At 37.9% G+C, this 52,045-nt stretch overlaps 1 protein-coding gene across 1 annotated transcript; it reads right to left on the bottom strand.

Moving 5' to 3' along the window:
• Nucleotides 1-1,008: 1,008 nt before the first annotated feature.
• LOC101389266 (complement C5-like) lies at nt 1,009-40,668 on the bottom strand. The gene is made up of 22 exons (XM_087419381.1): nt 40,577-40,668; nt 39,456-39,648; nt 38,082-38,244; nt 36,755-36,825; nt 35,155-35,246; nt 33,373-33,455; nt 31,662-31,764; nt 29,679-29,793; nt 28,936-29,062; nt 27,987-28,102; nt 27,346-27,531; nt 24,881-25,084; nt 23,674-23,883; nt 23,435-23,584; nt 21,993-22,170; nt 16,736-16,819; nt 14,223-14,417; nt 11,158-11,265; nt 10,101-10,188; nt 7,846-7,919; nt 5,654-5,777; nt 1,009-1,200 (listed from the first exon to the last, which is right to left on the bottom strand). Exons 1-21 carry the CDS (start codon nt 40,666-40,668, stop codon nt 5,692-5,694), a joined length of 2,718 nt encoding a protein of 905 aa, XP_087275507.1. The 3' UTR covers nt 1,009-1,200; nt 5,654-5,691.
• Between the last annotated feature and the right edge of the window lie 11,377 nt (nt 40,669-52,045).

Raw genomic sequence — 52,045 nt, 5'->3', positions numbered from 1 at the left:
AGAATCACTTCGGAGAGCTCTGCATTTTTCCCTTAGGAAAATTAAATCATGGAGGATGAAGGATGCGATCTGGCTAGGGTGAGAGTGGAGGCTCTTAAGGATTTTTTTCTCCTCCTCTCTCAGGGGAGGAAGCAGAGCAGCTCAATGTGGACACTTCTGGCAGGCCCTTCACTTGCCTGGGCAGGTTTCCTCATCTGAGCAGCTACTGTGCCAGGTCCTGCGATGGACCCTGGAGCTGAAACCACAGGGATTCGGGCGAGCTGGAGGGCAAATTCTGTGGTGTGAGAGGGGGCCCCTTGCACCAAGCCCCAGCTCAGGCCATGGCTAAGGGGTACCCAAGAGCTGTAAGGCCACGGCTTAGGTGCAGAATTGCCTCTCAGGACCCCCTCAGGGCCCTTGGAACCCCAACCCCAGGCACCACATGGGCCCTACCTCAAGTATTCTTGGAGAGGTCAGAGTTCACATCCTGGCCTCCCTTTTAGGAGTCAGGTCCTTGATCCTTGTGAAATTGGTGGAGTGCATCCTGGACATCCCCGGCTGGGGAATGAGGGATGTAGTCGAGAGGGATGGGAATGGTGGGGGGTGCGGTGTTGGGATGAGGTAGACAAATGGTTGGGTTGTCGTTAGGGATGGAGAGAGATGAAAGATGGCTTAATCAGATGAAGTTTGACAGCTGGGATGATATATAAAGGAGAGGGAAGGGAAATAGAGGAGAGAGAATTGAGATTTAGGTGCTCCTGCAGTCACTCATTCAACGAATGTTTATTGAACGCCTAAAATGTGCCACACACTGAGCTAGGGGCTGGGGCAGCAATGGGGAACTAGTCAGGATGCTCAAGGAGCTTGGGGTCTAGCATTGAAGACAGATCATCAAACAATCAGTTAAACCAAACTGTGATGAGCATTATGATGGAGGAACTGGGCAGGGCCAGGGGAAAAAAAAATGAGTTTATATTAATTAGAATTAGGTTCTGTTAAATATAACAGACAACCAAAATAACTGTTGCTTACATGAGACAAATGTTTATTTCTTTCTTACATAAAAGAAGTCCAAGGCTGAAATAGCAGCTCCACATGTCATCAGAGGCAGGGGCCATTATCTTTCTGTTCCACCATGCTAGCATCTAGCTTCCATCTTCAGTGTTACCTCCTGGTTCAAGGTGGCTGCTGGAGCTCCAAACATTGTTTCTGAGTTGAGGGCTGTAAAAAAGAGGGCAAAAAAGGGACCTCCCCCTGTTGAATCAACTCTCTTTGAGAAGCCTCCCTTGAAGTCCCATACAATTTACACTTCCTCAGGAGACTTGGGACTTGGCTGTACCCAACTTCAAGGGAAGCTGGGCAGCAATGCGTCCAGCTAAAATTCAGGTTTTGATAATAAGGGGGAAAGAAAGAAAGAATGCTGGGTTAGCAGTCTCTGACACAAAGTGTTTTCATCTTTTGCATTTGATATTCATGAATATTGAGTATCGAATGATTAGAAACATGATGTTGAATTCTAGCAGAACTACCAAAGATTATTATTTTTGGCAATACAGAGGATTCTATTTCAATAGAAGGCAGAATTCATAAAGAAATATATTTAAAAATTTCATTTTGAGACGTTGATCTTAGGGGAAAGAAAGTAAATTTTTCTGCCAGCATGTTCTCAACCAAGGGGACTCTTTCTCTGGCCATCAGTGGCCAGGAAGGAGCAGGCCACCAAGAAGATACTCAATGCTAGGGCAAATACCCAAGGTCAGTCGGTAGAAATCAGAGTGTCAGGCCAAGTTTGCTCAAGCAGACCTTGCTATTACAAAATGATCCTCAGTTGTAGCAAAAAGGAAATTTACATATTTATAGCAATGTTAGGCGTCACGTCTGTGTTTGGGAATTTTTCTGTAGCTTGTTTGCTTCAGCAGTCACTTCTTATCCCCATCTCAGTGCTTGGCACCTGAGTCAGTGATAATAAATGTGGGCTGAATGAACGCTGTCAATGAACTTCTCTCTGAATGACTCCCTCTTTTTACTAGCTTTTAACATATAATGACTGGGAATCCATAACTTCAAGTTGCTACAGTATTTCAAAGGAGTCCAGGAGCCGAGTAAAAACCTGAAGGTTTGGTTGTGACGCCAGAATTTGGGGTTGATGCCTAGGTTTGGATCTCTGTACTGCAGGGCTTGCTCCAGGGCCCTCACCTCTAACAGAGGCACGTGGGACCATAAATAAGAGTAATTCACTGTTTTTGATTCGGCTGTTTCATAACCTCTTTCTTTTTTTAAGTAACTATTTATTTCATGGGTTTATAATCAGGACCGCCAATCAAAATTGAGTGACCCCATTATTGTTTTTAAAATGGAAATCAATTCCCAAATAATGTTAAGTGTGCTTTTATTCTACTTGAGGCCTCAATTGAAAGCATAAATAATATATACAAATCTTGTAAAAGCTGAAACCTAAAGGAAATAAAATTGAGCGTATTCCAAAAGAGTCAAGGAAGAATTTAAGATTTATGTGGAGCCTCTGTCTGAAAGGCAACTAGCTACCATCATTGGCAAGTGACTCAAGCCAGCAAGAATGGTTACCAAATAACATGCCTCATTGAGACAAATAATGCCATGAAAAAAGCACTTCTATTCGCCATACACAAAAATTAACTCAAAATGGATCAAAGACCTGAAGGTGAGACCTGAAACTATAAAACTCCTGGAAGAAAATGTAGGCAGTACACTATTAGTCGTTGGTCATAAAGGGATCTTCTCGAATTCCATGTCTACTTGGACAAGGGAAACAAAAGAAAAAATAAACAAGTCAGACTTCATCAGACTAAAGAGCCTCTGCAAGGCAAAGGAAACCAGGATCAAAATGAAAAGACAACCCACCAGCTGGGAGAAAATATTTGCAAACCATATATCCAACTAGGGGTTAATCTCCACAATATATAAAGAACTCACACATCTGAACAACAAAAAAACAAATAACCCGATCAAAAAATGGGCAGAGGATATGAACAGACATTTTTCCAAGGAAGATATACAGATGGTCAATAGGCATATGAAAAGATGTTCAACGTCACTAATCATGAGGAAAATGCAAATCAAAACTACACCAAGATATCACCTTACATCCATGAGAATGGCTATAATCACCAAAACCAAAAATAACAAATGTTGGGGAGGATGTGGAGAAAAGGGAACACTCATACACAGCTGGTGGGAATGCAAACTGCTGCATCCTCTATGGAAAACAGTATGGAGATAACTCAAAAAATTAAAAATAGAAATACCTTATGATCCAGCTATCCTACTTCTGGGTATTTACCCAAAGAACTTGAAATCAACAATCCAAAGAGGCTTATGCACCCCTATGTTCATTGCAGCAGTATTCACTATAGCCAAGGCGTGGAGGCAACCCAAGTGTCTATCAACAGATGATTGGATAAAGAAGATGTGGTACATATATACAATGGAATACTACTCAGCCATAAATAAAAGACAAAATCGTCCCATTTGCAACAACATGGATGGAGCTGGAGGGTATTATGTTAAGTGAAATAAGCCAGACAGAGAAAGACAAACACTGTATGACCTCTCTCATATGTGGAATATAAACTAACACACGGACAGAGAGAACAGTTTGGTGGCTACAAGGGGGAAGGGGGCTGAGGGTGGGCACAAGGGGTGAAGGGGCGCATTTATATGATGACTGACAAATAATAATGTACAACTGGAATCTCACAATGTTATAAACTATTATGACATCAATTAAAAAAAGTAAAAAAAAAGCACTTCTATCTTAACCTCTCTTAAAATGCTTTTCTGACTAAGATTAAATTTAAATCTATGATTCTCTCAGATAATTATTTAGAAGAATGTAATTTATGAAGCACACCTACTCTCATCCTCTACATTTATATTTATTTAAAAATTCATTCTTGTTCAACTTGCTTTCAGATCCATGATCTTATTTGGCTTTGTACAACTCTAAACAGGATAGTTAGGGTAAATGGTGAATTCAGAGAGGTCAAGTGACTCGCTCAGGGCCACACAGCCAAATATGAGTGATTCCTACGCCAGAATCCAGATGATGCATTTATTTGACCGATACTTCATGTGTGCCCACTCTCGGCAGGCACTGTGCCGAGTGCTGAGGAAGCAAACACAGGGACAGTCGCTGCTCTTGGGGAGCCTCAGTGTGTGGGCTTGGGAATCAGACTGCTGGGCTGGGTCCTGGCTCTGCTACTTGCTGTTTGACCTTGGGCAAACTACTTAGCTGCTTTGTGCCTCAGTTTCTCTATCTGTAAAGGGGGAACAAACAAAATACCCACCTCACAGAGTCGTGGTGAGAATTAGATAAACTAATTCTTGGAAAAAGCTTAGGCTGGGATCTGACCTTGAGTAGGTCTTCACTAATGTTAGATATTATTAGTGGGAGAAACGGACACTAATTTAGTGTGCTTATGAGTGTGCAATGATAAACTTTACAGAAATAATCGGAAGGAAAGTAACAGTTTGATCAGAGCTTGGGCTTGGGGCCCATGGAAGGTTCCCCAAGAAAATGGCTCTGGGTGGAGCTCTGAAAGACAAACGTGTTGACTATATGAGCATTCCAGACTGAGATTTGGGATTTTAATTCCTGGATTCCTGGATTCCATATTCATTTTTAGTACACTGTAACTCTTAGCACAATTAACTTGAGACTAATTTACTGGTCTGGAGCATCTGGAACCAATCGTTTTTTATAGTGAAAAGAACACAGCCCTGGAAGTCAAAAGACCAAGGTTCTAGTTTTAGTTCTGCCATCAACTCACCGTAGGACTGGGGAAGGTCATTTAGTCTGCTTCTGAAACAATTTAGAAGTTCAAAAGAACATTTCCCTCCAGGCCTACTAGAATCCGGTCATAATAAACTGCCCATGGTTTTCTCTTTCCTTATCTTTGCAGTTTTATCATAAAATATTCAAGTCATTACTTCTACTTGTGAAAATCTTATCCATTCTCCAAGATTCAAATGTCCAGAACAGGTTGCGGGGGGCGGGGTGTGGCGATTTTATCTGCCAATCTTCCTATTTTTACAGAGGAGCAGCCTTCCACGCCTCTCTCCATCATTAGCTAGTAGAAGCTTTTTCTTTCTTTTTTGTATTAAGGTGAAATTCACATAACATAAAATTAGCCCTAGAGTAATTTCCTTTAAGGCACTATATTAAAATGAACCATTTTAAAGGGAACAATTCAGTGGTATTTAGTATATAAACAATGTTGTGCAACCACTACCTTTATCTAATTCCAAAATATTTTCATTACTCCAAAACAAAACCCCTTACCCATTAAGCAATTACTCCAAATCCCTCCCCACATCCCCACCACTGGCATCCACCAGTCTGCTTTGTGTTTCTATGAATTTACTTAAGAAAGACTTCTCTCATCTCCCAACAAAAATATGACCTCATCGTCACCTAAACCTCCATCCAGCTTCCCTGGTAATACGTTAGTTACATACAATTTGAAAGAGTCTTTCACTTCCTCCCTCTCCTCACCCGAGCCCTCCCTGACTCAGAGGCCTTTCACACACTAAGAGCTCGGTTCATGCCGCATTACAGTGAAGTGAATCGTGTGCAGTGGTTTTACCATCAGATTTCTCAGCCATTGATTCCAGCGCCACAGATTTACCTACTTACTTAAGTTCCTGCAGTTTTGATGTTGGCAACTGTCCCTTTTAATCGACTCTTGGAACATTGTTGTTTATGGCCAGGAAATGGTCTTTGTACACCTGCAACTGCAGTACATCAGCAACACACAGACCTACAAGAGGTGACAGGTGCACAGAGTGGATTAGGAGGTTCCCAGGGGGCTCCCATCTTCTCCAAACTTCTTTGGAGTTTTTTCTTTACTTTGAGGAAAAGAAATATATGATATGGAGTTTCTTTTTTTTTTCTTCTATATTTCTCTCTGCTTCTTGAAAGATCTACTTAGTGATGCTTATTTCTCTAATCAATTAATATTTTGAGAGTCTACCATGTGCCAGCCAGTGTTAGCCAATGCAGATATAGCACTGAACAAGGCAGGCAAAATCTTCCCTCTAGTTGAGGAGACATAAACAAATATGTGATAAAATATCAGGAAGTGATACGTACTATAAAGAAGATAGGTAGGGTAATGGGGGAGAGAGCATGACAAGGGATGGACCCTCTTTTAGATAGACTGGCCAGGGAAGGCCTGAAAGATGTGAGTGAGCCATGGGAATACTTGGGGGACATATCTTTGCCTTGAACATTCAAATAATGGCCATAATAAAGACTCATTATCATGATTATTTGTAAACTTAAAAAAAAACTTCTTGTTATAGGAAAATTCAAACCTATATAAAAAGTAGAGAGAATGGGGGCCGGCCCCGTGGCTTGGTGGTTAAGTGAGCGCGCTCCACTGCTGGCGACCCGGGTTCGGATCCCGGGCTCGCACCGACGCGCTGCTTCTCTGGCCATGCTGAGGCCGCGTCCCACATACAGCAACTAGAAGGATGTGCAGCTATGACACACAACTATCTACTGGGGCTTTGCAGGGAAAAAATAAATAAATAAAATCTTTAAAAAGTAGAGAGAATGGTATAATGAACCCCCATGTACCCATTAGCCAGCTTCAGTGATTATCAACTCATGGCCAGTTTTGTTTCCTCTATACCCATCTCTCCCTGTACTCCCTGGATTATTTTGAAGCAAATTCCAGCATCATATTATTTTATCTGTAAATATTCCAGTATATATCTCTCAAAGACAATAACTTCCTTTTTTTAAACATAGCTCTGCCCTCAAAAACAAATAATTTCTTAATGTCCAGCTAGTGTTCATATTTCCCCAACAGTTCATGAACTTTTAAAATAAAACAGAACATGGAATAACTTCCATTAGCCCTAGAGTAATTTCCTTTAAAGCATTATAGTAAAAATATTAATTACATACCCACAACTTTTTTTTAGGTACAATTTGTTCTGCTACAGAGGTAGTCCTGAACGTTACTTCGTTCATAATGACTGATAAATAAGGGAACGAGAGCAATGTATCCCACTGATTCACATACACTTTTTTCCTAGCACTTTAATATTTTTTGCCACCAGGTAACAGCAGCTGAACACAAAGCACATTACTCAGCTGAATGCAGCCAACAAATGAGAACCAGAGCACTATGACATGATCCCCATTCACCCTACATATTTTCATCTTGGCTCAATTTGGCCATCAGTTTCCCCAGATGTCTGTACATTTTGTTGTCTCCATAACTCAGCCACCTCAGCCCTCCCTCATACCACCTTCTGTCAAGCTACCTTTACTTTTTTTTTTTTTTAAGATAAAGTACTGTGTTTACTGTAATGTTTTTTGTTAGAATTTAATATCTTCTTAACTTTATCAGGATTGTTGTTCTTTTGTTGTTGTTAGTGCACAGGTTTTTTAGCAGTCTGTCCCATTCCTATATTTCAATGTAGCAAAGAGGTCATTAATTATTATGGAACCCATTTAATGGGTAAAAATATTGAATTGCAAAAAATAAAATAAATATTCTTAAAAATAATTTACAAATGGTACTGGTTTGCACTGCTATCCATAATTTGGGAGAGAACTCAGGAATGAGTCCTGTTTTTATCCGCCACCTCAAACTTCCAGCAAATTGGAAAGGTTTTAGGAAAGTGGGAATTTGAAATTGTTACAAAATAATGGCTTATAAAAACATTAAATGAACAAATATGTTCATAGACATAGATATTTCTCTTTTATCCTAGGTTACAATGGGAGTCTAAAATATGCTAGTCAATAAAATGATAAACACTTTACAGTGAACAAACTGTTCCCTAATTCAGTACATCATACTAGCTGCTTACCTTTATTTGAAATGCCGATACCTTGAATTTCCCAGGTAGTTAGAAAATCAGGTAGCATCAACTCCAGCTGACGCCTGGAAAATAAAATATTTCATAGTTTTCAAACACAAGTGAGCCTTAATTAACTTGGAACCAACTTAACATGATTTCTATTATTCAGCATATGGGCTGATCCCATATGGGCTCTTGAGGCAAAATCACAAGAAAACAAATGGAAATCAGTGACCACAGGTGGGGATGAGGTTAAGAAAAGAGCAGAGGATAACAAGGGCCTCTTACATATTCAGAACAATTAACTATACATCTATTATGTTGAACCATATGAAATTGTTAGTTGTGTAGGTCAAGCATGTTGGATACAGGCAGATACATACGGTTTGCCATAGACTGGATGTTTGTGCCCCGCCCCCCCCAGCCCCCCAATTCATATGTTGAAACCTAATCCCCAATGCAATGGTATTTGGAGGTGTAGTCTTTGGGGATGATTAGGTCATTAGGGTGGAGCCTACATGGATGGTATTAGTGCCCTTATAAAAGAGGTCCCAGGGAATTCCCTCATCCCTTCTGCTTTCAGGGGTAACAGTGAAAGATGGCCATCTATAAACCAGAAAGCGGGCTCTCAGCAGACACCAAATCTGCTGGTGCCTTGACCTTGGACTTCCCAGCCTCCAGAACTGTGAGAAATTTCAATTTCTGTTGTTTACAAGCCACCCAGTCTGTGGTCTTCTGTTATAGCAGCCTAATGGACTAAGACATGGTTCAACCTGGTATATATTCCCACGTTTTGTTTTTATTCCCCTACTTTTATAAATTGAAAGGACTGTGATATCATAAATTATAAAATAAAAATTAAATTATATTCAGTGAACCCTACTAAGAGAAATAGAGTATGATCGAAACAAAAGCAATTCGCACAATACCAAAGTCCGTTAGTTAACTGATCTTTTCGGTGGACATTTCCTAACTGTCTATTATGTGCACGGCACAGTCCTAAGACTAAGTATGGGGAGAAATAACAAAGGGTCTGCCTTCAAGGAATTCACTCCAGAAGAGGAGAGACATACATAAACAAACAAATTATGATGGAGGGTAATAAATGCTCCAATAGAAGCCATGTACAACCCACAGTCATGTGTTGCTGAACGGCAGTAATACATTCTGAGAAATGCATCATTAGGTGATTTTGTTGTTGTGCAAACATCATAGAGTGTACTTACACAAACCTAGATGGTATAGCCTACCACACACCTAGGCACTATGGTACTAATCTTATGGGACCACCACTGTATATGCCATCTGTTATTGACTGAAATGCCATTATGTGGGGCGTGACTCTACAGAGTGAATGCAGAGAAGTATTTAATTCTTTGGGGGCCACTTTTGGAGAACCTAATGTCTGAGTTGGGTTGTCAAAGGTGAAATGGAGTTTGTTAGGAGTGGGGGTTAAGAAAGAGGATTTCCAGGAAAAGGTCTAAAGACTGCAAAGAGCAGGTATTTTTGGAACAGAAAGGGCACAACAGGGGAGAGTGGCAAGGGCTGCTGGGAGATGAGCTGGAGCTGGTTGGCAACAGCCCTGGACCAGAGCATCTTGATCCACATAGACTTTGCTGGGTAGGTCCTGGAGAAGTGGTTTTAGGTGGGAAGTGATATGATCAGACTTGGATTTTAATATAATCATGGGAGCTGGTGTGTTTGAAGAATAAATTGGAGAAGAGAAGTGGACAAGGCTGGAGTCAAGGAGATAAAAGGAGGCTGTTGGACATCAGGCAAGTTGTGTTAACTGAACAAAAGTCAATCTTTTCCCAAGCCTTATGGATAATCAGTATTTTACAGTGTGTGTTTATCATATGAGAAAAATATTGCCTCTTTTTATTTGTTATTTATATAAATAACACTGGAAATACATTCTTAAATGGACGGTACACATTGTTGGAGGGTTTGTTACAAAGTAGTTGTCTGCAAAGACTGAAATAATTATATAGAATTGCAAAGCCCAGCTGTCACCCCAACTACATGCTCAGTAAAAGTTCAAGGTAAGTGAAATGGCATTCTTCTGCAAAAACCATTAGTTCTGAAATTAATCCTGCTAATGAGGGAAAAATCAACCCAACAATCAATCAGATTAACCTTGATCAAACATCAGTGCTATCCTTAATTATCAAAGAAACCCTTGGAAGAGTGATAGACCATTTATTCATCATATTTGAATAATTTTAAAATTTCCTAAGGAAAAGGAAAACAAAGTCTTAAAATACCTTTTAGGAACATGATATACTTTCCATAACCAGTTTTCTAAAAAAATGCTGCTTACACTGCTGCTTATCTTATATATGTTTGATAAATCTAAATTAGAAATATAAAAACATAGGGTAAACATAACATAGAATAGAGTTACATGTTAAAGCACGATGTTAACTTTTAATTAAAAATTTTAAGGAATTCAGTCAAATATTTAATTTTTGTGATATCAAAATAGAGAAATAAAATCCTTGATTTAGTGTCCAAAATATATTGTGTAAAAAGCAAGGTGCAGATTGGTAAGATTCCATAGGCATTAAACAAAATACATATAGATAGAGATAGAGATGTAGATATAAATGTTTCTATTAGGCAGAGAAAATTTCCAGAAGGATATAAAAAATTGTAAACAATGGCAATATCTTAGAAAGCAGGTGGGTAGTGGGATCAGGGATTTTTACCTTATACTTCACAGTCTCCTATACAGTATTACTTTTATAATGAAAACTAGTGTAAATTTTCAATAAAAGGGTAAAGAAGGAGGACGTGCCAAAGCAAATCAACAAAAGGCAAGAAAGGATACAAAGCAACAATAAGAAAGCATATTCAACAGAAAACATAAGAGAACGGGAATAAGTACAAACTCAACAAACCTGAATGGGCTTAAAATATCTCCCTAAAAGTTAGACATTATCAAAACAGGTAAGGATCAAAAAAAGTTGTCTAGAAATGGATTTAAAAGTTATACACCACCACCAAATGATATAGGAAAGTTGAAAATATATGGATAGAAAACCACATACCAGCCAAATACTGACACAAAGTAAGCTAGCAGTTAAATAATAACTTCTGATAAAATAGAACTCAACATTTAAATGAAGTAAAGAGGAATATTTTATGTGCATAAAATTACTATCTACTATAAAGAAGAGACAGTCATAAACATTATGCACTTAGAACATAGCTTTGAAATATATAGAGCAAAAAACCGCAGGAAATACAGAGACGTCTTAATCAACAATTTAATATTGAAAATAATATAATTAACTTAAAAAGTTAGAAAAAGGGACTGGCCTGGTGGCGTAGTGGTTAAGTTCACACGGTCTGCTTCAGGGGCCCAAGTTTCCAAGGTTTGGCTCAGGTGCAGATCTATACGCCGCTCATCCAACAGTGCTGGGACACCTTGCCACATACAAAATGGAGCAAAATTGGCACAGATGTTAGCTCAGGGACGATCTTTCTCAAGCAAAAAGAGGAAGATTGCCAACACATGTTAGTTCAGTGCCAATCTTCCTCATACACACAAAAAAAGTTAGAAAAAGAAGAACAAAACAAAAAAAGTAGAAGGAAGAGATTAAGGGACTATATAGGGAAAAAGCAATAAAATAGAAAACAATTACAGATCAACAAAACTGAAAGTTGTTTCTTTGAAAAGACCAATACAATAGAAAAAACTCTGGCAAGTCTGATCAAGAAGGAGAGAGGATACAACTTAACAACAGTACATATAGGGAAATGTTTTTGTAACCTCCGGGTGAGGAAAGCTTTTCAAATGAAGACACCAATCCTAGAAGCTCTAGGCAGATTTGACCACCTAAATATTAAATACTCCTGATGCCATAAACAAAGGTTAAAAGACCAATGGATTGGGAGAAAACACTTGCAACATATTTATCATATTTTATGTGTTTGTGTGTGTGTGTGTATGTTATATATATATATATTTGCAACTTATGTAACACACAAGGATTGGTTTCCATGATGTACAACAAAGCCTATAAAATGATAAGCAAAAAACCAGTCAAAGCAAAAATAGACAAAGGTATAAATGGTTAATTCATAGGAGGAATATCACTGGCCATCAAACATATGTAGACATATGTAATGATTGTCAATTTACATGGAATCAGTTTGCTAAATAAAATGAGAGACCACTTTTGGCTTATCAGATTGGCAAAAATTATAGATGGATAATATCCCATTTGGGCAAGGGGGTTAAGGAATAGGCTTTAAACACAGTTAGTGGGAGTGGAAATTGGTACCATCTTTTCAGAGGGCAATTTTTAAATATATGTAAATTTGTAGATGTGCCTAGTCTTTGATTCAGCGATCCTACGTATGACAATAATATCTATCTTACAGAAAAAAAATACATATATGCACAAAGAGAGATGCGAAATAATGTTTTTCTTTGCAAGACTGTTTCTAATACTGAAAATCTGAGAACAACTTAAATGCTCACTATAGGTGGTTGAATAGTGGCTCCAAAAAGAAATGTCCAAATCTTAGCTCCTGCTACTTGTGAATGCGACCTTATTTGAGAATAAGGTCTTTGCAGATGTAATTAAGTTAAGGATTGAGAAATGAGATCATCCTGGATTAGGGTGAGCCCTAAATATTTATGAGGTGTCCTTATTGCATATAAAGTATAAGGTGTCCTTATAAGAGAAAGAAAAAGAGAAGACACAGAACCACAGGGGAGATGGCCACGTGAAGACAGAGGCAAAGACTGGAGTGATGCATCTACAAGCCAAGGAATACCAGGAGCCAACAGAAGTTCAAAGAGACAAGGAAGTATTCTTCCCTAAAGGCTTTGGAGGGAGAGTGGCCCTGCTGACACATTGATTCTGGACTTCTGCCCTCCAGAACTGTGAGAGAATGAATTTCTGTTGTTTTAAGCCACCAAGTTTGTGGTAATTTGTTATGGTAGCCTTAGGAAACTAATACACCCATTGATGTACGAATGGTTAAATAACTAAAGGCATATCAATATTATCAAACACTGGATAATCACTAAAAAGAATGAGGAAGCTTTCTCTGTCCTGACATGGAAATAACTTTGTGATAGTCTGCTAACATTAAAAAAAAGCACATTGCAGAAGTATATATATCCCATTTATGTAGTGTGATCTCATTTTTGTAGAAATCTGTTCACAATGGTTAACACTGGCAAGAGGAGTGTAAGAAAACCGACAGATTTTTTTAATGCTTATTCTTAAATTTTTGATTGATTTTTCTCTAAATTTTATTGTTTGGCTTTTTTTTAAGCCTGAAGATTATATTATTCATATATTTTTTTAAATCATGAAAATATATACATTCATAAGTTATAGGAGGATTTCCCCTCAATATCACTATTATCAAGGATTTAAGATGTTTTATATTTTAAAATATTTTTCAGAGCTTACTTGTATACACTTTTACACATTCATGGAAAGGCAACAGAAAATTATTAAATCCTTTTTTTAAAAAGTTATTTAAGAAGGAAAAAAATTTGTAACTATGAGAGGTGATGAATGTTATCTAAACTTATTGTGGTAATCATTTCACAATATATACACAATTCAAATCATTATGTTGTACACCTTAAACTTATATAATGTTATATGTCGATTATATCACAATAAAACTGGAAAAATTTTTAAAATGAAAGACTTTTTAAAATAATTTTTAAAAAGTCATTGACTTTTTAAAGTACAAGTTTAAACTAAAATTGCCATATTTTCCTTGGTTATTCTCTGCCTTAACTTGCGTGATCTCCACAGTCACACAGTTAAGTAGAATTCAGATGAAACCAAAGAAAATAGATTGAAAAGTAGGCCATTAAAATTAAACAAAATTTTAATAAATTGTACTCATCACTATTTTCCAGGCAAACCATCTGAAACTGAACTAAAGGAAAATCTTTTTCTACATATGATTATTGGAATTCCTTCTACTTCTAATATTTCTTGTTGGCTATGCTTTGTGGCAGAATCAAGAATGATATTTTGATTCTTCAAATTATACTGTTATCTTTATGCAAGATTTTAAGTATCACGTGTGGCCAGTGACATACGCACAAAATGCATATCAGAATCATTTAGTCAAATGTTTTCGTTTTACAAATTAGCTCTTGGACGATAAATAATGACCCGTAGCTGCTACACAGTGAGTTAGTGGTAAAGCTGGGACTAGTGGTGTCCAAACTAGTATTACTGTCACTGCTCGCTCTGCTGTTTCGAGCCGAATTGCAAGAGTTTATACTTCATCTTTTCTACACTAAACCAAGCTCGGAAGTACTTCTTCCCATAGTAGCACAAACTCTGCCGGGCACCCTCCTACTGCACTGCACATGGAGTAGGACTTTTTACATGTACCTGCATGTCCCAAGAGTTGAGGGTGGTGAGAAATATTACTCCGCACTTGCTGTGCCAGGTTGCAACACTGAGAGAAAGCTCTGACACAATTCCGGCCAATGGTAATCCGCGCAGCTCTCTCCTCACAGCTCTCCTGCTGTCGATAGGCTCCATCGTAACAGCACTTCCGGATCAGGGGGTGTTTGAACTTGGAGGCTGAGATGATAATACAACTACTCTTAGCCAAGTAGAGATTCAAAATCTTGAGGCTGGACTTAGAGGCTGTGGTCCAGCTTCCTCCCTGGTGCCCCCTGCCTGCACCCGGTCTAGTACCAGTGGTCGACCAGCCTTGCTGGAACAGCTCCACAATGGGAAATTCCTTCCTCCCCAGGCAGCCTGCTCCATTTCAGACAGCTCTAATTGCTAGAAAATTCTTCCTGACATCTTCTAAACTGAAATCTAACTCCTATTACTTGTATCCTTATTGGTACTCATGGAGTTAATCCTCTTGTGCAGGAAAAAAATCACATAATTACAAGTTCCTTGAATATTTGAAGACAGTCATCATGACCACCTAAGTCTTACCCTTTCTCTGGTAAACATCCCCGAGACTTTTTTATTTAGACCATGTTTTCATGGGATATGATTGGTTTCAAAACCCTCATATAGTCACTTTCCACTGGACACTCACTTGGCCAAGACAGACAAGCTGCAACTAGTATGAAGCCTGCGTGGGTGTCTAGAAGATAAAGAGCTGGGGCCTGCCCAGTGGCCAAGCAGTTAAGTGCACAGTGCTCTGCTGCAGCGCACCGAGGTTTGCGGGTTCTCAAGTTCGGATCCCGGGCGCGAACCGACACACTGCTTGCCAAGCCATGCTGTGGCGGCGTCCCATATAAAGTAGAGGAAGATGGGCACGGATGTTAGCCCAGGGCCGATCTTCCTCAGCAAAAAGAAGAGGATTGGCATCGGATGTTAGCTCAGGGGCTAATCTTCTGCACAAAAATAAAAAAAGAAAATTTAAAAAAGAAAAAAGAGGAGGATTGGCATCAGATGTTAGCTCAGGGCTGATCTTCCTCATCAAAAAAAAAAAAGATCAAGAGCTTTCACTTAGGTTGTCCTCCTGTTTTCTCAAAAACCACTGAATGGGACTTTAGAATTGATCATGTCCTTCTCTGGCATTTAGAGATAAGGAAATGGCAATGCAAAGAAGGAAAGAGATTTGTCCAAGTGGCCACAGCTGCTAAAGGGCAAAGCCAGGGCTGGAGCCAAGAGGCAGCATTATGAGGTGAAAGGCCACTGGACCACAGAATGGAAGCTCTGACGCCTGTGGCAGCCCCACCTTGCCCAGTCATTTGGACTTGATAAGATAGTTCAGTTTTCAGAAACTCACTTTGCCATCATTAAATGATTGTAATTTCTGTCTAGCCTAGGTCAGAGTATGGCTTTGGTAAGCGGGCTTTAAAAAGAATAAAGCATTACAAGTTACTGTTTATTGAGTTCCTCCTGAGCTAAGTGCTTCACCTGCGTGATCTCATTTAATTCTACTAACTCCGCAAGGCAGAAATTGTCTCCATGTTGCAGAGGAAGAGACTGAGGCTCCAGGAGATTAAGTAACTTGGCTAAGGTCACATAGCTATAAATAGTAAGCCAAGACTCAAGCCCAGTCTCTGATTCTAAAAACATTGTTCTCTATGTGATGCCTTCTAAACATGCTATTTTGGCAAGTACTTACTGAAATGGGAAAACTTGACTAATGTCATCATCATTATTATTAAGAAACGGTATCTGTAACTCCTCCAATAACTAAAATTATTGATGGTGCACTTGAAATCTAAGTGGTATATAAAAATTGCTTCTTTCAGACCCATCTTCCAAATAATCTGGATAGGTCCTGAATATCAATACACCAAAGAAAAGAAGTAGCACTCAGTAGAACATAGTGGTCACCAGCGCAGTGGGCTCTGCTATCAATCTGACCTGGGTTTGAATTCTGCCTGTGCTACTCACTACCCCCTGATGTTGGGCATGTTAATTATGATTAATTTCTCTGTGCCTTGATGCTTTCATCAGGTACCTTCTGCGTGTGATTGGCATGAATGTTCAATGACAAAATCTGATTATGAGGCTTCCACAATGCCTGGCACATAGTTAGTGCTTAATTAGCATTAGCTATTATTATTTCATCCTCAAGTTCATCAGACCTAGCTTTTCTGAGAATTTAATGGAAGCCATACATTTAACTGCTGTACTAGCTACTCTGACAGAGAGTAAAATCTATGAGATAATTAAAAACTGACTCTAGTATAACTATAGAGAATGAATATGCTGGTGACCTATTTCCTTTAGATTAAGACTATGCTAAATAAATGTGGGTTAATTTACCCAGTTTGCTTTACCCCTATGGAAAAGAAAAGCTGAAATTGCCCACAGATCTTTTTCACTTGCTCTACATCAGTTAGCTAGAATGAGAAAATGTAGCAGATCCTGGGTTATTCCACCATAACTTCTGAAAACAATGTGAAACTTTGGAGCACCTAGGTTTTCTATTTCCTCTTTCAAGTTTTTTATTTCCTCTTTCAAGTTTCTTCTTGATCTGAGAATTTTCTTAAACAATCCATCTGTTAAAAAAAAACGGAGAATATCCCTCAGAATAAATGCTTCTGTCAAATTATCTAAATTATCAATTCACAGAATTGGACTGAGCACATTTTATCAAAGATCATGTTCTATTTCCCACAACAATTCTGATCTATATATACTCTTCGTACAGGCATGTACATGAGTAGAGTGAGCATGTGTCTTGGTAGCGGTATTATTATTTGCTCTTTGCAAGAGTATTACCTCAAGAAGCTCAAATATGATGAGATAAAGTGCACACATTTTTAAGGTGGTTTGTTCATCTCTTTAAAACATATTTAGTGAGTGCCTCCTCTCTTCCAGACAGGGAACAGGAAGGTCAGTAAAATCCTGTTGCTAGACTCAAGGGATATCTCAAAAATCTAAAGACATGGGATAGGGGTTCATTCCATTGATGTTATAATGCCATACTGAGTACAAGGGAACAGTTAGGGGCTGAACTGTGTCCCTACACAAATTCATATGTTGAAGTCCTAACCCCAGGACCTCAGATTGTGACTGTATTTGGAGATAGGGTTTTTAAAGAGGTAATTAAAGGTAAATTAGGTCATTGGGTGGGTCCTAATCCAATATGACTGATGTCCTTATAAGAAGACATTAGAACACAAACACACACAGAGGAAAGACTGTGAAGACGCAGGGGAAAAAGTGGCCATCTGTAAGCCAAGGAGACAGGCCTTATGAAAAAACAACCCTACTGACACCTTGATCTTGGACTTCTAGCCTCCAAAACTGAGAAAATAAATTTCTGTTGTTTGAGCTACTCAGTCTATGGTACTTTGTTATGGCAGCCCTAGCAAACTAATATAAGAGGAGAGGTCAGTTCTCCAAGGCCAGCTTGGGAGTTGGGGTTCAGGGAGAAGGTGAAGCTTGAGCTTTTATGGCAAATTGGAGGAGGAAGGCACTACAGGCAAAGAGGTGATAGTAGAAGGGCCTCTCTCAGGTGCTACAAGGAGACAAGTGAGGTTTGAACACAGGGCCTTTAAAGGAGGAAAGAAGGAACACAAGAAAGGAGAAGATCTTGAAGCAGTTTAATCCCACCTAAGATAGACTCTATCCTGTAGAGGTAATTGGAAGCTAGTGAAGGGTTTTATGCAGAGTGCTGACTAGCTTATCAGAATTGTGTTGTAGGAGTGAAGGGGTGGAAAAAGATATTCCGTGCAAATGGAACCAAAAGAGAACAGGAGCGCCTATACTGATATCAGACAAAATATATGTTAGTCAAAATTGTCACAAGAGACAAAGAAAGACATTGTATAATGATAAAATGGTCAATTCACCAGGAACATATAACAATTGTAAATATACATGCACCTAACATCAGAGCACCTAAATATATAAAGCAAACAGCAATACAATACAGCAATACAATAATAGTAGGAGACTTCAATATCACACTTTCAGTAATGGATAGAACATCCAGACAGAAAATCAATAAGGAAACAGAGGAGTTGAACAACACTATAGCCCGAATGGACCTATCAGCCATATGCAGAAATTCCACCCAATAGCAGCAGCATACACATTCTTCTCAAAGGCACACAGGGTAGATCACATATTAGGTCACAAAATAAGTCTTAACAAATTTAAGAAGATTAAAATCATACCAATTATCTTTTCTGACCATAATGGAATGAAACTAGAAATCAATGGCAGAAGGAAAACTGGAAAATTCACAAATATGTGGAAATTAAATAACAAACTCTTGAAGGACAATTGGGTCAAAGAAGAAATCAAAAAGGAAATTAGAAAATATCTCAAGATAAATGAAAATACAACATACCAAAACTTATGGTATGCAGCAAAAGCAGTACTAAGACAGAAGTTCATAGCAATAAATGCCTAATTTAAAGAAGAAGAAAGATCTTAAATAAACAACCTAACTTTACACCTCAAGGAACTAGAAAAAGAAGAACAAACTAAGCCCAAAATTAACTGAAGGAAAGAAACAACAAAGATTAGAGCAGAAATAAATGAAATAGAAAAAAAAAACCAATAAAACTAAGAGTTGGTTTTTGAAAAGATAAACAAAATTGACAAACCTTTAGCTAGACTAACTAAGAATAAAAGAGAGAAGATTCAAATAAATAAAATCAGAAACAAAAGAGAAGACATTACAACAGATGCCACAGAAATAAAAGGGATCATAAGAATCTACTATGAATAATCACATGCCAACAAACTGGATAACCTAAAAGAAATTAAATAGATAAATTCCTAGGAACATACAACCTACCAAGATTAAATCATAAAAAAAATAGAGTTTGAACAGACCTATGAGTAGTACAAAGTTTGAGTCAGTAATGAAAAACCTCTCATCAAAGAAAAGCCTAGGACCAGATGGCTTCAATGGTGAATTCTACCAAACATTTAAAGAAGAATTAATGCCAATCCTTCTCAAACTCTTCCAAAAATTGAATAGGAGGGACACTGCCAAATTCATTTTATGAGGCCAGCATTACCCTGATACCAAAGCCAGACCGAGATACCACAAGAAAATAAAACTACAGGCCAATACCCCTGACGAATATAGGTGCAAAAATCCTCAACAAAATACTAACAAATAGAATCCAACAGCACATTAAAGGATCATACACCATGACCAAGTGGAATTTATTCCTGGATGTAAGCATGGTTCAACATAAGAAAATCAATTAATGTGATATACCACATTAACAGAAGAAAGGCTAAAAAACTACACAATTATCTCAATAGATGCAGAAAAAGCATTTGACAAAATTCAACACCCTTTCATGATAAAATCTCTCAACAAACTAGGAATAGAAGGAGAGAACCTCAACATAATAAAGGCCATATATGAAAAGCCCACAGCTAACATCATACTTAATGGTGAAAAATTGAAAGCATTTCCTCTAAGACAAGGATGGCCACTCTCACCACTTCTATTTATCATACTACTGGAAGTTCCAGTCAGAGCAGTTAGGCAAGAAAAAGAAATAAAAGGCATCTAAATCAGAAAGGAAGGAGTAAAATTTTCCCTGTTTGCAGAAAACATAATGTTATATATAGAAAAAACATAAAAACTCCATTAAAAAAACTGTTAGAACTAATGAACCAATTTAGTAAAGTTGTAGGATGAAAAATCAACATACAAAAATCAATTGCATTTCTGTATGATAACCATGAACTATCTGAAAAGGAAATTAAGAAAACAATTCCATTTACAAAGTACCAAAAAAAATACTTAAGAATAAACTTAACTAAGGAGCTGAAAGACTTGAATGCTGAAAGCTACAAACATTGATGAAAGAAATTAAAGAAGACAAAAACAAATGGAAAGACATCCTGTGTTCATGGACTGAAAGACTTAAAATTGTTAAAATGTTTGTTCTGCCCCAAATGATCTCCAGATTTGATGCAGTCTCTATCAAAATCCCAAGGGTGTTTTTTACAGAAATAGAAAAAGCAAGTCTATAATTCATATGGAACCACAAAAGACCACAAATAGTCAAATCAATCTTGAGAAGGAAGAATAAAGCTGGAAGAATCACACTTCCTGATTTCAATCTATATTACAAAGCTACAGCAGTCAAACAGTATGGTACTAACATAAAGACAGACATGTAGACCAATGGAACAGAATAGAGAGCCCAGAAATAGTCCATGAGTTTATGGTCAATTGATCTTCAACAAGGGTGCTAAGAATACACAATGAGGAAAGGATAGTCTCTTTAACAAATGGTGTTGGGGAAACAGGGTATCTGCACGCAAAAGAATGAAACTGAACTCTTATACCATATACAAAAAATCAACTCAAAATGGATTAAAGACTTATATGTAAGACTTGAGACTCTAAAACTCCTAGAAGAGAACACAGGGGGAAAGCATCATGCATTGGTTTAGGCGATGATTTCATGGATATGACATCAAAAGCACAAGCAACAAAAACAAAAAATAAACAAGTGGAATTGAATCAAACTAAAAAGCACAGCAAAGGAAGCAATCAACAGAGCGAAAGGGAGAAAATATTTGCAAACCCCATATATCCGATACAAGGTTAAGCTCCAGAATACATTAAGGAACTCCTACAACTCAATAGCAAAAAAACTAATAAGCCAATTAAAAAGTGGGTTAAGGACTTGAATAGACATTTCTCCAAAGAAGACATACAAATGGCCAACAAGTATATGAAAAAATACTCAATGTCATTAATCATCAGGGAAATGCAAATCAAAACCACAATGAAATATTACCTTATACCTGTCAAAATGGCTATTATCAAAAAAACACAAAAGACAAGTGTTGGCGAGGATGTGGAGAAATTTCAACCTTTGCACACTGTTGGTAAGAATGCAACATGATCCAGCCGCCATGAAAAACAGTATGTAAGTTCCTCAAAAAATTAAAAATAAACGACCATATGATCCAGCAATTCCACTTCTGGGTATTTATCCAAAAAGAATTGAAATCAGGATCTCAAAAAGATATTAGCACTCCTGTGTTCATTGCAGCACTATTTACAATACCAAGATGTGGAAACAAACTAAATATCCATTTACAGATGAACGAATAAAGAATACAGAATAAATACAGAATAAAGAAAATGTGTATACATATACACATATATATGGTATTCCATTGTGTGTGTATATGTGTAAATGTATACATGTGTACATGTGTATATATATATATATTTATATATATAGTGGAATACTATTCAGCCTTAAAAGAAAAGGAAATTCTGCAATATGCAGTAACATGGATAAACCTTGAGGATATTATGCTAAGTGAAATAAGCCAGTCACAGAAAGACAAATTCCATGATTCCATTTATATGAGATATGTAAAATAGCCAAATTCATAGAATCAAAGAGTGGAATGGTGGTTTCCAGGTGCTGGAGGAGGGGAAAATAGGGAGTTACTAATAGACAAGATAAAAGTTTCAGTTAAGCAAGATGAATAAGCTACAGAGATCTGCAGTATAACATTGTACCTATAGTCAAAATAATGCATTGTACACTTAAGAATTTGTTAATAGGGTATATCTCATGTTAACTGTTCTTACCACAATAAAATAAAAACTTTTTAAAAATTAATTTAAAAAAAATTATGCTGTGGGATCAGTGAGGATTTGGAGAGAGAATGAGTGTGGGTCCAGGAAAAGCAGTATATTTTTGTAAGAAAAATATTCACGTTTAGTTGGTTGAAAACAATTACCATCTTGTTGGGAGTCATCTGCATTTGCATTGGTGAGGAGAGTGAGTCCTGCTAAGTAGAACACTTCCGCATTATTCCTGCCACCACCTGCTCCACAGTCCTGGTAGCTTTTATCTAAAGATCGAAGCACCTGTTCAGAATGGAAATCATCCCCCTAGAAAACAATATTCAGTGGCTGTTATAGGGAATACCTGACTTGTGGATAATGTTAGTTGCAAGTCACTCACTTATTAAATGTTAAAGTCTAATTCTCCAGTTTTCCAAACCTTTCTTTGTTTCCCTAGTTTTCACCTCAAGAGTTTACAAACACATGCTATTCAAAACTCACTCAAGAGCTAAGCCTTAAGCATATAACTTTAATACGGAAGTTCTTAGAAAACAATTTACACTCTCCTTTCTTGAGGCTTCATACATTGAATTAACTAATAAAAAATCCTTTGAGTGGGGGCTGGCCTGGTGGTGTAACCGTTAAGTGTGTGCGCTCCATTTGGGCAGCCTGGGGTTCTCCAGTTCGGATCCTGGGTGCAGACCTACTCACTGCTCATCAAGCCATGCTGAGGTGGCATCCCACACAGAGCAACTAGAAGGATGTACAACCATGACATACAACTATCTACTGGGGCTTTGGGTAGAAAAAAGGAAAAAAGAGGGAAGATTGGCAACAGATGTTAGCTCAGGGCCAATCTTCCTCAAAACAAAAAAATCCTTTGAGTGAATGAGTGAATTCTTTGAGTGAACAAATGGCTTAGTAAACAAGATGATGTCTTCAGTCACTGAGAGGAAGATAGTTTGGAACTGGTTGCATTTGAAGGTTTGTTTCTGAATGTGGATTTAATTACATTTTAGTTTATTCCCAGAGAAAACTGCATTTTAGCATTTCACTGAGGATATTCCCAAGTAAATTGTGTTCATATAATACAAAATAAATTGGAGAGTAAATTAACTGGATAACTATCCTTTATATATCTAAAAGGATAACTAAAAGGGGTAACTCAGACCAAACAAGTTCACTTGATTCTACTCTGCGCTGAGATTCCACTCAGGCCCTAAGTCACCTAATATCTCTGTGTCTTAGTTTTCCTCATGGATAACATGGGAACTCCACTAGTAAGTGCTCAAGGCATTTTAAATATCTTTATTATTGATAGGCATCTCATAGGATTGTTGTAAATATTCAATAAGATAATAGATTTAAAGGTCCTACAATAATACTCAGCATACAGTAAGTGTTGAATAAATGTTTGCTGTTGGTATTATTATCCTTAAATCTAGCTGAGAAGACAGACATTGGTATAGTCACATCTTTGTCCTTTATTCTTCTCCCATGACTAACCCACAGAACCCTTAGAGAACCATGGTGACCACTTGGCCCCGAGCCGAGCCAACCATCAGTAACCACAACATTTACCCTACTTAACTCTTTCCAAGGAATTTTTGCTTCTTTCTTGGTCGCCATATATAGCACTGCTCACTGACGATAATGCTACCCATGATTCTGACTGAGTTTCCATAGTAAGAGATACAGCTTCGCCTGGGGAATGTACTTCTTTATTTGGAGACAGATGGATCTAAAATCAGTTGACAAAGAAAATATCTTAGCGTGAGATTAAACAGTCACTCAGGAGAAATTTGGGCTGGGGAGAGTATTTTGGCTCACCTGGAGCTGGTTGCCACACTTTTCTTCAATATTTAGACAGACCGAGTCAGACACTAATTCCGCAGTCTGATCTCCTGTGACGACATAATAGACCAGGAGACGGGCTGTAGGAACCATGTGCTGAGTCACAGAAAGGTTTAAAAGTTGGTAAGATGAACCTGGGAGTTTCTTCTCTGTGCCAAAGTGTACAATTTTGCCCTTAGATGAAACCTAAAAATACACAGTAACAAATACGCATTGGAATGGGCTTTTAGTTGGGCTAGTAGTTAGGCAGGTGAGAAAGAGGAAGAGAATTGATGTCCATTGAGCGTCTACTATGTGTTAGGCACATAAACAAGAACATATTCAGTCCTCCCAATTGTATATTGTTGTTTTATTAATCCCATTCAGTAGTTATAGAAATCAAAGCTCATAGATGTAAACTGTCTCATTAGCTTAAAAGGTGCCTCTCTCAGAATCAATAAGGTTATTGCTTATTCCAACAAATGACCTAGTAAACAAGATGATGTTATCAGTCACTGAAAAGAAGATAGTTTGGAGCTGTTTACATTCAAAGGTTTGTTTCTGAACATGGATTTATCTAGGAAGTGAACCCTGATCTTGCTGACTCAAAGCCCATGACTTTTCAAATATATCATGCTGCCGTGCTTGCTAGTTTGTCTTTTAAACAGCAATGAACGATGCCTGGAATCACTGCATCCATTCTTGAGCACAGGACTTAAATTCTTCCCTTTGAAAATAAGGCATGTTCTTAAGGAATGCGGGCCAGGCCTAGCAGTCCAATGCTTGGTAATGCTCTGATTGGCCATGAAACGTTGCTGAGATCACTGACTAGTCTGGGGACTGAATGAAGGCTCTGATCAAACCCTTGGCATCATGCCATGGAAGGAATATCAGTCTAGGAGTCGGAAGATCTTGAACAAAATCCTAAATATACCACCAACTACTTAGGAACATGGCAGGTCACTCAACCTCTCCAATCTGTTTCATTGCCTGCCGAGCTCAAAGACATGTTGTGAGGCTCTGTTATGAGGATGTTTGTGAATGTGCTTTATAGACTATAAAATGCTATGTGAGTTCATCTATTCATTCACTAAATATCAATTGAGTACTGTTTTGTGTCAGATGAGAAGTCATTTAAAGGATTATTTGCATAAGTAAAGAAAATGTAGCAAGTAGGGGACTAGTAAGATCTTATTGAACTTACCAAGTAATTATAGTGTGTAATCTTGTCAACATATGGACTTTTAGGGGTAATAGTTATGCTCAGATGTTCTCCCACAAGCAAACTCTTGTAACTGTCTGTCCAGCTAAGGGAAAGGAAACTTTGGCTGCGTGATGAGTAGGCCACTGCTTGATAGTTGTTGCTGGCCTCATATTCTTCTGGAAGGTCTGGGTCATCAGTTTTGACCTAAAGAAGATAGTGTCACAAAATGTAAAACTTATGATGCCTAACTTTGCATCAGGGATTATGATGATGATAATGGTGATGTTGGTGTTGGTAACCATTAACACTTTTCTAGCATTCACTTAGCGCCAGGTCTGGTTCTAAGTGTTTGACATGTATGTCTGTATCCATATACCTTATAAATCTTCAGGATTCACAACATCTTATGAAGAAGCAGAGGGGCATTCAACTGCCTTAATATCATGGTAAGCTATGTTATCAAGTGACTACAGAAAGGCTGTTGATTAAAAAAATAATGAAATTCTAGGTTACTGTAGAAGAGTCCAGTGAAGTCAAAAAAGAGACAAGATCCTAGATCTAGGGTTGGCCTTCTTTCTTAAATGACATACCAACTTATTGACTCATTTCCTTCTGCCATAGGCAGAAGGAAACAGGAACTACGAATTTGGGGAGAGGGAAAACGTGGGAGAGATGTGGCAATAATTTTTAAAAGCTAGTAGAGATGTTGGTTGTGAATGGAAATGGTGATGAATAATTTCACCACTTCTCAGGAGAGAGTCAGGGAGAAGGATTTAGGAAAGTAAACGAGATCTGTTCTTGAGGGTAAAGTGCAGGGTCATAGGGAACTCTTATAAATATACGTGCCATGCTGCACCAGTTCTCGAACAAGAGGCTGGAAACATCTATGTTTTCCTTGAAGCTGAAGAACTAGATTATTTGCTGGTGAAGGTAATTTGATAACAAGAACAGAGGAAAAATGGTTTATGCTATTAGAGAAAAGGGAGACTATGACATTTGGCTCTTGTTTAGGTTTGGAAAGAGATATATGCATTCAGCCAATCAATATTTAGTGGTCCCTAATATGTGTCAGGAACTATGCTAGTTGCTGAGGACACAAAGGTAAACAAGATAGACACAGCTCTTGCCGTCAGGAAACCTGAAATCCATGAGACTTTCATGGGGTAAGGGATATATACCCCTATTCGCAGAGGGTAGTTAGAGAAGGCTCCTTGGAGGACATGATTTAAAAGCTCACCCCCAAATAAGTAAGAGTTAGGGAATTAAAGAACTGGGGAAGGAGAGTCTGAGGTAGAGTTAGAGTTACAAAGGCCTTGTGGCAATAGAGAGCAGGCCGTTAGGGAGCTACAAACTGCTCAGTGTAGCTGGAGCTTGAGATGCGATGGGAAGAGTGGTGAGCAATGATTTTGGAGAGGGGAACAAGGTCAATCAAGATCAGATTTGTGTCTCAGAAAGATGACTCTATCTCCTTTGCCACAATGAGGAGAGTGACTGGGAGGAGTGAATAACTGGGTGGCTGTGGGGCCATTCACTGAAACAGGGCACTGGAAGGAGGTCTATGTTTGAGGTTGGCAGGTGGTTGTTAGTTTTGGACAAAGCAATGTTTATGCTTCTTTGACAGATCCAAGAAAAAGATATGGAGAAGGCCAGATCTATAAGGATCTTGAATGTTTAGGATGAGTCTTCAGCATAAGCTATGGGAGCATGTGGAATCACAGAGGAAATATGTCAAATAAAAACGTGTCACCTAAGAAGGCAGGAGGGTCTAAATAGAACCCTGAGGGTCATCCCCATTTAGAGGGAAAGTTAGGGATTATTGGTCCAAATTGGAAGCTACAAAGAAGAAAACAAAAAAGAAAAATAAAAAGCAAAGAAATGTGGAGGCACAGAGGCTAGAATAGATTGTTTAAAGAAAAAGACAACAGTCCACCACACCAAATGTCTTAGAGAAGGCAAGGAAGACAAAGACGGAAAAATATCCAGTGATCCTAGTGAGCAGTTCACAGGTAACCTTGGTGAGAGCAGTTTCAAGGGAGTGGCAGGGGCAGAAGCCAGATCTCGGTAGTTTGAGGAGATTTGGGAGCAGAAGAAGGGAATGCAGGCTATTGTTTAATGTAGTTCACATGCGAATTGAGGGAGAGATGATGATAGCTGGAAAAAATGGACAAGAGAAGACCCTGTTTGTATTCTTGTATTCCACTGGCAGTTCTTGCTCTCAATTTTCCAGATAGAATAGTACTATGTTTAGCGTAAGAAGAAAAAATTATTTCCTAAACACAAAATTGACACTTATATCCTTTATAGAATGTTCAGTACACTAAATTGTATTTCCTGTGCCCACAAGTCAAATGTTTCAGAGAAGTTCACTAGACTTATGCATAAAATATCCTCATCTTTCCCGCATTCCGGCTACCACACAGACTGAGGTGATATTAGAAAATACAACAAATGAGAATTCTGCTCACATGAAACTCCAGCGTTGTCACATCAGAGGGAACGTTAACCACAAATGAAGCTATTCCATCATTATAATTTGTTGTACTTTTTCTTGGATCCAGATCTCTCTTCTTCTGAGTTTTATCAACTGTTTTTGCTTTCAGAGTTACTGCAATCCCTCCTACGAAGTGGGCAAAGGCGTCCTTCACCCGCACCTGTTGGACCCAATCCATTTCAAGAGTTAACACTGATTCTTCAACAAAAAGAAAACTCTAACATAATTCCCTCCTTCATTCCCAAGCACAAACTTGGTAGAATGTAATTCAGTAGTCATATGTGGTTCTCTTAAGGTTATGTTTTAACCACTCCCAGCATATATATGAATCACATTCAATTCAATGTATAGTTACTGAATGTTTAATAAGAGCAAGGCGCTGTGCTACATGCTTGTACATAAGCCACGGGTTGGGTGACATTATCACCAGACCTGGATCTAGACAGTGGTTTTGTATCACAGCCTTGTCCTATTCCTCACCCCCCCCCCCCAGTCTACTCTCCATTTAAGTGTGTACACTGAGGGTCACACAGCAGCAAGATCTATCAGAGATCCTTTTCCTCTGTCCTTTCACAGACTAAAAATGCACCATATTAGATTTTCTAATCATCTAACCTTGACGGAATATGGAATCCCAGGCTTCAGGAAAAGAGGAGTAGCAACCAAATCCAGTGTGTAGGGAGAGAGGACATATTTGACATCAGTGACTTCAGTTTCTTGGAAGAATCTGCCTAATGGGATAAGATGCATCACTTTGAGAATCTGGCAAGTACAATGTAGTACATCGATCTGCATGGGCACCCATTCTGTCCCTTTGTATTTCTTTATTTGGATAAGGAGAAGCCATTCATCCATTCCTTGGTCATTTACATGCAATTATTATCCTAAGTCTGGATGATTGCTATGGTCCCCCTGGAAGAGCCTGGCCACTCCATGAACCGGGAAAGTGTGGTTTGCAGGAGGTTGGTAAGATTGCCATTCATGAGTTTCAAGTACAGTATCCTGTTCCAGACCATTTGTCAGATCATTTATTTCATTTATTTTTCTTCAAATAACCAAGCAGAGCCTCAGGCCCTCAAGGAGTCGATAATCCTGTTAGAAGAGACACTCACATGGGAAATAGCTTGTTCTCATTTTCGAGGCAATATTCAAACAAATACCAGCCAGTGTGGTAGATGATATGTGTTATATATTTAATAAAATTTAATAATAATAATAAGCAAACACCAAATGACTCAGGGATGCTTTTCATAATGTGAATAATTCTACCATCTTATTTGTTTATTGCAAGTAAAATTTTCTGGTACCAGCATTACCTGTTCTTTTTGATGACACAGGAGGCTATCCTTTGCATGTGGGAGTGGGGGTGGGGTCACCACTACAGAAAGATGTCTTTCATGAGCATTTCCCTTGCATGGAGCTGGTGGACAATATTTTGGCAGAGCATATCTGGCAACTGGACTTGCCCAACAGTGCACCAATAATAAGTTGCAGATTTCTATCCAAACTTTGGAATAAGAAAGGGCTGTGAGAAATGAATTTAAAGATTAGTTTAGGAACTCACCTGTACTTTCTTGTACTTTCACAAAAATATTAAGGTACTTGTTATTCAAATCTTTTAGACTTTCATATGACAGATTTTTAATTGCCTTTGAAGTATTAAAATTGATTTGTGCAACTCCATCGATCAGCTGTGTTTTAAAAGGGGGACAAAAAGGTAGAAGCTATAGTATTAGAGAAGAACTCACTGAGAGGGAATAACAAGTTCTGCTTTCATCAACCTGCAAAATCTTCACTTGACAATGACATTGTGCTTACAGCTAGTGGTAACACAAAGCATAAGCTTGAGTCTGTGAGATATACTCTGATTAATATTTAGGTCATTTCTTTTAAGCCTGAAGCCTCAGGCCATATTACAGGATCGTGGAAAAAGAACGCTGGTTGGAACTGAAAATCTCTGACTCAAAATCATGTTTCACCCTGTTCAGAATCTGAGGCTATAATTCGGGTACACTATCTATCTGATGAAACCTTATCTCATGTCCCGGATACCATGTCCATAAATAGACAAAATTGTCTCTGGAAGCAGGTTTTTGCACACTCAAGCCTCCAAATGGAAGACAAATATCACTGTAACTTATTTGCTTCCATCAGTGGAACTTCCTGAAACCCAAAGTGTTATTGCTTTTATTTTGTTTAGTTTAGTTGTATGAACTTTTGGGAGTGAAAGCCCATTTTTAAACTCTATACTCTGGTGAATTGCCCCCAATTCTCCATTTCTGTGAAGGTAGCTTGATCTCTTCTTACCTTTGTCTTTTGTGTTGCTTCAGGCATCATTTCTTTTCCACCATCATCTAAATCTTCTCTTATCCCAAAAAAGACAGAAACTTCAGCCTCAGTTACATTCTTATTATAAGAATATCTGTCAAAAGAGAATATAATTAACCCCTTTTTTGATAAAGCAATTATGGTAATGAGATATAGATAAAATATAACCATGTGAAATTTGCTTTTTACTCTTGAAACAGTGTTCACATCCAGTATTGCATTTTATTCTTACACTCTGCAGAGGCAGAAGTAAGGTAGGTATTTTTATTCCTGTTGACAAATGAGGAAATTGAATCTCAGAGGGATGAAAAAGAACTTGCTCAACTTCCCACAGTTTTTAAGTTCATAGCAAGTTAGTGGAGAAGTGAGCTTAGGACCGTGGTCTCCATAAGATGGCATACATCTTCCACAACGGTAGCATGGTGTGGCAACAATAGGAACCCACACCCCAATGCTCCTTATAGCAAAAGGGGCAACATCACATCCATCCCACATGTACTGAAGGCAAGTTATTTTCAGCTTAGCCCCATATTTGCCTTTTGAATCAAAGAAAAATATGAACTTTCCGTGTTTAAATATAAATCGGGCAAGCCAGTGTTCCCATTAGCTCATCTGCCAAGTGTGTTTCTGGGCCTGTTCAATCAATTCTACAACCACTTTTGATAATTAAGTTGTATGATCGATTAATATTAACTAGGTCACAAATAAGAAGAAGTGAATGTTTTCATATCATATTTCTAATACCTAAGCAGTTGTAGTCATCTGAATGGTCACCATGATATTCAATCTTCAGGATTCTTTGCTTACAAGATTGTAAAACAATTGCAAGACTGGAATCAACAAATACATTTCAGGAAATTTCCTTGAACTCAATTCCCACAACTATGGCAGATATTATTAATCACAGTAGTTTTTACATTGAACCTCAGAGTCTTTCTCAACATAGGACCCCAGGCAAACACTACCAATCAGCCACTTTTTTTTTAATTTTAATAATATATTTTATTTAACCCAAAATACCCAAAATATTATTATCACTTCAACATGTAATCAATATAAAAAACTATTAATGAGATATTTTGCTTTCTATTTTTTATACTAAGGCTAATGAGATTTTTTTATTCTATTTTTTTCATGTGTGTGTGCTAAGTAAGTACTACACTTACAGCACATTTCAATTCAGACTATAGCTACCTTTTAATTGCTCGGTAGCCACATGTGGCTAGTGGCTCCCCTATAGGACAGTGCAGCTGTAGTATCTCACATTCTCTCTCACTTCTAGACCTTCATGCCTGCTGTTCCTTCTTCTTATAATGCTCTTTTCCTTCTCTTCCCTCATCTGATGAACCACTATTCGTCATTCAAGTCTCAGTTTAGAATTCGCTTCCTCTAGGAATCCTTCCCTGAGCCCTCTAGACTAGACAAGATGCTTCTACTCTGAGCTCCCAGAGAATCCTGTTCTTCTCCCATCATAACACATTATTGTACTTTATTGTAATTGATTTTATTTATTTATTATTTTTTTGTTTATTGCAGTAACATTGGTTTATAACATTGTATAAATTTCAGGTGTACGTCACTATACTTCTATTTCTGCATGCATTACATCATGTTCACCACCCAAATACTAATTACAATCCATCACCACACACATGTGACTAATTATCCCTTTCGCCCTCCTCCCTACCCTCTTCCTCTCTGGTAACCACCAATCCAATCCCTGTCTCTATGTGTTTGTTTGTTGTTGTTATTATCTACTACTTAATGAGTGAGATCATACTGTATTTGACCTTCTTCCTCTGACTTATTTCACTTTGCCTAATACCCTCAATGTCCACCCATGTTGTCACAAATGGCTGGATTTCATCGTTTCTTATGGCTCAATCAGCCATTTTGACTCCCAAAATGAAAACTGTTTGCTATTCAGGGGCTAGATGAATCTGAAAATAATAATTTTCTTACCCAGCTTTTATAGTAATCTTGAAGTCCTCAAAGTTTTTATGGCTAATGAAGTAATTTTCTGGTTCTATTAAGATAAAGAAGTGTGGTTTCACCGAATATAAACCTAAGCAAAAAAATTATACAGTTTAAACTGTATTTCAAGCAAGAAACTTTTGGGTACAATAAGATAGATCAACATCAGTAACATAGATATCCTTCCCCCTTGTCACACAATCATCAGTACCCCTGGGAAGCCTCTTTATCCTCCAATCAGGGATCAATCTCATCCTCCTGCTCCAGCAGTGATGTCATTAGAGCATGTGTGTTACCGCCAAAGCGTGAGCTCCATGAGGACAAGTCCTGATCTTGTTTGCCTGTGTAAAAATTTCCTCCCAGTGCCTCTTATATTGTAAGTGTTTGATAAATTTTTATTAAATTGGAAATTTCTTGCTTTTTTAGCATCTTGTGTTTAGCAATTGTCTTCCATACAGTGTCCAAAATATGAGCATAAATCTCAAACTCTCGTGCAGAAAAGACATCTTCTAGTTATTACCTACAGAAAATAACTTTCTTACAAAAATGAGAATTAGAACAGACATTCCATGTCTTTGAAGCTATAATTCACAAATAATACTTTTTGGCTACTTACAGGACTATGTCTTTTCCTTACATCCATTGAAGAAGTGATGCAAGGTTTCACAAACCTATTGACCATGCACTGTCCTACAGGCTACTGAACCCAATAGGAAAAGGCTGCCCTTCAGAGAAAAGGAAACTTGGCTCCAGGGTGACGAGGGCAGGTGGTGAGGGGCCGGCTGTAGAAGGGCAAAGCAAGGGTCTCATTGTTCTTGGTGCTTCTCTCTGTGTCAGAGAAAAATGCCCTCCAGTGTACTGGTGAAAAGCCAGAGCAAGGACTTTGTAACTAGGAACAGAGTCCAAGAGTGTTAATAAGCAACTCCAAAGCTGAGTTTAATTGCTTCAGAGGGTATTCTGTTGCTGTGGCTTTAGTATGTTAAATGTTTCCAATTTTTACTCTTGCTTGCCTTTCTTTCCTAATTATAAATACCTCTCTGTCTCCTCATCAACCTGGTGGGGAGAAAACATTGTTTAAATAGCTTGGTAATAAATTTATATAAGAGCATACAAATTAGTCTAGTAAGCCTCTATGAGAAATGAACAGAAGGAACTCTTTATAAGTCAATTAATAGTACAATTAATATGAATATTTCCAAAATAAATATACTATATTTTTTCCCAAACATTGTAATTTTCCAAGCATATTATCAATTTTTAGGGCTGATGGAAAGGAGCACTGGCTTGGGGTTCAGAGGGAGCATTCTTGTTCTCCGCCTGGACAAAGCGGTTGTGAGAGCTTAGACCAATCTCCCCATTTCTCTGGGTCTGACTCTCCTCACCTGGAGGGCATTGAGCTAGATGATTCCTAAGAGAGTCAGAGAAACATGGGTCTTGCAAGGATGTTATCTAATCCCACCCTCTTATAGGATTTGACACCCTGCAGGACTATGATGAGGAAACAAGGCCCAGAAAGTTCAGTGACTGAACTGAGGTGAGCCAGAACAAGAGCCCCAGGTCCTTGGCCTTCTGTTTCCCAGTCCACCTCTGTCCACCACTCCTCACTGCCTCTTCCTTAATGAGTTTTTAATCTACGAAATTGTTGAGAATAATTTTTTAAAATGCACATAGGAAATCTCAGTAATTTGTGAGAAATTACCATGGCTTTTAATCTCAAAATATGTAGTTCCTGTTGTTGTGAGGTCCTCTTTGTATTTAGCTTTAATTGTCCATAAACCATGTCTGTGAAAGCAACACATTTAAAATTTTAGGTATCACCAAATAATATATCTTTAGTTCACCCAATGATTGTAGCCAGTATTTAAATGAGCACTTAGTACAGGCCAAGCACTGCTCTAAGAGCTTTACATGTGTTAACTCATTCAATCCTCATGAAAATTCTATGGAATAGGTTATGTTATTATTTCCCTTTTATCATCAGAAAAATGAGGCCCAGAGAGGTGAAGTAACTTGCCCAGGAACACACAGCTAGTAGGTGGTGGAGCTGGGATTCAAACTTGGTCATTTGGCTCCAAAGTCCTTGACCACAACTCCATGCTTAGATGACCCTGACAGCAGCTTCAGATTTATTCACCACCTAATTAATATACCATATTTGAAAGATATTTTAAAATTATAAACCAAAACATGTATTTTAAGAAGAGTTATATGGGCCGGCCCGGTGGCATAGCGGTTAAGTGCGTGTGCTCTGCTTTGGCGGCCTGATGGTTTGCAGGTTCGGATCCCGGGCTTGTGCCAACATACAAGACACGGCTTGTCAAGCTATGCTGTGGTGGCGTCCCATATAAGTAGAGGAAGATGGACATGGATGTTAGCCCAAGGCCAATCTTCCTTGGCAAAAAAAAAAAAAAAAAGAGGAGGAATGGCATCAGATGTTAGCTCAGGGCTGATCTTCCTCCCCCCCCCAAAAAAAGAAGAGTTATAAACACATTGAAATTTATTTTCATGTTACTGACTCATTCTCTAGTATATCATAGTATATATTTAGCTAGAAAATATTTTTAAAAGCAATGATTATTCAGTTGATGAACCAATCCTGAAGCTTAATCACATTAACAGATATGATATACTATATAGTATACCAGAAAATCAAGACTACTTTTCTAGGACCATTTGATCTGGTTAAACTATCAAAATGATACAAATATATAGTTTTGGAAGTTTTACAACTCAAGGCCAGTTTTAGAGGGCAGTGTGGTAGAAGGAAAGAGCAAGAATGAATCTGGTCATCAGAGAGATCTGGGTTCCCATTTCAGCTCCCCCATTTAAAGGCTGTGTGGTTGAACAAGCTTATAAATTTCTCTGAGCCTTAATTTCCTTATCTTGAAAATGGGAATGATATAGGACCTAGCAGAGTGCTTGGCACATAGCAGAGGATCCATAGATGTCATTTCCCTTACCACTTTGAAGTGTTACATTTTCAAGGCATTACACAATATAAAAGTCTCAAATTATATCTCAAAATGTCTTCCAAGTTCTGGGAATAAATGTCAGAGAAAATTCTAAAGCCTCTGGGGAATATTAAACATTGTTAGTAGACATCTTCCATTTATACATTTTTTTTTTCTGTCTTCTATTGTGCTCAGCCTTTTCAGAGCAGGGTCTGTTTCCTGCGGTATCCACTACCTGGACATTGCTGTGGAAGGTGCTCACTAAACTGAATAGTGCAGACTAGCTTGGTGCTTACTGCTGGCAGTATTATGTCAGGATCCCTATCTTGATGCAGAAGAGACCAAGTAGGTGCCACCTTACCTTAGAGGAAGGACACTCACTGGGCCTGAGAAGAATAGCCAGGAGCAAACTTTCTTTACATTAGCATCTTTCATTCACACACAAATGGCTCCATCAGACTGTTCAATAACCCTAGCTACCTCCACTGTTTTTAAGAGAAACCATTTTATCAACAAATCGTTCAAAGTACTTAGCGTCAGATGGAATCTTGAAGTCAGGAAAACTGATGATTCCAGTATAATTTTTTTTTCCTACCACAGCAACTTCTGACCCTTCCGGATCCTTTGAGTGAAAAGAAAAGCAAGTTTTATTTTTTTAAACAATCTATATATACAGAAGTCACACATAAATATAATACGTGATTGGTAGTTCTTATAGAAATATTCACTAAGTTCTAAGAAACTTTGTTGAAAATAAGCAAATGTGATGTTGACTTGGCATTGAGGTGATAACTGTCAACTGATCAGGCTTGTTGACGAAGACTAATTTCCAAGGCACATTTTCAACAGGCATAAGTAGAATGGTAAATATTTAGGATATGTTAAACAAGCTCTTCTCCACCTCCCTTCTTCCTGAACAGGACTTCCAGGATAATCTTCTTAAAACACCATTTTCGTAACGTCACGTCATGCCCAAAAGACTCCCTTGGCTCCCTGTTGTCTTTGAGATCAAACCTGAACATATCAGGACATGCCATGGCAATGGTCTCTGACCTGTTCAATGACTTTTCTCCATGGGGAACTTTAACAAGGGAATGATGGGGTCTGTGGGGCCATTCACCTCTACAACAGGTTCACCTGAACCTGTCCCTTCCCCCACAATTCTCCCAATGTGAAATAATACATCAAAGCTGCCACTGTTTCTCCCTGAAGTGTTTCCAAGCCAGTCTGCTACAGCCAAGTCACTGTCATGGTCATCTCCACATCTTGCTTCTTCCTGGTTCCAGACCTCTGCTCTTTCTGCACATCACCTGAGACATAGTCCAGCTTCTCTCTGTCAAACTCTCCGTGGTTTCCTTTAAGACTGAGCTCAGGATTTGCCCTCATCCTTGCATAATTGCCTCCAAAGTAATTTAGTAATCATCTCCACTTTGCCTCCCCTTCAAGCTGGTCTGCTATTGGTCCTACATCATCCCTTACTTGGTTTATTGTGCTATGTGTACTTGTCTGGCCTCCTGAACTCAAATGCTCACAGAGGGACACACCCCATAATCTCCCAAATAAATCAAGAGAGGCTAAGCGCTGAAGCTCTGGAGACAGACAGACGTGGGTTTGAATCCTGATTCAGCTAATTATTATCAGTATGATCTCAGGGTTCCTTGATTTCTCTAACCCTCAGCCTTTTCATCTATAAAAAGAAGATATGAATTATGTTGATCCCATAAGGTTGTCATGACGATATAATGCATACCGTGCACTTCTCACAGGTACCACAATTTATGCTTCTACAACTCTCATCACATCTGCCCATGTTTCACAGACAGCAAGAGGATACAAATTAATTAACTGACCCACTTGAGAGATGGTGCTACCAAACGGTGTTCTTTAATGGGGCCATCAGAATATATTTCAACTAACATTTAATTTACACACAAAAATTGTCAATTGGAATAAAAGAAGTAGAAAATTACCAGGTTGTACCCACAAATACATGCTAAATAAATTCTTGATGCTATTTAATATTGAATAAATTAATGCCACATTTGACTAATGTTATAATAATGAAAACTCTTCATTCATATAATGAAAATGCCAAGGTTAAATTTTGATTTAAATTAACGGCATACTCACTATAAAAGTTAAGGTAACTTCTCTTTGCGATGGCTTTAGGTCTTCATCCAATGCATAAATTCTAACTTTTACTGTAAGAAAAACATTGTCATTATTAGAAACTCTGTTCAACTCTAAGTGATCTGACAATATTATTAATAACCGTATAACATGAGGGCCATGAAATTAAAAATAAAATTAAGAAAGCCCAAAACATAAAATCCAAGTTTAAAGGGAAAGACGTAGTAGGATGTTGGATGTGAGCTTTATATTAAAGTGGAAAAAAAATTCTTTTCACAAAAAATTTCTTGAATGGGTTCTTTTAAATATTTCTCTTTATGCATTTAAAATATGATTCAACTCATTAAGAAGTATTTTTACTTAACTCTTTGTATTTTTAAACAACTGGTAGGTGAGAAAGACTGTAGCTCACTGGTATCTGAATTTATTATAGAGTGGAGGAGGAAAAATATAAGCAATAAGTTGTGTCAACAGAGCCCCAGGAAGCATTCTCTAAGATGCAGGCAAAGAAGATGCTGGCAAGAATCTGCGTGTCTCAAGGTATAATTAAGTACTTGAGCGTGTAGAAGGGTGAGAGCCTCACAGGCATGACCTCCTTCCTTACACAGTCATCTTCTGATCAGATGTCCAAGAAACAGTCTGAGTGTCTAAGGCCAGGTTAACGTGTACTGGCAGGGACCTTGACCTGTTGCTAAAATTATGGGTGATCTCCATCTTATCTCACCTAATTAGCATCATCACTATCACCATCATCTTCACTGGCCATTCATAAAGTGCTGTTGCATTCAGTACATCCCCATTAGCTCAACCTTACTTCTTGCCCTTGAGACAACTTGTAAGGGAATTTACTGAAAGGAGACTGAAACCGTTTCTAAATGGAAACATAAGGAGGCAGACATTGCTAGGTGAATTTTGTAATTTAGCTCACAATTTTCAATGTTAATATGAAATTGAAATATTATTTGTAGAAGGAGATGATATTAAGAATTAAAAATGAGATTTTTCCAAGTTAAAATTCAGCCTCTGTATAAACGTTAAGTTCTATAGTACATCATTTCAAGTTTTTTTTTAAAGCCATTTTGAAAGGACCTTTGGCATCATTCTAAGAAAGATCTTTCCTACCTCCAAATTATACTCATATAATGCTGATTCCTTGTTTTTATAATTTACAATTTAATCTTTAGTTCGTCAGCTCTTTACTTTTGTGTATGGTATAAAATTGGGAATTAACTTTATTTTTTCCCCAAAAGATAAGCCGCTTGTCCCAATACCATTAATTGATTTATCCCATTTTCCCCCAGGGATTACAATTCCCTCTTTATTATACCTGACTGATCTGAATTGTAAATAGATTTGTCTGTCTGAATGAAGAGAAATCCATTGTCATAGCGTAGTGGAATTTTTGTTGCTTTTGAAAAATAAGCAGATACAACTTCTAAATATACATGTGAAACTACATTTGGTCCTCTAGATAAATCTTTTGGTTGCAGCTGTTAAAAAAAAAAAAGAGTTAATGGAGGAATATTATATAGTAATCTTAAGATAATAAAAGCATTTGTCTTTTAGGTATCTATGAAAATAATTCGAATAATTGTTTATATACAACATACATAAACATTTTGTAAAATAAAACAGTAAATATATTTTTCTCCAGGAACACCTCTGTATTTTGGTTTCTTATCAAATTTAGTTTGAAACAATTACTTTAAAAAAATTGATCCAGATTTAATGACAATCACTGAAAAAAATTCAATTTTCAGTAAACAACTAAAAGTCATTAAGAAGAGATGAAAAGCTCAAAAGCTTATCAGCAACAGAGGGGTGGGAGAAGGCGGGCATCCATATGTCAAGTAGAGAGTGGACTAAGTGACATCACATGGTAGTATACATGAACAAAATATCTCTTATATTTATATTATATTTGGACTTATACTGAAAGTTGAAACCTTTCTTTTGCTGATGATTTTCATGTCTTTCGGTCATTATGTAATTGGTATATAGTCTTCTTCAAATATATTGCATATGGTCAACATATTTTATAGTAATAAGGTTGTGGACACATCTCTAATTTTCCTTGAACATTGTTCACAAATTTATTTGGAAGAAAATTTGTTTGTTTCAAGTCTAAAGAGAAAGTGCAAAAAGCGTACGATATATATTTTAGGGAAAAAATGAATTTTTTCTAGAAAAACATACATATATAAAGTTTAGGAAAACAAATGTTCAAAATAATCTCCATTCACTTCTCTGAATTTTTTCGATCAACAGAGTCAAAGCTATATTTATGTCTCTCTCTCCCCATACATATTTTTCCTCCTAATACATAAAATTTAAGTATCAAAATTATTTCTTTCTAGTATTCATCATGTAATTTTGAAACAGGTACATGTGTTGGTTCACTTAGTTTTCAACTCATGTCACCAAATCTTTTCACCTTAATAACCTTTATCTGCTTCATTCAAACTTTCACATTTCCTTACATTGCCTCCAAATCAGAATCAGATTTTTTATTTAACATTTCCCACTTACTTACATGTATAAACATATGGCACTTATCTCCTATCAACTATTGAACTCATTTAATAGTGTGATGTATTACATTTTTAGCCACATATGTAAAAAAGGATCAATGCACCATCTACGTGTAGATTTTACAAAGAAACATTTGGCATATAAAAGAAACTACGAGAAGAATACATACAGTTAAGTTTGCAGAGCTTTGGAATTTATTTTCTGGAGATAAATTAACTTGGCCAAAAGAATATGTAAAACTTCTGTCAGGATAACTTTTAATGGCAATGGTCACAGCAAATGATTCTGTGTATCCATGAACTTGAATAACTACATTTTCAGAGGTTCCAACATAGAATACTTGAGGTGCTGAGACAACATACCTGTTGAAACAGTGAAATTATAGAATCAATCTGTTAATAAAATATAATTTTTAAAATGTTTTTCACTTACGAGAATCAATTCAAATTAGCAATGTTTCTTAGGCTTAACAACATATTTTTTATTTCTCTAAATTTTATTATCTATGATAAAGCCAGGAGAGCTTCCAGAAAGCATTTTAAGAACGAGATTTCAAGGAGGCAGATGGAAGTGATTTTGATCAGTTGCAGCCAGGGGAATGTTTAATAGAGTCCTCTATAAGAAGTGCAAATAGGGATCATGCTTCTGTGTTTTGAAGAATCCATTTTTAATCAAAATACCAATCAGTAAATTACTCTTCCCCGGGGCAGGAGGAACAGCCTGGGAAAAATACAGAGTATTAGAATACAAGTCATGCATAGCCCACAAAATACTCATATTAAAAAACAGAGTAATGGCATTGGACGATAGAGAAAAGAGGAAATTCACTTGGAGTTTTCAGAAGTAGAAAGTTAATTTCATGTGGCATTAATTGAATTCTGCTTTCTATAAAACTACAACTAAAATACACTGAAAATGGGATCTTTCACTTACGTTTGCTCCTGTCCCCAACTTCTTCCCAAGTAGAAAAAAATACAGACTATACTTAAAATGTCCATGGCTGGGGTAGCCTTAAACCATTGACACAACCTTTCTTGAAACTGCCCTCCTTTTTGTGAACTCAGCTTGAAGAATTTGTTTAAATTAGTCTTCAGGTTAATTATTAATGTTAGACAGTGGGGTCACTGAGAAGGAAACCTAAGAATTTAAATGATAAGCTTTTAATGTCCACAGGTAATTTTGGAATTTGAAGTGGAAAAACTTGAGTTTGATGAGTAAAGTAGAAAAGGCACCCAAATGGGAATCTCTAGGAAAATTTTTTTTTCCAAGCTGGACTCGGACACAAAATACTTGGAGGCTGCTCTGGTCTTGCACATCTTCTGGCTATAGTAGATGCAGTTGACGCCTGACCAGATCCCCTCTACTTGGCCTGGCATACCCATCCTACAGATGCTGTGAGTGTTGACTGCTGAAGTTTCCTAATTGCTCCCTTCTCCAAGTAATTTGCTTCAGCTACGGGAGACAGCTTGCCCAGAAATGTCTAGGAAGTTGCATTCTCTCCCCGGATTGGTTCACAGTCAATAATTGACTACTCTGGGGACACAACAGACTAGCTCCCTTGCCTCAAGGTGGAACAAACTTGTGGTACAATTCATGCCGTGGAGCCCCTCAGGGGATCAGGCTGAGGCTAGACCTCAGTTGAAACCACGTCTTTGCTTAGCTTGTCTCTTGCTCTGTCCTGCTTCCCTGACTCCTTACAGGTTTCTCTTGAGAGGAGTCTCACAATAAACCACTTGCATGAGAATGTCTCCCTGTCTCAGGCTCTGCTTCTAGGGAACCATGTTAAATTTAAGGGGCATGGGAGGGGACTATCATCCTGGATTCCATGTGGAATGTCTCAGATATGAAAATGGTTCTGAAGCTTCCCTGGAATGGGTCCGGTTTGAATTTGGCCATGAGGCCTGTATGATCTACTTTAGAACAGGTCTGAAATCCCAAGGCAGTCTCCCAAATGCTGAGGTGGTCCCAAGAACTCTGGGACTAGAAATGACCCATCAATGGCCATGACATGGGCAAGGAAGCTATGAAGATATTGCTGTCTTAGGCTTTCTCAAGTCTGCGTTCAATTGCATGTGCAGACCTATCTTGAACTACAAGTCTCTAGGTATAGTCAGGATGGCTGACGTTGGGATGATGGGTTTTGTAATTGCCTCTTCACTTGTCTGTTTTCCCTTCTAGACTACAAGTTTCATGAAGACGGGTACTGGGTCTAACATATACAATGAGGATACATCCCAGAACTTATCATAGTGCCTAAAACACACTTAGACTCTCAACAAATTGTTGTCAAATGAATGAATAAATGAACGCATGATCAGATGGGCCAAGGGAGATGATGTTGAAAGATAGGTTGAGGGCAGATTATACATGGCCTTGAATGCCATGCTAAAGAATCTAGACTTCATTTTGTATGCAATGGGAAATGAAGGACACTTTCATCTTGCTGTTCTGACCCTGAGGATATTGCCATCTCTTTATGTCCTACTAGTGTTCTTTGTTCCATGAAAAGGATAGATAGGTAGTACATGCTATGCAAAGTGTTAGTGAAATTGTTCTCTAAGGTAAGATGCAAGTGGAAATTAATGAAAGTCTGAGATGTCAAACATTCATTCACAATAGCAACTTTTAAAAGTGATCTACCACAAAAGCATTAGATTTTGATAATGTTTGGTTAAGTAGGAGTCTCATAACTTCAAAGCTAGACATTATAATTTTGTTGGGACTAATGGAATTGTATGAGTAGTGAGTGAACATTCTCCTGGAAGTGATGTAGCTGACATATCCGCTATTGCAAGACATTCTTCTGACCTGCGACCAGCAGGCTAATATTTAAACCACCATCTGAGTTCTGAATCATATCAAACAGGAACAATGATAGGAAAATTACTAAGGAACAAGGTACTGAAAAGGATGATTTAATGTAAAAGGATCTTTAGATTACAGTTGGTGCCACTGATAGGTCTGGCATCAATCCAGTCCAGAACGTTTTCAGACCAACAATATCAGAAACACTCTCATCGCTGATGAGAATGACTGTAGCTGTGTTTTAATTTTTGGCCAACTGTCTCAGTAACTGAAACCATCTAAAGGGAAAAAAAAACACTTTATTTCAAGGTCATATTTAACATATGTCAACTCTTTTCACACAGGCCTCAAAATTTTGGCCACAAGAGGACAATTTGTGTTTCTTGTTTTATACTCAGTCCCATGCGTGGGCTCACATTATCACCAAGAAAAAACAAACACAGTGACAAAGATTTGGAGCCAAAAATGTTTCTGGTCAAATTTCACACTATTCTCAGTACTTGCATAACTTAAATAGGCCACAAACATTTGACATTCCTTAATACTGAAACTTTTAGAAAATTTCCCCCTACCTTGCAACAAATAGGAGGAAAAAATTGTATAAGTAGAGTTATCTCAAGGTTTCTCAGATACAGCACTGTTGACATTTTGGGCTGAATGATCGCTATGGGCAGCTGCCCTGTGCATTGTAGGCTGTTTAGCAGCATGCCTGGCCTCCACTCACTAGATGTCAGTAAAACCTTCCCAGTAGTGAAAACAAAATGTCCCTGACATTGTCAAATGTCCCCTGGTGGGGAGCAGGGCAAACTGGTCCCTGATTGAGAATCAGTGGATTGCTGTATGGTTTAGCATTTAAAGGGAGATGGAGGAAAGTGTTACTTGTGTTCCTGTCAAAGATACAGACTTCAGCAGGCTCTCCACTGAGCTATTTGGCTATTTTAAGTTACCATGGCAAACTATAATTCCCTCAGCTTCCTTCAAAAGGAGGAAAGTCATTACCTCAAATACCATCTCTCTATTGATGACTTCCAAATTTATATCTCCAGAGGGGACCTCTCCCTCTGAATGTTGGAATACTCCAGGGTTCAGGCCTTTTTTCTATGTACATCCACTCACTAGGCAATCTTATCCAATCGCATGGATTTGAATACCATCTAGATACCCCAACGCACCAAAATTTAATTTGCTGGACCTCTCTCCTAAACTCCAGAGTTGTATATCTAACTGCCTTACTCAAAATATACACTTGGATATCTAATTGGCAACTCAAACTTAATAAATTCAAAATAGAACTAAAGATCTCCTCCCCCCACAATAGAACAAACATCAAAGAGTTATCAGACATCTGAAGAAAGCCTCTAACATAAAAGATAAGGACCAAAACATTCAGGAAAAAAAAAAACAAACTTAGAGGAAATACAGGTTATGTAAAGTGAAGAAGACTATTCCCCACTTCCCAAAAAGAACTTCATTAATATACTCATAAAGATAAGGGAAAATATTGCATCCACGAAGCAAGAACAGGATACCATTAAAAGGAACACAAAGAGAACAAAATGAACTCTTGGATATTAAAAACATGACAGCATAAATAAAAAACTTTAGAAGATAAACTTGAATAATCTTCAAAAAGGTAAAGCAAAAAGACAAAGGGATGGTAAATAGGAGAAAAAAGGATCAGATGATTAGAGGACCACGCAAAGAGGTCCAGCAGATGAATAATGGGAGCTCCAGAAAGAGAGAACAGAGAAGAGTGGAGGAAGCTATCATCAATGAAATCATTAAGAAAATTTTCCAAAACAGAAGGACATGAGTCATCAGATTGGAATAACCTCCCAAGTGCCACGCAGAAAGATAAAAATGTATTGGTACCAAGGCACATCATTTGGAACTTTTCAGACACTGAGGACAAAAAATAGATCCGACTAGCTTCCAGAGAGAGAGAAAGATAGAAGTGACATATAAAGGATTAGGAGTTGGAAGGATTAGGAGTTAGAAGGGAGAATGGTCTGGCTTTTCAAAAGCCACATGGGAAGCAAGAAGACAATGGAGTAATATCTTCAAAGTTCTAAAGGAAAATGATTTCTAGTGTAGAATTCTATATTCAAACAAACTATCCATCAGGTGTAAAAGCAGAATAAAGATGTTTTCAGAAATGCAAGATTTAAAAAATTTTTTTTGCCTTCTATATACCCTATTTCAATGTGCTACGAGAGAATGTACTCTACCAAATAAGAGAATAAACCAAGAAAATAAAGATATGGGATACAGGTAATAGGAGGTCCAATGAAAGAGGGAGGCAAAAGGATTTCTCAATAGGATAGTGAAGGGAAAGTCTAGGATAGCAGTTGTGCAGAAGATGTCCAGGGAAACTCAAACACTTGGAGCAGTTGAGGCTCAAGGGACAGATAAGCTGAGGAGATAAGCTGAGGATCATCCAGATCCATGCTGCTCTTATATCATCTTTTTAACTTGAGGTCAGAATGACCAGGTGAGCCTGACCCAGATTCTTATTTGTATTTGGCGTGTTGCAATCATGTTCTGATGAAATTTTTGCTCTCTATTCCCAGTGTACACTACCCCCTACCAGATGCTCAACAGCAGCAATTTCTGTATTTACTCACTACATTCCCAGGTACAGTGACATCCCCAGAAGTGGCTCTTGTACACTCTCAAGAGATAAAACTAGGCTGTGACCCAGAAGCATTCATTTATCTACTCTAGGGATCCTTGATCTAATAATGGCTATCGTGACCTTTCCTTAAGTAGCTAGGTTTGGCTTCCTACTCAGTTATTCAAAACTAAACATTATATTACTTAAGGAAAAATATATACATGGAAAAACTATAAAGAAAAGCAAGGACATTATTAATATAAAAGTCAGAATTATTAATATAAAAGTCATTCTCCTCTGAGGAAGAAGTTGGAAAATGATATAGGGAAACAGGTAAATAGGGGGCACACAGAGGGCTTCTATTTCTTAACCTGAGTGGTGAATATGCAGGTATTCATTATGTTATTATTCTTTAAGCTATACTTATATGTTTTATAACCTCTTCTGTATATATGATAAATGTAATAATAAACAAATGCCATGCAAAAGATTAAATAATGCATTTTGAGAGTGATGAGGACTTTTGACAGAACAATCAAATTAATATGGAAAGTAAATATGACATACTCTATAAATATTTACTTGCTCTCCTTTCTTTTCTCAGCTTCTTTAATAAACTTAATTATATAAGGTAATAATTATAACAAAGTATTGGTGTGCTTGTAACATACATACAGGTAATAAATATAATAATAATAGCACAAAAAGGGGGAAGAGGAAATAAAGCTATTTCTATGAGTAACATTTCTACATCTCACTGGAATTAGGTTAGTATAAATAGGAAGCAGATTTGGATAAGTTAAGATGAATATAGTAAGCCATAGAGCAACCATTAAGAAAATAACTTTTAAAAACAGAGTGAATTAAAATGCTAACACTAGAAAATATTAATTTAATGTAAAAAAAAAAGCTGTAAAGGAGGACTAGAGAAACAAAAAATACATGAGACATATAGAAAACAAAAAATAAAATGGCAGGTATAAATCCAGGTATATCAATAATAACATTAAATGTGAATAAATTAAATTATACAATCAAAAGGTAGAGACTGTCAGACTGGATAAAAGAAAAGCAAGATCCAACTATATGTTGTCTATAGGATCACACTTTTGATTTGAAGATACAAATAGGTTGAAAGAAAAAGGATGGGAAAAGATATATCACACAAACGGCAACCATAAGAATACTGGAGTGGCTATACTATATCAGACAAAACAGACTTTAAAACAAAAATGTTACTGGGGATAAAGAGGGGTTTTTAATGATAGAAGGGTTAATCCATCAGGAAGATATAGCAATTATAAACATATATATATATATATACCTACCAACAGAGCCCCAAAATGTGAAGCAAAAACTGCAGAATTGAAGAGATAAATAGACAATTGAACAATAATAGTTTCAATTATGGATAGAACAACTACGCAGAAGATCCACAAACAAATAGAAGACAACATCATATGCCAACTAGACTTGATAGACATCTATAGAACACTCTACCCAACCACAGCAGAATATACATTTTGCTCAAGTGCACATGAAACATTCTCCAGGATAGCCCATATGCTAGACTATAAAAGAAGCCTCAACAAATTTAAAAGGGTTGAAATCATACAGAATATGTACAGAAATTAGACATTAATAACAAAAGAAATTAGGGAAATTCACAAATATGTGGAAACTAAACAACACATTCTCAAATAACCAATGGTTCAAAAAAAAATCACAAGGGAAATTAGAAAATACTTTGAGATGAATGAAAATGAAGACACAACTTACCAAAACATATGAGATGTAGCTAAAACAATGCTTACAGGAAATTTTCTAGCTGTAAACACCTATATTAGAAAATATGGGGGGGGAGTCAAGACGGCGGTGTAAGCAGACTCGGAACTCACCTCCTCCCGTGGACACAGCCAATTTACAACTACTCGTGGAAAAATTACCCCTGAGACAGAACTGAAAATTGGATAAGAGGAACTCCTGCAACAACAGACAATCCTAACTGAGGTAGAAGAGGCAGAGACTCCCTTCTGGAGAGGAAGGACGCCGCCTTCACAAGCCGCCAGCTTCACGGCCGCCCGGGAGCAGCGCACAGGTCTGCAGCCCTCCCTGGAGGCGCAGGGCCCTGAGCCGGGGAGCGCCCCCACCGTGGGCATTTTGTGGACCCAGCACAATCTAGACGAGTGGCATAATATCTGACTTTGCCTGCTACTAAAACATTCGGGAGTACCCCCAGAAAACCCAGTTCACAAAGAAACTAAAACCGGCTCTTAAAGGGCCCACGCGCAAACTCACCCGTTTCAGAAAGCATCCTAAAATCACCAGAAAGAAAGGTGCACAGTGCTGTGGTGAAAAGAGACTCATCTAATAGGCCCTGAGTGCCTCTCGGTGAGGGGTGAGACCTCTCCAGGGACTGGGACATTGGCGGCGGCCATTGTTGTGGCCTGGTGTGGGCGTGCTGACACAGATGCCACTGGAGTTCTCCCTGGGGCCTGCTAGCCCAGGGTCTGCCCCACCCGCTAGAGCACCGATTTAATCCAGCTCAGCCAGGGCAGGCAGCCCACCCTAGAGACTGGCCCCACCCAACAACAAGCCCTCAGGCAACTTGTGGGCCTGCATAGATTGGTGACTGGATTCTCTGCAGCCTGCCAACTGAGCCGACTTTAGCGGGGCAGGGCAGGCACAAGGAGCGGGTGGAGAGTGTGGGGCGGTGGCAGAGTGTGTGGGGCTCCTGCCGTGGAGAGACTGGGTCTGCTTGGGGAGGACGGGGCGCGCACACGGGGCAGGACTGTGTTGACTGTGTGTGTGGACCTGTGGGCAGCAGGGCTTGGCAGCTGCAGAAGACTTGTGCTTCTCAAAGACCCACATAGGGGGTTTGCCCCACCTTCCAAAGCCTGAAACAATTGGGTGCTCCTGTGCCTGAGGCCAGCCCCACCCAGCTGCAATCCTCAGAGAGCTGACAAGAGACCTAATAGGCTAGAGGTTTACAGCAATTGTAAGGCCCTGAGCCTAACAACCTGCCACACTGGGGGCCTACTCATTTAAAAGAAATACTGCAACACAAATGTGGTATTAGAACTTGCAGCCAACTGTGCTGGGGCTCCCCACACCTGATAAAGAGACTGAATGGCCCACAACAACTACAAGCAGCTGAGCATTACAACAGCTGGCTAGGAGCATAACTCAGCCTCCCAGGGTGCCTACAGGGAGAGCAAACAGGCCACAACAGAAGGACACACGTAGCCCACATAGGGGTCACCCCTGGAACGTTGAGAACTGAGGGAAGCACACTGGAAGCCTCCTAAGGCATCACTTACATAAGGTCACCTATCCAAGAGCAGGAGACATAGTTGACCTACCTAATACGTAGACACAAGCACAGGGAAAGATGCAAAGTGAGGAGGCAAAAGAATACATTCCAAGTAAGGGAACAGGACAAAACCCCAGAAAAGGAACTAAGTGAAACAGAAATGAGCAACCTACCCGACAGAGAGTTCAAACTAAGAGTGTTAAGGATGCTCACTGATCTGGGGAGAAAAATAGATGATCTTGGTGAGAATGTCAACAAAGAAATGGAAGATATAAAAAAGAACCAATCAGAAATGAAGAATACAATACTGGAAATGAAAAATTCATTAGAGGGACTCAAAAGCAGAGTAGAGGATACAAAAGAACGGATCTGTGAGCTGGACGAAAGACTAGAAGAAATTACCCAAGGTGAACAGGTAAAAGAGAAAAGAATTAAAAAGAGTGAGGACAGTCTAAGGGACCTTTGGGACAACATCAAGCACACTAACATCTGTGTTATAGGTGTCCCAGAAGGAGTAGAGCGAGACAAGGGGGCAGAGAATCTATTTCAAGAAATAATAGATGAAAACTTCCCTAACCTAAGGAAGGAAACAGACATCCAGGTACAGGAAGCACAGAGAGTCCCAAACAAGATAAACCCAAAGAGGCCCACACCAAGACACATCATAATCAAAATGTCCAGAATTAAAGATAAAGAGAGAATCCTAAAAGCCGCAAGAGAATGTCAAGTTACATACAAATGAAACCCCATAAGGCTATCAGCTGACTTCTCAGCAGAAACCTTACAGGCTAGAAGAGAATGGCACGATATATTTAAAGTGCTAAAAGGAAAAAACTTACAGCCAAGAATACTCTACCCAGCAAGGTTATCATTCAAAATGGAAGGAGAGATCAAAAATTTCCCAGACAAGCAAAAATTAAAGGAGTTTGTCACCAAGAAACCAGTGCTACAAGAAATGTTAAAGGGACTGATTTAAGGGGAAGAGAGAAGACCACAAATAGGAAAAATTATCTATTTCCATGATAAGAGGGTAATGGATACAAATGCACAAAAAAGAGGTTAGATATGATATCAAAAACATAAAATGAGGGAGGAGGGGAGTTAAAGAGTACAGTTTTCAGACAGAGGTCAAACTAAAGTGACCATCAATTCTGTATAGAAGAAGAAAGGAACAGAGAAGGACTACTAAAACACTGAGAAAAAAAAAAAGTTAAAAAATGGCAGTAAGTACATACTTCTCAATAGCTACTTTAAACATCAATGGACTAAATGCTCCAATTAAAAGGCATAGGGTGGCTGACTGGATAAAAAAACAAGACCCATATATATGCTGCATACAAGAAACACACTTCAGACCTAAAGACACTCACAAACTGAAAGTGAAGGGATGGAAAAAGGTACTCCACGCAAATGGCAATGAAAAGAAAGCTGGGGTAGCAGTACTCATATCAGACAAGATAGACTTTAAAACAAAAACTGTAAAAAGAGACAAAGAAGGGCATTACATAATGATCAAGGGAACAATCCAACAAGAGGATATAACACTTGTAAATATCTATGCACCCAATGTAGGTGCACCTAAATATATAAAGCAATTATTAACAGACATAAAAACAGAAATAGACAGTAACACAATAATAGTAGGGGACTTTAACACTTCACTTACACCAATGGATAGATCATCCAAACAGAAGATCAATAAGGAAACATTGGCCTTAAACGACACACTAGAACAGATGGACCTAGTAGATATATACAGAGCATTCCATCCAAAAACCGAAGAATACATGTTTTTTTCAAATGCACATGGAACATTCTCCAGGATTGATCACATATTAGGCCACAAAACAAGTCTCCATAAATTTAAGAAGATTGAAATAATACCAAGCATCTTTTCTGACCACAACAGTATGAAACTAGAAATCAACTATGGGAAGAAAATTAGAAAAGCCACAAATACGTGGAGGTTAAACAAAATGCTACTGAACAACGACTGGGTTAACGAAGAAATGAAAGAAGAAATAAAAAAATACCTGGAGACAAATGAAAATGAAAATACGACATGCCAGAATTTATGGGATACAGCAAAAGCAGTTCTAAGAGGGAAGTTTATAGTGATACAGGCCTATCTCAACAAACAAGAAAAATCCCAAATAAACAATCTAACAATGCACCTAAAGGAACTGGAAAAAGAAGAACAAACAAAGCCCAAAATCAGTAGAAGAAGGGAAATAATAAAAATCAGAGCAGAAATAAATGAAATAGAGACCAAGAAAATAATAGAAAAAATTAATAAAACCAAGAGCTGGTTCTTTGAAAAGATCAACAAAATTGACAAACCTTTAGCTAGACTCACCAAGAAAAAAAGAGAGAAGGCACAAATAAGTAAAATCAGAAATGAAAGAGGAGAGGTTACAATAGACACCTCAGAAATACAAAAGATTATAAGAGAATACTATGGAAAGCTATATGCCAACCAATTCGAAAATATGGAAGAAATGGATAAATTCTTAGAATCATACAACCTTCCAAAACTGGATCAAGAAGAAGTAGAGAATTTGAATAGACCAATCACCAGTAAGGAGATTGAAACAGTAATCACAAACCTCCCCAAAAATTAAAGTCCAGGACCAGACGGCTTCCCTGGGGAATTCTACCAAACATTCAAAGAATTCTTAATACCTATCCTTCTCAAACTCTTCCAAAAAATTGAGGAGCGGGGGAAGCTCCCTAACTCATTCTACGAAGCTGACATTACCCTGATACCAAAACCAGACAAGGACAACACAAAAAAAAGAAAATTACAGGCCAATATCACTGATGAACATCGATGCAAAATTCCTCAACAAAATACTAGCAAATTGCATACAACAATACGTTAAAAAGATTATACACCATGATCAAGTGGGATTTATTCCAGGGATGCAGGGATGGTTTAACATTCACAAATCAATCAACGTAATACACCACATTAATAAAATGAAGAATAAAAATCACATGATCATCTCAATAGATGCAGAGAAAACATTTGACAAGATACAGCATCCATTTATGATAAAAACTCTGAATAAAATGGGTAAAGAAGGAAAGTACCTCAACATAATAAAGACCTTATATGAGAAACCCACAGCTAATATCATCCTCAATGGTGAAAAACTGAAAGCTATCCCTCTAAGAACAGGAACCAGGCAAGAATGCCCACTGTCACCACTCCTATTTAACATAGTACTGGAAGTCCTAGCCAGAGCAATCAGGCAAGAGAAAGAAATAAAAGGGATCCAAATTGGAAAGGAAGAAGTGAAACTGTCACTATTTGCAGATGACATGATTTTATATATAGAAAACCCTAAAGAATCCACCAGAAAACTTTTAGAAGTAATAAACGAATATGGTAAAGTTGCAGGATACAAAATCAACATACAAAAATCAGTTGCATTTCTGTACACTAACAACAAAGTAGCAGAAAGAGAAATTAAGAATACCATCCCATTTACAATTGCAACAAAAAGAATAAAATACCTAGGAATAAACTTAACCAAAGAGGTGAAAGATCTGTACACTGAAAACTATAAAACATTTCTGAAAGAAATTGAGGAAGACACAAAGAAATGGAAAGATATTCCATGCTCTTGGATTGGAAGAATTAACATAGTTAAGATGTCCATACTTCCTAAAGCCATCTATAGATTCAATGCAATCCCTATCAAAGTTCCAACAACATTTTTCACAGAAATAGAACAAAGAATCCTAAAATTTATCTGGAACAACAAAAGACCCCAAATAGCTAAAGGAATCCTGAGAAAAAAGAACAAAGCTGGAGGTATCACACTCCCTGATTTCAAAATATACTACAAAGCTATAGTAACCAAAACAGCATGGTACTGACACAAAAACAGACACACAGATCAATGGAATAGAATCGAAAGCCCAGAAATAAACCCACACATCTATGGACAGCTAATCTTTGACAAAGGAGCCAAGAACATACAATGCAGAAAAGAAAGTCTCTTCAACAAATGGTGTTGGG

This window comes from Ceratotherium simum, chromosome 29 (assembly GCF_057802395.1).
Source record: "Ceratotherium simum simum isolate JZ-2026a chromosome 29, ASM5780239v1, whole genome shotgun sequence".
Lineage (NCBI taxonomy): Eukaryota > Metazoa > Chordata > Mammalia > Perissodactyla > Rhinocerotidae > Ceratotherium > Ceratotherium simum.
The sequence above is the reverse complement of the archived record's forward strand: the minus strand, read 5'-3'. Positions and strand labels throughout refer to the sequence as shown.

Excerpts from the sequence above, each read along its gene's own strand:
- LOC101389266 (XM_087419381.1), bottom strand. The coding sequence starts at position 40,668 with ATGGGTATGCCAGGCCAAGTAGAGGGGATCTGGTCAGGCGTCAACTGC. Across the intron at positions 25,085-27,345 it reads TGACAACGCTGGAGTTTCAT|GTCAAAACTGATGACCCAGA; the intron begins GTGAGCAGAATT and ends TATCTTCTTTAG. Across the intron at positions 22,171-23,434 it reads GCAAAAATTCCTTGGAAAGA|GGGGATGATTTCCATTCTGA; the intron begins GTTAAGTAGGGT and ends ATTGTTTTCTAG.